The sequence below is a fragment of the Balaenoptera musculus genome, chromosome 19 (genome assembly GCF_009873245.2).
Source record: "Balaenoptera musculus isolate JJ_BM4_2016_0621 chromosome 19, mBalMus1.pri.v3, whole genome shotgun sequence".
NCBI classification, from domain to species: Eukaryota; Metazoa; Chordata; class Mammalia; order Artiodactyla; family Balaenopteridae; genus Balaenoptera; species Balaenoptera musculus.
The window spans coordinates 42572317-42633264 of NC_045803.1; the positions used below are offsets into that span (position 1 = coordinate 42572317).

At 47.4% G+C, this 60948-nt stretch overlaps 1 protein-coding gene across 2 annotated transcripts; it reads left to right on the plus strand.

The window, feature by feature from the left end:
- The first annotated feature begins 11781 nt into the window (after positions 1–11781).
- CDH3 (cadherin 3) lies at positions 11782–57288 on the plus strand. Of its 2 annotated transcripts, XM_036835087.1 has the most exons (16): positions 11782–11922; positions 12131–12251; positions 39106–39188; positions 40404–40529; positions 40759–40914; positions 40997–41141; positions 42784–42950; positions 43604–43732; positions 44652–44837; positions 46294–46535; positions 46919–47064; positions 48187–48411; positions 51515–51721; positions 54120–54250; positions 54622–54768; positions 56410–57288. In XM_036835087.1, the coding sequence occupies exons 1-16, from the start codon at positions 11863–11865 to the stop codon at positions 56617–56619; spliced, it is 2481 nt and encodes an 826-aa protein (XP_036690982.1). In that variant the 5' UTR covers positions 11782–11862; the 3' UTR covers positions 56620–57288. The 2 variants fall into 2 exon arrangements, with proteins under 2 accessions (XP_036690982.1, XP_036690983.1); XM_036835088.1 differs by lacking the exon at positions 48187–48411 and having other exon boundaries at positions 56410–57286.
- The last annotated feature ends 3660 nt before the right edge of the window (positions 57289–60948 follow it).

Sequence of the window (60948 nt, forward strand, 5' to 3'; positions counted from 1 at the left end):
CCTCCTGCTCCACCCAGACTTCAAATGTCAGAGTGCCTCGGGGCTAATCCAGTACCTTTAAGGATCATGTTTGGAGATACCCACATTAGTATCTCCAACCCAGCCTAACCTCTTAGCACCAGATACAGATAGCCCATGGCCAACTCGACATCTGCACCCAGCAAGCTCACAGCTCCTCCAGCTTCACAGTCCAGGTGGAACTCTTGATTCCTCCTGCACCTGATTCTACCTCCCTAAATGGCACCACTGTCTATCCAAGCCCCAAACCTAAGAGAAGGCCTTGACTCCTCCTTTCTTCAATCTCAAAATCAGTCTCTCAGCAAGTCTTGTCAATTTTACCCCAAAGCTCTATCGAGAATCTGACCACTTTTCTCTGTCTCCTCTGCAGTAGTCCTAGCCAGGTCCATTGTGTCTCATCTGGACATAGCACCAGCCTCCTCTCTTTTCCATTACTTTCATTCCTCCTGCCCCCAATTCATTTTCATACAGCAGCCAGAAGGAATGTTATAAAATATAAATCAGGCCATATTCCTCCTCTGATTAAAATTCTTCAATAGCTTCCTTTTTATCCTGGAATAAAAGACCATTTTCTGTGGCTATAGAATCCTATATGGTATGTATCTCTCACCTGTTTCTTTACTCTGACCTCATCTCCCTTTCCCTGAAGACTCCCTCTGCTTCAGCCACACTGACTTCTCCTCTGTCCCTGGTTTCTAGAATTTGCCTACCTCAGGACCTTTGCACATGCTGTTGCCTCTGCCTGGAACACTTTCTCCTAGCTTTTCCATGACTGGCTCCTTCTCAACCTTGGTCTTAGCTTCACTGTTGCCTCCTCAGAGCATCTGCCCTAACCAGTCTATCAAAAATGGGCTTCTGGGGCTTCCCTGGTGGCGCAGTGGTTAAGAATCTGCCTGCCAGTTTTCACAGAACTAGAACAAAAAATTTCACAATTTGTATGGAAACACAAAAGACCCCGAATAGCAAAAGCAATCTTGAGAAAGAAAAACGGAGCTGGAGGAATCAGGCTCCCAGACTTCAGACTGTACTACAAAGCTACAATAATCAAGACAGTATGGTACTGGCACAAAAACAGAAATATAGATCAATGGAACAGGATAGAATGCCCAGAGATAAACCCACACACATATGGTCACTTTATCTTTGATAAAGGAGGCAAGAATATACAATGGAGAAAAGACAGCCTCTTCAATAAGTGGTCCTGGGAAAACTGGACAGCTACATGTAAAAGAATGAAATTAGAACACTCCCTAACACCATACACAAAAATAAACTCAAAATGGATTAAAGACCTAAATGTAAGGCCAGACACTATAAAACTCTTAGAGGAAAACATAGGCAGAACACTCTATGACATACATCACAGCAAGATCCTTTTTGACCCACCTCCTAGAGAAATGGAAATAAAAACAAAAATAAACAAATGGGACCTAATGAAACTTAAAAGCTTTTGCACAGCAAAGGAAACCATAAACAAGACGAAAAGACAACCCTCAGAATGGGAGAAAATATTTGCAAATGAAGCAACTGACAAAGGATTAACCTCCAAAATTTACAAGCAGCTCATGCAACTCAATATCAAAAAACAAACAACGCAATCCAAAAATGGGCAGAAGACCTAAATAGACATTTCTCCAAAGAAGATATACAGATTGCCAACAAACACATGAAAGAATGCTCAACATCACTAATCATTAGAGAAATGCAAATCAAAACTACAATGAGGTATCACCTCACACCAGTCAGAACGGCCATCATCAAAAAATCTACAAACAATAAATGCTGGAGAGGGTGTGGAGAAAAGGGAACCCTCTTGCACTGTTGGTGGGAATGTAAATTGATACAGCTACTATGGTGAACAGTATGGAAGTTCCTTAAAAAACGAAAAATAGAACTACCACACGACCCAGCAGTCCCACTACTAGGCATATACCCTGAGAAAACCATAATTCAAAAAGAGTCATGTACCAAAATGTTCATTGCGCCTCTATTTACAATAACCTGGACATGGAAGCCACCTAAGTGTCCATCAACAGATGAATGGATAAAGAAGATGTGGCACATATATACAATGGAATATTACTCAGCCATAAAAAGAAACGAAATTGAGTTATTTGTAGTGAGGTGGATGGACCTAGAGTCTGTCCTACAGAGTGAAGTAAGTCAGAAAGAGAAAAACAAATACTGTATGCTAACACATATATATGGAATCTTAAAAAAAAAAAAAAAGGTTCTGAAGAACCTAGGGGCAGGACAGGAATAAAGACACAGACATAGAGAATGGACTTGACGACACGGGGAGGAGGAAGGGTAATCTGGGACGAAGTGAGAGACTGGCATGGACTTATATATGCTACCAAATGTAAAATAGATAGCTAGTGGGAAGCAGCCGCATAGCACAGGGAGATCAGCTCGGTGCTTTGTGACCACCTAGAGGGATGGGATAGGGAGGGTGGGAGGGAGACGCAAGAGGGAGGAGATATGGGGATATATGTATATGTATAGCTGATTCACTTTGTTATAAGGCAGAAACTAACCATTGTAAAGCAGTTATACTCCAATAAAGATGTTAAAAAAAAGAATCTGCCTGCCAATGCAGGGAACACGGGTTTGAGCCCTTGTCCGGGAAGATCCCGCATGCTGTGGAGCAACTAAGCCCGAGCACCACAACTACGGAGCCTGCGCTCTAGAGCCCACATGCCACAACTACTGAAGCCCACGTGCCTAGAGCCCATGCTCCGCAACAAGAGAAACCACCGCAATGAGAAGCCCGCGCACCGCAACGAAGAGTAGCCCCCACTCACTGCAACTAGAGAGAGCCCGTGCGCAACAAAGAAGACCCAACGCAGCCAAAAATAAATTAATTACTTTTTTTTAAAAAATGGGCTTCCCCAGTAACTATCTTATTGCTTTATTTTTTTTCTTTCTTAACACTTTCAATAGTCTGTAATTATCTTGTTTACTTCTCTACGTTTTTATTACAAAGTCCACGATATCAAGGATCTTGTCTATTTGATTCACCATTGCATCCTCAGTGCTCAGAATAGCATCTGACACGTAGTAGGCCCTCAATAAATATTTCTTGAATGTAATGAACGAAGAGGTAGGTGGGGCCTAGACCAAGCAGGACCTTGAGAGAGCAGCGTGGGGAGGCATTTAGGGATTTTAATCAGAGATCCAAAGTGATCAGACTTGGCAGTTGTAAATGATCAGTCTGACAGAAGTGGGGAAAACAGATTGGAGGGTGACGAAGGAAAGCTACCGCAGTAGTTCAGGAGAGAGATGATAGGGTTAAATGGAATAAGATGTACAAAGCACTTAGCATTTAACCATAAGGGATGAGAGGGGGATTACTATTACCAATATAGCAGGCAAGCAAGGATTGCTTGAATTTAATGACAGTAAAGTTAAGAGTCCAGAGATAGAGGGACTTGTGTATCCCCTGGAATCTTTGAATCTCTAATCTCCTTATCCAGTGATAAATGCTAGAATTTCTTATCCTTATCGAGTTAATTTGACCTCTATTTTGGTAATTTATTTTGCATTCATATTTGCATTCTTCCACCTGTGTTCCTTCTTACCACCATCATCTGGGAGGGAAGAATTTCACGGAGAGAGCTTCTGACACTTCTCATTAGCTGTGTGACCTGGTAAGTCACCTAATCTCTCTGAACTCAGTTTCATTTTCTGTAACATGAGGACTCTGATATCTATTCTGTCCATCGTGAGGATCAGTGAATAACTGTACAGAAAATATTTTCACAATGCAAGAATAATTATTTGTTATTTCACTCAGTAAATATTTATTAAGCACCTACTGTGTACCAGGCACTGTTTGTTGGTGCTGGGAATACAGCAGTGGCGTGGGGGGAAAGGCAACAACAGAAGTCCATTCAGATTCTGTACATTTTGGATTTTGATTGTATTTTCCAAATTGGCAGATCACCTTGGGCCCCTATTGAAAAATATAGATTGTTGGCCTGACCACAGTCTTGGTCAGAATGGGGAAGGTAGAATGAGGGGAGGGTTAACTATCTCTCCAAAGTTATTCAGAAAGGACTGAAAATAAGAGATTAGGTGGATTAAACTGCCTCCCTTTTCCTTTTCCCAAATACTGATCACCACTCAGGAATTCTGCATACACATCTGTGGTTTTTTGTTTTTTTTAAAAAATTAATTTATTTATTATTTATTTTTGGCTGCATTGGGTCTTTGTTGCTGTGCGCAGCTTTCTCTAGTTGCGGTGAGCGGGGGCTACTCTTCATTGCGGTGCACGGGCTTCTTATTGTGGTGGTTTCTCTTGTTGTGGAGCACGGGCTCTAGGTGCACGAGCTTCAGTAGTTGTGGCACACGGGCTCAGTAGTTGTGGCTCGCGGGCTCTAGAGCGCAGGCTCAGTAGTTGTGGCGCAAGGGCTTAGTTGTTCCGCAGCATGTGGGATCTTCCCGGACCAGGGCTTGAACCTGTGTCCCCTGCACTGGCAGGCAGACTCTCAACCACTGCGCCACCAGGGAAGCCCGCTGGAAGGCGGATTCTTAACCACTGCACCACTAGGGAAGCCCCCTGTGGGTTTTTTTGTTTGTTTTGTTTTATAATTTATGTTAACCCTCTTATTTATTTATTTATTTTTGGCTGCGTTGGGTCTTCGTTGCTGCACGCAGGCTTTCTCTGGTTGCAGCAAGCGGGGGCTACTCTTCGTTGGGTGCACAGGTTTCTCATTGCAGTGGCTTCTCTTGTTGTGGAGCACGGACTCTAGGTGCGTGGGCTTCAGGAGTTGTGGTACACGGGCTTAGTAGTTGTGGCTTGCGGGTTCTAGAGTGCAGGCTCAGTAGTTGTGGCACACGGGCTTAGTAGCTCCGTGGCATGTGGGATCTTCCTGGACCACGGCTCGAACCCGTGTCCCCTGAATTGGCAGGTGGATTTTTAACCGCTGAGCCACCAGGGAAGCCCTACACATCTGTTTATATACTGAATTTTCCAAAACATTTCTAATAAGAAGTACCTTCAGATGGCTCCTGGGGAGGGCAAGTCCAAACATCAGAACCAGCCATGTGACCTTGAAGGAAAAGGCAGTGGAAGTAGCAGAAAGCACTGTCCTTGGCGGTGTTTTTGTCTGCCACAGAGCTTGCTGTACAACTGATCTGGATCTTACTGTCCTCATCGCCAAAATGAGGTCGGGGTTTCCTGACTACCAGTTCATGGAGGGGTGCTGGGTTAGTTGAATCAGAATCACCTAGGGAGCTTATTAAATCTCCAGATTCCTGGGCCTCATGGACTGGTGAGTCCGACTCAGTAGGGCCAGGATGGCGTCCATCACCTCCTCTATCTTTAATTAGCTTCCTGGGCAGTTAATTTTTGATACGTATCCAGGTTTGGTATCTCACTAGGGTAGATCAGACTCTCTGTGCTTCAGTTTTCTCATCTGTAAAATATAATCATTCCTCAGATGGTAGAATTAAATAAGTTAATTTACATAATGTGCTTAGAACAGTGTCTGTCCCATAGTAAGTACTGGGTAAGTTTTAACTGTTCTGTCAGTCGAGGTCCAATCAGGAAGACAAACCACTGGGAGTATTTAAAGCAGAGGGAACTTAATGCATAGGTGATGGAGAGGCTAAGAAGCCAAACAGGGGGCAGTGATACAACCTAGAGATTAGGCAGCAAGAAGTCATCCACCCCTTAGCAGGAGAAAGAGAGGAAAATGATGGTGTTTCCAGAGCCCAGAGTCTGGCGGAACCTGGACCGACAGCACGAGCTGTAGCTACAGATTAAACACAGCCATTATCAAAACAGCTGAAGGAGGAGGCATACCCTGGCTTTTCCCTTTGTCCCACCCTCCAGTCTCCCACTAGTGCCTCCCATTGGCTGAACCCAGCAGGAAGTCATCTCTCAAGTGAGCCTGGGAAACCTCATCTGCAGAGATCACCCCTGCCTTTCAGGGGAAGGATGAAGAATGTCTCTGAGGACAGGTTATTAATATTTTGTTGTTATTGTTATTTTCTTTAAGGTCTTTTGGAGCCCTACAGCTCTCAAAGTCTCTAGACTTTAGCCAACCACAGGGATTCAGGGCTTTGTGAGTGCTTATTGATTAATCAATTCTGTGCCTTCAGTGTATACACATACATAAATGCTTAGCCTCTTACCTCTGGAAACTGACAGCTCAGGCCTTGGCAAAAATTCACTGGTGCAGTGGAGCCCTGCCCGAGGTTCAAGGAAAGGGAAGGTATGTGGATCAGGTTTATTTTTGGGGATCAACTGCCTCGGCACCTTTAAGGATTCAGAAGTGATAGATGGGAAAGCTGGCCAGAGACATTACTGGGCAGAAAGGAGCGTCCCAGAAAGCTCGGGAACAGACATAAAGAAGTAAGACTGTGGAAGCATTTGTAAGGGCACTGGGCAGGGGAGGGGAGGAGCAGGAAATAGGGCCGCACCCAGTTTTAAGGATACTTCCTAGAAAAGATTGGAAAATACCCGCTTGTCTTTGGGACATAACCCTGTAAGTGTGCTATGTGGGAGTGGAGCTCTGGGAATTTTGCTACCAAAAATGGGCAGAAAAGCTCTTTCTAAATATTTCTTGGAGGACCCAGAATTTAACCTTGGACCAGAGGCAAACATGTTTATTTTAAGAGGTTCTTAAGAGAAGGGATCGGATATTGTGGAATTCTTCCTAATATACCAAAGACCTGCTCCCCAAAATCATTCTTCCAGCAAACATTGATGAATAGTAGGTTGGAAACTGATTCAGGCAATGAGTTTCGGAGTGAGACAGAACTGGGTTGCACTGTGGCTTTGCCTCTGTCCTAGCAGTGTGGCCTTGGGCAAGGGATTTAACCTGTTTCCTCGTCCGTGAAAAGGAAACTAGCGTGTAGAGTTGAGAGGATGAGAGTGAGATCATGCACGAAAATACTTAGAGTCTGAATCCAGAGTGTGCTAGTAGTTCATTTTATTGTGACTTGTATTATTTGTATGACACTTGGCAAAACACTTTCCTGCCTATTAGCTCATTGGATTTCACATCAGCTCTGTGAGGTGGGTCAGGGAACCCACATTGATTTTGTGTCTACTCTGCTTCTAGCACCCTGCCAGATGCTTAACAGTTATTATCTTCTTGATTTCACTCATTCAATACATATTTCAGTATCTATTTTATGCCAGGCTGTTCTGTGTACTGGAAGTACAGCAATGAACAAAGCAGACAAAAATCCCTGCCTCTCAGGGAGGATACACTCAGTGAGGGGAGAGGGACAATAAATACAATTTAATGAATACTTAGGTTTACTATGTTCCAAAGTGCTTTACAAATATTAACTCATAACCTATGAGGAAGGTATTGTTATGCTTATCCCATTTTACAGATGAGGATACTGAGGCACAAGGGAGTTGAAAGTCACTTGGCCAAGGTCTCACAGCTTGGAAGAGCTGCATTAATGATTCAAAGCCAGACAGTGTGACTCCAGAGTCCTTGCTCTTAATCATTACTGTATGTTGCCTCCCAAAAAAAAAAAAAAAATATATATATATATGTATATATATATATATATATATATATGTACTAATAGATTAGTGCTATTAAGTGCTATGAGTGCTATGAAAAAAAATAAAGCAGGGGAAAGAGGGTGATGAGAGAGGGCTCGCTATATAGGGAGGTCAGGGAAGGCCTCTCAGAGGGGCCACATTTGAGCAGAGACCTGAAGGAGTGAGGGAGAAAGGCGGGTGGACATCTGGGCAAAGGCGATCCAGGCAGAGGGAAGCACTGTGCAAAGGCCCACACTTGGTGTGTTCGGAGAACCACAGGGAGGCCAACGCTGAAAAAGCAGAGTGAGCAAGTGGTAGCAGATGAGTCAGAGAGTGAAAGATGGCGCAGGCTGAGCCACTGGAAGGATGCAATTGCCTTTGGCTGAGATGGAAAGATTGTGGGAGGAGCAGATTTGCAGAGGAAGGTCAGTTCAGTTTGGGGTAATTCTCACCATCACTCACCAAATAGGAATTAACTCATTCCATAGGACTTTGAGAGATTAAATAGCTCACCCCAGATCACCCAGGCAGTCGTTTTCAGAGGCAAGATTCAGACGTAGGTCTGCCAACCCTAACTTAAATGCCACAGGCCTTTGGCTGGTAGGGTGCTGTGGGGAAATCTGCAGAGGTGATATTCTGCTCATCCTGATCCCTGACCCGAGGAGCTTTCAAGGAGGGGGGGAAGGGGTACTGGAGAGTGAGGCAGAAGGACACTCAGGTGAAAGTGACAATGCGAGATCCCACAAGGCAGTAAGTAGCACGTGTTTAAATGTGAAATGCAGACAAGAAGCACAGGGAAGGTGCACTTCTTTTTGAAAGAGCAAAATGAGTGAAAGAGTCCCAGCCCTGTCTGGATGGAAGGCATCAGGGACGGGATGAACATCTGTGTTGAAAAAGGCCATGCTCTGGCGGAGATGGGAAGGCCCCCAGAGGCTCAGGGTTCTCCCTGGGCAAGTCTTTCTCCACAAATAGATGCTTTTCCATTGTGACAAAGGTATATCCCAGGCAGGACGCCTCCCCTGGACCCGTGTCTCCAACCACAGCCTCCTCAACATGCCACTACTGGGCATCTCTGAACATGCCCCACCTTGAAGTCCTGATATTCCCCTAATCCCAAGCTTGCTCTACCTGCAATGAGATTCCAAGAAGCTAACCCTGAGACAAGGATTCATGTACATGAGTGACTTATTAAGTTTGGAAGGGCTCCCAGGAGGAACTGGTGAGGGAGTGGAGAAGCAAGATAAAGAGGGCAAGAAGCCAAGCAAGGGTGTGATTTCAGACCAAGTCCCTGGAGGGTAGCTTCAGCCTGATCCAGCAGGGGATGCTGGATGTTAAGTTACCCCTGGGAGTTTGGGGGGAGGCGGGCCGGTGCTCAGCTTCCAAATTCCAGCACCACTTGGTCATTGGCTAAGGGCTGGGAAAGTGAACTCCTGGGCACTTCCTTGCAAGGGCAAAGGGACCCCAGTAGCGGAAGGGCAAGCCTCTGGCCCTTCACATGTACAGGCTGCTGGGAGAATCAACACACAGAAGCCAAACATGGGGAGTTCAGAAACCAACAAAGGGATCCCAGGGGATCTGAGCAGTGCCCTGACAGTGTCCACTACATGTGCCTTACCCATCTCAGGAAATGGTATTGCCATCCTGCTGGTTGCTCAGGCCCCAAACCCTGGAGTCATCCTTGACCTGCTCTGTCTCACACCCCCATCCAATCCTTTAGCCAATCTCGTTGGCAATACCTTCAAAATATACCCAGAGTCTGATCACTTTTTTAAAGTAACTTTTAAAAGTTGTGGTAAAGTACACATAACATACAGTTCAGTGGCATAAAGTACATTCACATTTTTGTGCAACCATCACCATCATCCATCCACAGAACTCTTTCCATCTTGCAAAACTGAAACTCTGTACCTATTAAGCATTTTGTTTATCCATTCATTTGTCAATGGACACTTGGGTTGCTTCCACCTCTTTAGAAATATTTATTTATTTATTTTATTATTTTTTTAAAATTTATTTTTGGCTGTATTGGGTTTTCGTTTCTGTGCGCAGGCTTTCTCTAGTTGCGGCGAGCGGGGGCTACTCTTCATCGCGGTGCGCGGGCTTCTCATTGTCGTGGCTTCTCTCTCAATTTCTCCTCTCCCCTCCCCGGCCCCGCCCGGAATGCTGAGTGCCCTGGAAGGAGGCGGAAATGAGCGTGCTCAACTGCCCTCCAGCCAGGTGTTTACTTAATTAGGACCTGTATCCCGACGCACGTTGGTGTTTGACTGTCCGCCTAATGGCTGCATCTGGTTCCCGGCGGGCGCAAAGGAACCTGCGAGGCGAGGATAGGCGGGGCCACCAGATACTGTCTGGGGCCTGCGCAGCCTCGAAAAGCCTCTGCGCGGGTATCTAACCTCCCCTCGGGCACGGGAAGCGCCCCCTGCGGGAGAGCGAGGCGAAGGGGGTTGGAGCTCAGCAAGCAGCCTCGGGCTTCTCCTGCGCGTCGTGCATCCGCAGACCCCAGCTGCCGGGACCACAGGCGGGATAACGGAGCGCTCCCCTGATACCAGATGCCAATTGCTCGCTTTACCATCAGCCGTGAAATTGAAGGATTACAGCGTTTCTCATTCTCTTAGTTTGGGGAACGTGAGGGTGCTATAGAGGAAAGAAACGGTTCGTGAGGCGGAGGACAAATGAGCTGGATCCTAAAGCAATAATACCAGGCAACATTTGGGCACTTGCTCTGTGCCAAGTGCTGAGTTTAGCGTTTTAAACGTGCTAATTTAATCCTATTCTATATATATTAATTCATTCAATCCTAGTACTTTATAGAGGGCAGGTATCATAATAGCCCCACTAGACGCATGCGGAACTGAGGCTCAGAGGGGTTATTTCGCTAGCCTGAGGTCACAGAGCTAATAAGTGATGGAATCCGGGTTTGAACGCAAGCGGTGCGGCCCCAGAGCCCATGCTCGGCTAGAGAGAGGACTCCCACGGTCGCAACGCAAACTCCTCTCTTAGCCGCAGGCCTGGTGGTGGGAAGGACAGGCAGGCTTCCAGGCTAGCCCTTGAGAGCCAAAAAATCTATAACTAGAGACTCCAGTCTCCTCCTCAAACCCCTAAATCTGAGATGGGTAGGAGGAAGGAAAGTGTTGAGGAGTCAGCCTGAGATTCTCACGACAGCTAGGGAAGGTGGGGAGGCCTCAGGGAACAGGAGGTTGTGACTGGCTGGGAAAACTCAGCTCGGTGGGGAGAGGGCGTGCAGTGTGGAGCGACTGAGTTTCAGGACCGTTTCAGGGCCCGGGGCCCACTTGTGTGCCGCCACGGGTAAAGCGCTTCGGGTCTGAAGTAGAGGAACGAATCCCAGCTCCGTCGCATGTCCCCCAGTAAGGATACAGAAGAGCTGCTTCGTAGGGAGCCTCACTGGAAGGTTGCCTCTCTCGCAGCCAGCAGTTTTTACTTAGATTATAGTAGCTATTTTAGACCAATTAAAAACAGTCGCGATTTTTAAATGCCTTTATTTGCATTTTACAAAAGTTGAGAAATTGTTAATTATTTATATCCTACGTGGGGGGTGGGAAGCTTGCTGGAGGTGATGGGGCTAATAACCACCCCTCTGCCTCACACCTTTTGGCGTCACCACGGCTTCGAACTCTGGGATCTTCTCTCCCAGCCTCCTTTTGTTCGGCTGTGCCAGGGAAGTAATGAGTTTTCCGCAAGTTGTAGCAGATTCTGTAACACGGTCCCTCGGGACCTCACTGCCAGTTTTAAACACTCGGAGTCCTGGGGGCAGGCTGATGTGGGAGGTGGGCAAAGAGGCAGGAGGTACCCGCCCGCCCCCCGCTGTAGCCGGGTGTGGGGCGGACACACCCGGCCTCCATCAAAGCTTTGGATAACAGAGAGCCTCGGGGGAGCATGAATGGGGCGCCTGTTTCCAGTCGGGTTCAGATGCATCTCCACTTTCTTTTCCACAAGGCACAGAAACAATTTTCTTCCTGTGCGGCGGAGAGTGGGTTGCCTTTTTTTTCCCCTCGAACCCAGAATCTGCGAGACAGGGCCTGGGTCTCTGCCGGGGGCAACTCCAGAAAACCCGAGAGAACGCAGGAGGGGCGCGGGAGAGGACAGTGGGGGGGGGGGCGGGCTTCGGGGTGCCTCCAGAGCGCCAGCCCCGGCCCCACCTGCGAGGAGGCGGGACCTTGCGGCGCTGGACCAATCAGCACCTACCTGCGCTCACCTGGCCCCCCCCCCCCTCCCCGCTGGCTCCCGCCAGCCGCGGTTCTCAAAGGGACGCGCTGAGCTTAGCGGAGCACTAGCCCGACGTCGCGGCAGCTTTTACCCCTCTCTCTCCAGCCATGGGGCTCCCTAGTGGGCCTCTCGAGTCCCTCCTCCTCCGCTTCTTCCTCCTACTCCAGGTACTCCATTGCCTTGCCCTGACCCCTGCCGGGACGTTCCTCAGAGGGCGGGCGGGGTCCGCACGCGGCGGTGGCGTCGGGGAGAGAGCCGGACTGGGCTGCCTGGAGCCAAGGTTGTCCGGGAAAGCCTGAGAGGACTCCCCGGGATGGGTATGCAGGGCCGGGCACGCCTGTGACCCAGCCTCCCTCTTTACCCCTCTTCCCTTAGGCGCAGGTTTACTGGCTGCCGCGCGCGGCCTCCGAGCCGTGCCGGGCAGGCTTCGGGGAAGCTGAAGTGACCTTGGAGGCTCGAGGCGCGGAGCTGGAGCCGGGCCGGGCGCGGGGGAATGGTAAGACTCCCCCCACGGGGGCCCGCCGGTCGGAACTTCGAGGCGGGGTCTGCGCTGGGGGTGTCCGGGCTGCGGCGGGGGGACTCCTGGCGCCTCCTCAGGTGTGGGGGACGCGCAGAAAGCATCCCCGGGGCTGGAATGGGGGTGGGCGTATGGAGAGAAAGGCCGGAGAGCCTAGCGCCCTCTGACGTCCAGCCCCTCCTTGCCCCTCTGCGGCGGCTGACCTGGACCCCCTCCTTCGGGGTGCGGGGCGGCTGAGCCGCTCACCCAGCCCGGACGTGGGAAGCTCTCCCCTGGGGCCCCAGCGGAGGAATGCGCCTTCCACATTCCTCCCCCAACCCCCGCACAGGTGTGGGGATGAGCCGTGCCCCGGGCAGCCCCCTTCGCCCCTCTCGGGCCCCCTTTGTGTACCGTGCTTTGTGTCTCCGACTGACAGACCAGGTCTGTTTCTCTTCTTCGCGCTCCCTTCCCCCGCCCCCCTTCTTGCCCGGCAGCTGGAATGCACTCTTAACCCTGCCCTTCCCGGAGGGCCCGCGCCCCTGCAGCCTGCCTGAAAACTGGGCCTGGCACACCTGGACTGGGGCCATCACGCACTGGGGACACCCCCCGACCCCCAGTGTACTGGGACTGAAATGTTAGGGCCCTTGAGGGAGTGGGCGTCCAGGAGCCAGAAGGTCTTGAGCTGTAGGGGCTGTGGGTGGGGGATCAAAGCACATTTTTGATCTCACAGTTTCTTCTACGGTTTAAAAACTTGAGGGGGTGGGGTTTACTTTGGTGCTCAGAACCAGTGTGTTATGAGATCCAGGCAGCTGACGGCTGATGGGGGCTCTTTCCCTTCATCCAGGACAGGGCGGGTTCCTCCACCGGATCAAACCCAAGTTCTTAAACAGAGGTGTATCCCAGGATCCTTGGGTGGGCTTCCAGAGGGTCCTTAACCTGTGAAATTGTTTAAGAACTTGTATGCATTTTTCTGGGTAGGGGATCTAAAGTTTAAAAATTTCAAAGCAATTTAAAAACCTATGCCACCTAGCATTTTTCTAATGCCCCCATCAGCATACCCCTCACCCCAGGTACAAATTCCCGCAGCTTGAATGTGCGGGTGAGCTGCCTAGGGGACAGAATGGCTCTCCTTTGTTTCTCCAAAAGAGGAGAGGGGGCCTTGAGTTCTGTAGAAGCCTTTATTTCTTCTTTTCCCCCCAAATAACTCTGCATATTGACAAAACAATTAACACCCAGGCTAGGCCAAGCTCCTTAAACTCTTGGCTGTAGGGAGCTGAGGAGAGGCATTAAGAGGCCATGCCTCATAAACTTTAAATTCTTGCACTTGGGTTTATTACTGACTGGCTAACAAACTGCAACTCAGCCAACCTGTAAAAATGTTAACTTGGGCAGGGCCCCAAATCCAATTCAGGCTCCCTGAGGAAGCTTTATTGCTAACCAGACTTCTGCCAAATCTGTACACCCTCCCCCTCATTGTCAAGTTTTCCGACTACAGTCTGGGAGAGCAGGCTATGGCTCTGAGTGTTGTCTGTGCCTTATCTTTCTTACTGAAGCAAGAAATATCAGATTAACTGTCACTTCACTAAGCTTGAGGTTCTTGGGGGGAAGCAGTGATCAGGTTTTCGATTTCACAGTCCGGTTGGCAAGTGCTTCTCGGTGACGTCAGGCATTTTAAACCTTTTGAGAAAATTCTGCTTTCTCGGATGTCTGGTTTATGGTTGTGAAAATGGTGGGTTCATGCCAGGAGTGCACCTAGGTTATAAAACAAAAGGTGGGTTAATGTGCTTGGCTAACCTTGAGTGCAGCTCCCTGCAACATGCCGAGTTCTTAGAGCAGTCTTCCTGTGAAATGGGATGCTGCCTTCTTTTTAAATAAAAGCAAGTTTCTGAGCCCAATTTGTCCCAATAAATTGGGACTCCCCGGCAAAAAATAGTGGTATTTCTCCCCTTAGTCTTCAGCAGCTGACCTCTTTTCTACCTCCACCCCAGCTCCCTATCCTCCATACACAGGAACCCCAGCCTGGATCCAGCCATGTTGAAAGGGTTGTCCTGAGGGTACATACAAACTCTCAAGTTTGGCCAAGCAGACAACAGTTTCCCTATAGCTAAGGAACAGTTGCCCTTGTTGTTCGCCCCTGGGTTATGAATTTCACAGGTGTCCATGAAGTTGAGCTCAAAGAAATTATCTGATATAATTAACACCTTGTTTGTATGTGCACTTTCCTCTTCAAAGCATTTGCACAACTCTGAGCTTGCTTTATCCTCCTGCCATTCTCTTGAAGCTGGTGCTGTACATTTAAACAACTTGAGCTCTTAATCCCAGAGTTGAGACTTCAGAAACCCTGTAGCCCAGCCCTGCTGGAGGTTTTAGAGGTGGAGAAACACAGGAACAGCTTAATGGATTCAATTCCCTAGGCTAAACTCGTGAGCTCCCTTGAGGGTCACAGACATGACTTTTACCTCTAGGTTTATGCCCAGGACCTGGTGCTTAATAGGTCCCAGTAGGTACTTGTGTGAACTATGACAATCTTGTGAAGTTCTGACCATTTTACAGATGAAACCTCAGTGGTTGTGGCTTCCCCAAAGTCATCTCTGCAGTGACCAGATGGGACTTGAATGGAAGTTTCTGACTCCCAAGTTCCCTGACATTTTTTTTACCACCAAAAAGTAGGAGGTGGATGAAATGAAGAAGTGGAATGTTGGAGCACCAAATCCCACCAGTAGCAACCCCCTGCCCCAAGAGCGCTTAGTCATTTATTCCTTTTCATCCTAGGGTTTTCCAGAAACATTCCTGCAGAGGAAACCAGCTTGAATACAGTCTCTTTAAGTGTCCTAGTGATGGGGGCTTGGGTCAGGTGAAGCCAGGCTTGCCTAGACCAAGAGTGAGAGGTTAATCTGGAAGGAGGTAGAGCAGGAATGTTCCCCCACCCCAACCCCACAGTCTGGGGTCTGCCTTCAAGTGTGGTCTAGGAGCAAAGACAAAGGAGAGGTGGGAGGAAGGAGCTTTCGTGGTATTAGTGCAGTGATTAAAGTGAGTGACCTAAAGTGTTCTATGCATCCTTCATGGAGAACAGTTGAGAGAAGCAGCTTAATTACAGTAAAAGAAATCCAGTACTTCATTATGGCCCCCTCCGCAGGTTCAACTCACCCTTAGTCAGCGTTTGGGTAAGATTAAAGCTAACCCTCATTAGCTTTGGTAGAAAACTTCAAAGTTCAGTAATAAATCTGACTGAGCAGGAGTTAACTTCAAGATGGTTTTGCTTATTTCAACTCATGTAAAAATTGCCTTTTGTTTTGGAGCTCCCATTCCGGGCTATGCCCTCTATTTACATTTTATTTTTTCAGTAAACATATATTTAGCATCTGCATGTGTCAGGCACTATTCTAGAATGGCGGCTAAAACAATGAACAAAACTAAGACCCTGCCCTGGTGGAGCTGACTGTCTAATATTAGTTACTTTTTATGCTTATAAGAGCCTTGCCGCGCAGGTGGTGGTAACTCCCCCTCAGCTGTAAAATGAGGGTAAGAAACTTGGTGTGAGGTCACTGGGGCAGTCAGCAGTAAGGCCAGGGGGAGTCCATGGTGCCCAATAAATCTGCCTCTGTGGAATGAATATTTGGGAACTGGGGCTTCCAGCCCACCCAGCTGCCTTCCTGGCTCAGCAGCCGAGTAGGGTTGGTTGCCAAAGCCCGACGTACATCACTGTTAGCTGGTGTCTGGGGAGCAGGTCTCAAACCTCTAGTCTCTCTTCTCATCTCCTCACATGGCACTCCGTTCCTAGGTTACCCATGCAGGGTGCCCTCACCTCCCTGCTGTGTGAGGAAAGCATGGCTTACCATGAGCAATGAGTCTCTAGGAAACGATAGCTCTGCAAAGCATTTGGAGGATGATGGAGGAGGAGGAGGGACAGAAGGGCCTGTCTCCCCAAATCAGTGGAGGCTTCGGTCCTGAGGCTGAATGATCTCCATGCAAAGAACCACTGTTATTGAAGAATAGCATATGTGGAAGAAAGTGTCCAGATGATAAGTGTACATACAGCTCGATGAACATCACACACTTAAAACACCCATGTACCTAGCACAAATATCAAGAAACAGCATTATCAGCACCTCAAATGCCACTTCCCTCCCCATCTTTACCCTTCCCCAAGAAAACCACTATCTGGACTTCAAATACCATGGATTGATTTGCCTATATTTGAACTTTATGTAAAAGAATCATACAGAATATCCTCTTGGATCTGGCTTCTTTCACTGCACATTGTGAGATTCTTGCACAGTTCTGGATGTAGTTGTGGTTGATTGTCATTCTGTAGTTTCCATCATGTGACCATCCACACTTCGGCTGTTGATGGGCGTTTGAGGAGTTTCCATTTTTTTGGCTATTACAGCTAGTGCTGCCCTGAACACCATTGTGCAAGGGAAACTGCATAGGCAGATCAGTTAGGTACATCCCTGGGAGCGTAATTGCTGGGTTAACTGAGGATTACCTGGGGGTCTCAGTACTGTGGCCGAGTACTGAGAAGTCAGCTTTTCTGTGTCTTGAAGCAGCTGAGTCTCTTCTGGACTCTCACATCCCCCTCTCCCAACAGTCTCCTTACCAGACCCGTCCCTTCTGGCTTCTTGCTTCCCACCTGGCCCTGTGCTAAGAGACAGCAATTTTTTATTAGGTACTTGGTCACGTCCTTTGTTTGGGGGGAGAAGTCCTTCCCTTTATTTGTCCTTAAGCTAATGCTTGTTACTTTCCCCAAAGTAGAAAGGGGATCTGGAAAGGGCCCTGAATTTCTACGGTGAGAACTTCTTCATGGGTGGAGATTTTTCATCCTGGCCGGTGTGTGGGTGGGCGGCAGCAGCCTCGTATGGCCAAGGTGGTCGAATGCAGCTCCTCCCTCATTATAGAGGTAGTGAGGTGTCTGAGACTCAAGGCCAAGCTGACTGGTCATTCAGCCAACAAACGTCTGAGTACCTACTGGGAGCTTGAAGTTGAGAAGCAAGCAAGGCCCACAGCTCCTTAACCTCAGTGAGCTCCCTGACCACAGGAGGAAGCAAATCAGTCACCAGGCAATTTTACTAGTGAATCCTTCATTCAGCAAATATCTATTGAGCACCTCCCAAGTGTCAGGTACTGTTCTAGGTGCCAGGGATACATTAGTGAGCAAAACATGCACAAAACCCAGGCTTTGTGGGCCATTCACCTGCTAGTGGAGGGAGATGGACAAAATAAGTAATATATGCATGTAATCAAGTGGGAGGAAAAATATAGAGTCACACAGGAAGGGCTGCTGACATGTTCTGGGAGGTGGGGGGCACCTGGCAGAAGTGATGTCCAAGCCAGAGGCCGGGGAAGGGGTTGGGACATGAGAGGTGGCAGGGAGTGTTCCTGCCAAGGGAACAGCATATGGGGTCCAGGAGCTTAAGTATGTTTAGTTTGGCTGGACCATGGAGTGTGAGGTGGGGAGCAACAGAAGGGAAGTAGGCAGGGTCCAGTCCAGCGCGGAACTTCCCTCACTCCAGAACAGAGGCAGCGTGGTGTTTGGGAAAGGCAGGAGATGTGGCTGACGTTCCAGTTGTGCCCTCATGCAGGCCACTGTCTCTGAAGTCTCCTCTGGATCCAGGACCCTGGGCCCACATCCACCATCCCTCCTCGACTCCCGACTTTTCCCAGACCCAAGGATGACGTGGTCAGCCGCAGTTGAATATTCCCCCTGGTTTCATTTAACCTGGCATTACCAGGCAGCAGGGGCAGCAAGGAAGGGCTTTCAAACAAAATGAAACAAACACATTTAATAATACCATTTACTGGAGAGCTTACTGAGTTCCAGAAACTACACTATGTACTTTATGTAATAAGCCCCTTTAATCCTCCTAAAAGCCCCATGAGGGGAGTGGAATTGGCCCCATTTCACTGGATAGGAAACCTAGGCTTGTAACTTTGTAACTTATCCAAGTTCACCCAGGTCGTAAATTGTGGAGTTAGGGCTTGAACCAGGTTGGACTCCTACTTGAAAGGTACTAACCATTTGGGAGTCAGAGTTGTGAGTCCTCTGGCCTCAGCCAAGCTGAGGAAGATTGGAAATAGTTAACATCTGACCCAAGACTTTTGAATTGCTGTTCCCTCCACTGGCCTCTGTTAATCACCAAGATCTGGAGTGATGGGGGAGGGGAGGAGGAGGGGACACGTCTTTCCAGGACCCCAGCCTCCCTTTTAGGATGTAGGGGAACAGGGAGGGTTCAGATACCAGGCCCAATAGCTGACAGTGCTCTCACTGTCAGTCTCAGCAGAGAATCTGCTTCTGGCTGTTCATCTTCTTCCTCTCCTCACCCCACCCCCTCCTCCCAGCATTGAGGACCTCCCCCAGCCCTGCTCTGAGTGGAGGAGCTTGATACGCTCTGCCCCCTCCTCCTCACCCAGCCAAATCTGGGCACCCATGTGGTTGTGGCTTACCTAGAGCATCAGTAGCCTGCAAATTCCTCAAGGTGACAAAATCCCCTCCAGGCTGCAGCTGCCACAGTCCCGATGGACTTCGGGGTACGGGGGTCCTGCTGCTTGCTCAGCGAACCAAAATGCCTTATCCTGGGAAGGAAAGCCGAATGAACACTTTCCTTCCTCCCTTTACCCCACCTTTGAGCTCGTAGCTCTGGCTCTGTCGCTGACATCTGAGGAGAGGGCTCGGAGGCAGGGCCACACCGCCAGGAGGTGGGAGGGCTGGTGCCTGCTTCCCCCTCATGAGAGCCTCTCTGAGCTACACAGAACCCAAGAAGGAGGAGAGAGCTGTTCTCCCTCAGGACTCTGAGGTATCTCAGGGGCAAGATGGGGCTGGGGAGGCACGACCCCAGGCTTTCTTCTTCCTCCTCAATCTCAGTTACCCCACTTTTGCTTGTTCAAGAGCACATAAGATTAGTTCGAAATTACATCTCTCTTACCAAGCCTCAGACCTGTGTTGGAGACTAATAGTAGGTTGATCTTGCCCAGGGGGTCCGACTTCAGGGCCTCACATTAACTTTAAGAAGTCTTTGCTCCCTGGGAATTAATTGTGTGTATGTGTGCTTTTCTAAGAAGATTCCTCCCCCCACATTGGCAACCCCACTCTCTCCCACCCTCAAGTCCAGGTTCACTCGGAAGTTCTTCAGATTCTTGTCAAAGCCAGCAGTGAGGACAGGCCTGATGGTGTACATCTGGGCACAGGCAAGGGAAAACGGGGTTCTAGGCCTGAGGCAAGTTACTCTGGTCCCAGCTCCTCGGCCTTGATGCTCTAACTCCGCTGTGTGGGAAGTGCCTCCGTGGCCCTGGACGTGAGGAGGTGGACTGCTGGTTGGTCAGACAGAGAGCAGGGCTGGAGGGCTCAGCTACTCACCTGGGTGTCTTGCTTAAGGCTGCCTGCCTTCTCACGAGCCCCATCTTGTAGCTTCAGGCAGAGAGAAAAGACAGGTACTTGTGGGCTCCCCACACACAAGCCAGAACAAGATGCCAGGCCCACACCCTTCCCTCTCCTTGTGGAGTCAGCTTCAGCCAGGGCTTCCCACCAGGGCTTCAAGACCTGCCATTTTCTTGTCTTTTATGGTCTTTTACTGCTTCCAGAATTCTCCTGTGTTCCCCAACTGGAACGCAGCCACACTCCAACTGGTTTACCCCTGCCTTTGAGTCAGTAGTTTGCAAGCTTGGCTGACTATCAGGATTGCCTAGGGAGCTTTTTATTTCTATCACACCCTCTTTCATATATACTATTTTATATAGTTTGTGTAGAGTTGGGCTCGTTGGTTGGGATTTCACATTAATACGTGAATATCTATTCACTGTAAAAACAATGTTTTTCAATAAAATAATAGCATGTACTATGTGACAGGTACAGCTCTTAGCATTTTACGTGTATTACCTTGTTTAATCACCATAACATCCCTTGAAGTAGGTACTATTACTATCCCCATTTTATGGATGAGGAATCTGAGGCCAGAGAGGTTAAGTAACTTGCCCAAGATCATGCAAATAATAAATAGCAGAGCTTGGATTCAAATCTAAGCTGCCTGAGCTTTAACCATTGAACTCCATTGCGTCTCAACAGAAGCAAATCAGAAATAAACACGTGAAAGTCCTCTCTTCCTCAGTTCTGCTCCGGTAGGGTAAGCACAGTTAATAGTTTAATGTGAATTCTTGTAGACCTTTTTCTTTTTTTTTAAATTTTTGAATTTAATGTTATTTATTTTTTTATACAGCAGGTTCTTATTAGTTATCCATTTTATACACATCAGTGTATACATGTCAATCCCAATCTCCCAATTCATCCCACCACCACCACCACCCCACCACCACTTTCCTCACTTGGTGTCCATACGTGTGTTCTCTACATCTGTTGTAGACCTTTTTCTTGACAAAGAACTTATGTATGCACACAGGAATTATTAAAACAAGGATTGGACTATGTCATACTTAACAAACGTTATCGTACAACTTACTTTTTTTAACTTACTGAATCACAGGCATCTTTCCAGACTGGTAAGTACACATCTATCTTGCTTTTAACAGCTCCATAGTCTTCTACATGGTAGATATACCATGATTTATTAGCTAACCCCCTATTTTTATCTTTTACAGATGTGGAAGTGGGGAGGAGTTAACGTAAAAATTGTGAAGTGTTTGAATTTTTAGAAATCTGTCAGGAATCACCTTATTAGGAAAGACTGCTGTAGAAAGATGATTGAATGAATTGTTCCTCTTAACCCCATTCAGTTAAATTAAATTTTTATGTTTGAACAATACCTTCAAGACAGGTTTTGAGGTAAGCTTAATAAGGTTACTGTACCATTTAAAAATCATTAGTTTTCACACTAACCATTGTTTTAAGGTTTAGTTATCTGAATGTTTCAAAAGTATTTGAAATCAAAAATTTTTTTAATTTAAATTGCATAACTCAGAAGTGCACTATCAAATGTATTAGCACTTGCATTATTTTCCTTGGGTGTTGAAAGCTTGAGAGTGTGCCATTCAGTCAAAGCGAAATGCATTTTTTCTCAAGTTTCTCTTTAGTTTTCAAAATCTAGTTAGCAAGCATTTTGATGAATAAAAGTTGATTTCCATTCTTAAAGAGAATACTCATTTCTGATCTTAGTTTCCAAGAGGGGCTTATGAGTTTTTTCTTAAACCCAAATATTGCTGCAATAAACAGTCTTGCACAGGGTGGTTGCATCGATGTAAAAGATTTATCCTTGAAAACCTCAAATAATTCATAACTCCTATGATTCAAGACTTATGTCCTCTTATGAACATATGTGAAGTGTATGTGTGTGGAATAAGGGAATTGGATGCTTACAACTCACTGGTCTCCCTTGTATTTTTTTTAAGATTTTTTAAATATTTATTTTGTTTATTATTATTTATTTTTGGCTGTGTTGGGTCTTTGTTGCTGCACGCAGGCTATCTCTAGTTGCGGCGAGCAGGGGCTACTCTTCGTTGCGGTATGTGGGCCTCTCATTGCCATGGCTTCTCGTTGTGAAGCCCGGGCCCTAGGTACTTGGGCTTTCAGTAGTTGTGGTGCACAGGCTTAGGTGCTCTGTGGCATGTAGGATCTTCCTGGACCAGGACTCGAACCCGTGTCCTCTGCATTGGCAGGTGGATTCTTAACCACTGCACCACCAGGGAAGCCCTAGTCTCTCTTGTATTGAAATAATGTGACTTTTTACACTTTTTCTTAATTTGGGAGATTTGCATTTCTTCAAACTCCATACAAAATGAGACTTTAATATTTACAGCACCATTTCAAATTTTGACAATTGAAGTTTGCATAAAATATAACTGTATTATAATGTATAGAGTGTCTGAGCTGGAGTTCCAGAGCCACTGTGCCTGGGTTAAATCTGTTTGTCTACTTACTAGCTGTAAGGGTTGGGTAAATTTGCTTAACCTCTATGCTTCAGTTTCCTCATCTGTAAAATAGGGGTAATAATGGGGATCTCATAGGCTGTAGTGAGGATTAAATGAGTTAGGGTATGAAAAAGCATGTAGTAAATAAATAAATGTCAGGTGTTAGTGGTAGTGATAATAGCAGTGGTGTTACAGCTAGACTAGTTTGTATACTTACATCTTTAGACTGTATTCCTAGAAGAAAAATTGCTGGGTCAAAGGACTTTCATAGTTCATTCAACAATTATTGAATGCCTACTTTGTATCAGGCACCGTGCTAGGTGTTAGGATATAGTGATAAGCAGATTCTAACACAGTCTCTGCCTTTGGGCATTATAGAGACTAGTAAGGGAGATAGGCAATTAGAATTGGAATGGGAATGTAGGGAGACACTGTTCTAGGCAGAAGAAGCAGCGTGCGCAAAGGCCCTGTGGTAAGGGGTTATGATGCACTTAAGAAGAGGACCATTGTGGCTAGACAATGGAGATAAGGATTGGGCACATTATAGATTTTGGGTTTTATCCTGAGAACAATGGCACATCATTGATGAGTTTCAAACAAGGAAGTGATCTTATTTTCTCAAATGTATCTGTTGCGTTTTTAAAAGATCCTTTTTTTAAAATGGAGAATTTTGTACTCATTTAGGCTAAAAATGATGTAGTAAGTACTAAGGTTGGGGAGGTAGAGATGGAGAGGCATGAGTCTTGGTGATTGACTGTGAAGGGGAGTCTGAGGGAGAAATGGTCAAGGAATAGGATGCTAGATAACAGTACACTAGGCACTGTGCTAAATATTAACTCATTTAACTGAGGCAGGTATTACTAGCATCATTCCCATCTTCTAGGTATGGAAACATACTTGCCCAAAGTCTGTCACTGGAACCAAAATTTGAGTCCGGGTACTCTAGACACAGCCTCTGGGCTGCTTCTGAGGCCCAGATTTTGGATTTGTGTAGCTGAGTGCATTGATGTACTATTCCCTGGGAGATACACTGGAAAAGGACCATATTTAGGGCAAGAGTAAAGAAGATCATGAATTTGCTTTTGACATGATTTTAAGATTATGGATTATGCCTTTAAAGCATCCAGGGGGAGATATTGAAAAGACAGATATATGTGGTGGTCAGAGGAAGAATCTGGACATTTGAAATTTTAATACATATTCTGAAGTGCCCTCAAAAATCCATACCAGTTTACCTGCTTACAAGAAATAAAGGTGAGAACCACAAACTTTAAAAAACCAATAGGGCTTCCCTGGTGGCGCAGTGGTTGAGAATCTGCCTGCCAATGCAGGGGACACGGGTTCGAGCCCTGGTCTGGGAAGATCCCACATGCCGCGGAGCAACTAGGCCCGTGAGCCACAATTACTGAGCCTGCGCGTCTGGAGCCTGTGCTCTGCAACAAGAGAGGCCGCGATAGTGAGAGGCCCGCGCACCGCGATGAAGAGTGGCCCCCGCTTGCCACAACTAGAGAAAGCCCTCGCACAGAAACGAAGACCCAACACAGCCAAAAATAAATAATAAATAAATAAATAAAAAATGTACTTATCCCTTTAAAAAAAAAAAAAAAAAAAAACCAATAAACTGGGCTTCCCTGGTGGCGCAGTGGTTAAGAATCCGCCTGCCAACGCAGGGGACACAGGTTCGAGCCCTGGTCCGGGAAGATCCCACATGCCGCGGAGCAACTAAGCCTGTGCGCCACAACTACCGAGCCTGCGCTCTAGAGCCCGTGAGCCACAACTACTGAAGCCCGCGCGCCTAGAGCCCCTGCTCTGCAGCAAGAGAAGCCACGACAATGAGAAGTCCGCACACCGCAACGAAGAGTAGCCCCCGCTCGCCGCAACTCGAGAAAACCCGCGCACAGCAATGAAGACCCAACGCAGCCGGAGGGCTTCCCTGGTGGCGCAGTGGTTGAGAGTCTGCCTGCCAATGCAGGGGACACGGGTTCGAGCCCTGGTCTGGGAAGATCCCACATGCCGCGGAGCGACTGGGCCCGTGAGCCACAATTACTGAGCCTGCGCGTCTGGAGCCTGTGCTTCGCAACAAGAGAGGCCGCGATAGTGAGAGGCCCGTGCGCCGCGATGAAGAGTGGCCCCCCCACTTGCCGCAACTAGAGGAAGCCCTCGCATGGAAATGAAGACCCAACACAGCCATAAATAAATAAATAAATAAATAGCATTCCCTTTAAAAAAAGACCCAACGCAGCCAAAAAACAAATAAATAAATAAATTTATTAAAAAACAAACAAACAAACGATAAACTGTCTTCCCTAAATCCACCTCCAGAAACTGACTCAGTAGAAGTGATGGGTGGGCTGGAAGCAGGGAATCTGGGTTTTTTTTAAAGTTCTCCAGGTGATTTTATCAGTTGGATTTGGGAACTGTTGCTCTGTGATATCATGAAGGTCACTGTGAAGAGGTGAATATATCTCTTTTAGAGAGGATCTGAAAGAAGGAACAAACTAGTGAAATGTGAATGAAAGCATGGCATTCCACCCCCCCTTTGGCCCCACAGGTTGCAGGGATCTTAGTTCCCTGACCAGGGGTTGAACCTGGGCCTTGGCAGTGAAAGTGCCAAGTCCTAACCACTGGACTGCCAGGGAATTCCTGAAAGCATGGCATTTTGAAATTAACTTCCAATGCTTGTCTCAATGGAAGTTGATCCTTTTTTTTTTTTTTTCCTTAATTTTCTGCTTACCTCAGGATTCTGAATGACCTTTACCTTCTTGTTCTTTTGTTTTGCTTTTTAAATTACCGTCCCTGGTTTTGAATACTTAATTGTGCTTTAAAAAGCGCAATACATCTTATTTGGCCCTAACAAGAGCCTGGGTGTGTGTGTGTGTGTGTGTGTGTGTGTGTGTGTGTGTGTGTGTGTTCCCATTTTTAGATACTGGAAATTACCAAGGGCTTATATTTGTTGAGTGCTTACTGTTAACAGCTTAAATATGAAGCGACTTGCCCAAAGCTGCCGGGCCAATGTGCAGCAGTTTAACCCACCAGACCCTTAATTGGTATCCCAGAGGTCCCAGGTTGATCGCTGGGATCTCTGCTCTCATTCTTGAGGGTGGGAATCATTGACAGCACCTAACACTGAGCTTTGAGTCAGCCATGTTTGGAACTCCCAGAGTGCTGTGAAGTATAGCTCAGCTTGGGTTTCTCTCTGGGGATTATAAGGGAGGACCCAGCTCCCAAGCGTGAGGAAGAACCTGAGTAATGGAGATCTTTCCAAAGAGCTTTCTGCAGAGAGGCAAAACTCCCCTAGAAAGAATTGCTTTCTCCTTAACAACATGGGGTTGCCATATACTAGTCAGAGGGGGGAAAAATCACAACGTCTCATTCTGATTGCAAATCAAATACATGTTTACTATGGAAAAACTGGAAGATAAGCAGAATGGAGGTCCACCACCCATAAAGGACTTTAGTCATTTCAAATGAACATTTTTAATAGATCTTCCAGGTCCATTTCCGTAATCAAGTCTTCCTTGAAGATATCTGATCTGAAGGAGAGGGCCCGAGTCCCATTGCTTCATTGCCCCACAGCTCGCCCTCCTGCCTGGCATTCCTGACAATCCAGCTTCATATTCGACTTCAGTGGATCAGAGAAGGGCTACAGGCTGAGGGCCTCAAGTGCCCCATCGGCGCCATCTGCAGGAAGATCCAGGTCCAGGGTGAATGGTGTATAGATGGAGGCGTCTGCCAGGCGTAGCCACACTCCCCCAAGGTCATGCTGTTGTCCAGGAGCTGTCATCTGTGTAAAGCTGCTCCTTGCGCCGCCGGTGGCCACTTAAGAATGCCTTTCACCAAGCGCTTCAGCTCCAGCACCGTGCTTGACTTCCTAGCATCCCCCAAGGTGGTGATCTTGTGGTGACGGATCATCACGAACACCCAGGGAGGCAGGTCCACTTGCACTGCTCTCTGCTTTAGGGAATCAGTCTGGCTCCTCTGAGGGCGACAAACGGCTGTGGCAGGACACGTGGGGTGCTTTATCTCCCGGCATGCCACGGGATAGCCCCTTGGGGTCCTAGCATGCCTCGCGGGCTCCCCATGTCCCCCCTCCACCCCCCCGCTCGCATGCCTTGCAGCCGCTGCCCATTAGTCTCCTCAGATCAGATTCTGCTCACCCTCCACCACCTTGGACTTCTTTTTTTTTTTTTAATAAACTTATTTATTTATTTATTTATGGCTGTGTTGGGTCTTCGTTGCTGCGCGCAGGCTTTCCCTAGTTGCAGCAAGTGGGGGCTACTCTTCGTTGCGGTGCGCAGGCTTCTCATTGCGGTGGCTTCTCTTGTTGCGGAGCACGGGCTCTAGGCATGCGGGCTTCAGTAGTTGTGGCTCATGGGCTCAGTAGTTGTGGCATGCGGGCTCTAGAGCGCAGGCTCAGTAGTTGTGGCGCATGGGCTTAGTTGCTCTGCGGCACGTGGGATCTTCCCATACCAGGGATCGAACCTACGTCCCCTGCACTGGCAGGCGGACTCTTAACCACTGCACCACCAGGGAAGTCCCTCTTGGGCTTCTTTGGCCTGGAAAGTCATTGGTTCTGGGGAGAGCTAGTCTGCCTTCCTGGTGCCAAGGCTCCACCACCCCCCCTTCTTCTAACGAGTATAAAGATATTAATATTTTATGATTGTCAGGCTCAGGCTATAAACTATAAGTGGCTATTTTGTAAATATTGTATATTAATGCATATATGTGGAATCTAGAAAAATGGTACAGATGAACGTATTTGTAGGGCAGGACTAGAGACATAGACGTAGAGAATGGACATGTGGACACGGGGGGAAGGGGAGGGTGGGACGAAGTGGGAGATTACGTTTGACATAAATAAACTACCATGTGTAAAATAGATAGCTAGTGGGAACCTGCTGTATAGCACAGGGAGATCAGCTCGGTGTTCTGTGATGACCTAGATGGGGGGAAAGGGTGGGGAGGGAGGTCCAAGAGGGAGGGGATATAGGTATACATATAGATGATTCACTTCATTGTACAGCAGAAACTAACACAACATTGTAAAGCAATTTTACTCCAATATAAATAAATAAATGAATAAATGGCTGTTTTGTGACTTTTTCCCCCTGAGCAGAGCACTGTTTTTCCTTGATACTTTTTTTACAGTATTTAAGGCTGTAGGTGAGACATTTGAGTGACTGTAGCACACGTAATTAAGTATTCTGTTGAAAGTTAAGTTGTTGAGACTTTTTTTTTAAACGCTAAGCAACAGTCATGAACATCCGTGCAGGTATGGTTTTGTCACATCTTGGATGACTTCCTGGCACAATTCTTGGGTCGAAGGACTTGTTTAAGCCTTAATTGCCCAAAAGTTTGTGTCGATCTACGTTTCCCCCACCCCTTTACAATATATAGCAGCATCCATTCCCTAAGTATTTCACAACACTTGTCCTTTTAATTTGTATTTCTTAATAAGTGAACTTTTTTCTATGGGTAGTTTTACTCAGGAAAATGCCAGAATCTTCTTTCAAGGCAATGCCACATACTTTCCCCTTGCACCTTCTTATCCCACTCCCTTAACAGAAAGTAGTGATAGCTACAAGGACAGGTTTGTTTACTTTATAAGCTAGGTGTGTCTCTAGACCAAGCTAGAATGGAAACACCTTTGACAGTGTCTCCCTCATTCCCCAACAAGATGCCGTTTGGCCACAACACTTTCAAACTGATACTACTCTTCCCTTCTCATTAAAATGCCCAAAGATCAATAGGAAAACTGTCAAGTGATCAAGTGTTGATCACTTGAAGGACATTTACCCCTGAGAGATGGTGGTTTTATTTTGCCAGAACATCCAGTAAGGTTGGACATTGGGACTACATAGCACCTCTATGTCATGGCTGAGAAGACAAGCTTCTGACCTTCATGGGTGTTTCCTTGAGAGTTGGAAGTGTCTAGGCAATTCCAACCTAAAAGCAGGCCTGGGATGAGTTCCCAGCCTAATATCCATTAATTCTTAAAAGTCTATTTAAAAAGCTTTCTTCTTTCAACAGCTCTAGTACTCCAGGGACTCAACCCTTCTTGCCCAAGTTTTATAGTGGCGCCAGCTCAGGATCTGAGGCCAGGCTTGGCAGGATGGTCTTTAGAGAGGAGCTCTGAGCACAGGCCAGGGACTCCTGGTTCCATTGGATGTTTCTATCTAGTGCAGATACACAGAGCTCTGATATAAAAAAAAAAAAATCTCTAGAAGCTGTCTCAGGTTACTAACTCCCTTCTCCAACAGTATTGTAGGAATTGTATGTTCAGACTCAGTGCTGAAACCTATCAGTTTATATTGGTACAAATACCTACATCTTCATCAGGTTCATCGACTTCATGGTTCAGAACCTCTGTGGAAGAAACTGAGTTTAAAGCTGTCAAATGACTTTAAGGTCTTAGGTGGGTGTGGAAGTAAGAGCTATGTTTACGTCTCTGTTTTTCAGCCTTAAGATCTGAACTATTGCCCCATGTGCTCGTCAGTGCTCACCAACTTGTCCCAGAAAGAGTTTGACATGAGCCCATTCATGCCTCCATGACTTGGCCAAGATTTGTGGCCTTGTGGAGCTAGGCTGCAGTCAGGAACGGGAATCAGCTTCCTTCACTAGCTGTGAGAAGGTACGGTAGAAGGGGGGTGAGTAATGATGAGACCTGGTTTCGGATCAACTTCATTTTGAAACCAGTGATACAAGCCAGTAGAGCCAAGAAGCATCTGGGAGGAAGTTGTAATGATCTGCCCCAGGGCTTACCGTTTACCAGCCTCTGTGTGACTCATGGCTTACAAAGAAAACTGCTCATGTTTCTACAGGTGCCTCAGCGAGTTTCCCTGGGCAGGTCAGATTGGCTGTGAGATCTCCATCCTCTGCCTCTCCCAGTAAACCATGGAGCACCCCCTACGAAACAGTCCTCTCCAGATGCAGACTGAGCCAGCTCCCCGTTATGTTCTTTGGTGCTGTGTATCCCCTTTTCCCTTCCGTGCATCAGCCCTTAGGTAAAGCACATGGCTGTAACTCACCCCATGCCCACTCTGAGAGATGGTTTCTCTATGGTGTAGAGAGAGGCATGGACTTGGAGTCAGAAGCCCTGGTTAATTGTGAGTAGGCTAAAAGTTGCTTGTATTGAGGGCTTACTCTGGGCCAGACACAGTGCTCAGTGCTGTGTGAACATTATCCCACTTATTCCTCCCAATAATCTTATGAGGTAGGTATTATTCCCATTTTCCAGATGAGAAAACAGCTTCTGTATGTATGTTCACACGACATGGATGTGAACCCAAGTCTTTTGGACTCCAAATCCCATATTCTTCATCACTCATCTTCCTCTGCCTTTAGGATTTGAAATCTGATCCTGCTGCTTCCAAGTTGTGGGGCTTCATATACTTTGCTCTCCTCTCTGAAGCTGCTTCCTGAGGCACTTCAACCCCAGGGCAGTCTCTTGTTTCCTGAGTTGTCAGAATAGGGGAGTAGTATCTACCTGGTGGGTTATTTTTTGAGGACGTGGATAAGAGAACACTTAGCTGGGTGTGTCGGGCAGAGTGGGTCTTTGAAGCTTGTTCCTGCCTGCCTGACTCATGCCCCTTGGTTGTATTCTGCATCCAGCTGAACGTGGCTGAGGGCTGATGGGGCAGCTGGAATGTGCAGCCTGCGTGGGAGGCACGTACAATTGAAGTACCTTACTACTGACTTCTCCTTGATTGTTGGCACTGTCCCTTCTAAGAATAGATGGACAGCCCAGATACTGTGCTACAAATGTTTGGACCCATAAAACAATGGAAATGTGCCAGCAAACAGGGTAGTGAAGTGTACCGTACATTCCTGGTGGGCAGATTTTGTGGACAGCAGGAAGACGGTTTCTGGGTTTCTGGCAGCTTTTAGAGTTTGGGGGATTAAGGCATTAGCCCCCTGCTGGGTAACTTGGTGGGAGAGGATTGGAGAGTTCATTGAGAGGCACTCATTAAGTGAAAAACCTGACAGGCTTATCTGGCCAGCCCCTCTGCTAGCTGAAGACCTTCCCTTAGGAAGAGGGCTGTTTTAAGAATGCGAAAAGTGACAGTTAATTTTTATTTTTTATCAATGTTTGAATAGCTAGCTAATGCATTCACGTGGGTCAAAATTCAGAAGGGTACACGGTAAAAAGTATCTTTCCTGTTCCTTAGCTACTAGCTTCTCCACCCATAAGCCCAGTTTTTTGGGTCACCTTCCAGAAGTATTTATTTTAAAATACAAATGTTATCATAGACTACATTTCTCCATATCTTTTTAAATAATTAATTAATTAATTAATTAATTTAGCTGCACCGGGTCTTTAGTTGCAGCACATGAGATCTTTGTTGCCGCGTTGGAGATCTTCGTTGCGGCATGTGGGATCTAGTTCCTTGACCAGGGATCAAACCCAGGCGCCCTGCATTGGGAGCACAGAGCCTTAACTGCTGGACCACCAGGGAAGTCCCCATATATATATTTTTTTTAATTAACAATATGTCTTAGAGATCTTTCCATGTCAATACATAGGGGCTTCCTTATCTTTTACAGCTTTTTATGGCTGCGTAGTGTTCTCGTATAGATGTTATCATTACACAAAGTTAATCTGTCATTGATGGACATTTAGGTTGTCTGGACTTTTGCTATTACAATCAACGCATTACTGATTAGTTTGATAGATAGCTGTGGAAAGGTGATTTTGGACAGGAGGCAGTATCCTATAAGAACTTAAAGGTACTTGAAGATACACATTTTTTTCCCTGATGCATCCCTAGTATTTAGAAGAATGTTGGGCACTTAGGAAACACTCTACTAGTTCTTTTTTTTTTTTTTTAAATTAATTTTATTTATTTATTTTTGGCTGTGTTGGGTCTTCGTTTCTGTGCGAGGGCTTTCTCTAGTTGTGGCAAGCGGGGGCCACTCTTCATCGCGGTGCACGGGCCTCTCACTATCGCGGCCTCTCTTGTTGCGGAGCACAGGCTCCAGACGCACAGGCTCAGTAGTTGTGGCTCACGGGCCTAGTTGCTCCGCGGCATGTGGGATCTTCCCAGACCAGGGCTCGGACCCGTGTCCCCTGCATTGGCAGGCAGATTCTCAACCACTGCGCCACCAGGGAAGCCCCTCTACTAGTTCTTGATGGATGCTGCGTTGAAGAACCTGACTTTAGAATATGACCACCCCGAGTTCTAATTCTAATTCCACTCACTAGCTGTATGATGTTGGGCAAGCCATGTCACCTCTGAACCCCCATTTCCTCATGTGGTATGAGTCCGTATAAAGTTCTGGGGTTTACAAATTTGTGGTTTTGTGGTTTTATCTTATTTGATATTCAAGATGACTCTGTGAAGTCTAATTTTCATCTTCCAAATGAGAAAACCTAAATTCCTAATAAGTTAATTCAAGTTCTGCATCAACATGCTGATGGTTCCAACTAACAGAGTTTTGAGGGACCTTTGCATGTGTCCTTAACACAGCTTTAAGCAATGCTGAATCACCTAGTGATTTTAGGTATTCCCTTTTAAGCTTTTCGTCTTCTTTTTACATCAAGGAGAAAGTGTTTTTGGTCCCATTATTATTTTTTTTAACTAATTAATTTATTTATTTTTGGCTGCATTGGGTCTTGGTTGCTGGGTGCAGGCTTTCTTTAGTTGTGGCGAGCAGGGGCTACTCTTCGTTGCGTTGTGCGGGCTTCTCATTGCTGTGGCTTCTCTTGTTGCAGAGTGCGGGCTCTAGGTGCACAGGCTTCAGTAGCTGTGGCACGTGGGCTTCAGTAGTTGTGGCTCGTGGGCTCTAGAGCGCAGACTGAGTGGTTGTGACGCACGGGCTTAGTTGCTCCGCGGCATGTGGGATCTTCCTGGACCAGGGCTCGAACCTGTATCCCCTGCATTGGCAGGCGGATTCTCAACCACTGCGCCACCTTGGAAGCCCCAACTATTCTTGAATACATCTTTTAATAACATGCTTCTCTCCCTTCAAACCAAGGGAAGACAGGCCTTAGGCTCAAAGCTTCAGCAAACATGGGAATTCCCTGGAGGTCCAGTGGTTAGGACTCCACACTTTCACTACCAAGGGCGCGGGTTCGATCCCTGGTCGGGGAACTAAGATCCCGCAAACCATGTGGCATGGCCAAAAGACAAAACAAAACAAAACAAAAACTTCAGCAGACAGTTGATTCTGGGGCCCACAGAATTCAAGTGTCTTTCCCAGGATCACCCATCAAGTTAAGGTCAGTGCCTGCACAAGAATGGGGTCTCCATCGCTATTAATAGTATTAACAGCAGACCTGGCCATAATGCATCCTAATTGTCAGTTCTTTACATTTATTCTCATTTAATCCTCACAACTACCTGTAAGAGAGTTACTGTTATTATCCCCGAGTCTAGTACTTTTCTCCAGATATCACACTGCCTCACTGAGCATCTAAAAATCAATCTTTCCTATTTCAATAGATGGAGAAGGACCACAGGTAGTGGGGGTTAGGGAGGAGATAAGAAAACAAACTCTCAGGTGTGTCAGAAAGATAATATAACCATATTATATAAACAACTCAATCTAGACAGGTCTAGGTACCACTTCTGGCCCTTCCATTTCCTAGCTATGTAACTTCAGTGAATTCATTTAACCTCTCATTTTCCCAATTTAGAAAATGGGCGTTAAAATCTACTTTATTGGGTGCTTGGTGAAGATTAAATGAGAAAGTATACAAACGTTAGGGCTTCCCTGGTGGCGCAGTGGTTAAGAATCCGCCTGCCAAGGCAGGGGACATGGGTTTGAGCCCTGGTCCGGGAAGATCCCACATGCTGTGGAGCAACTAAGCCCGTGCACCACAACTACTGAGCCTGCGCTCTAGAGCCCGCGAGCCACAACTACTGAGCCTGTGTGCCGCAACTACTGAAGCCCGCGTGCCTAGAGTCCATGCTCCACAGCAAGAGAAGCCACCGCAACGAGAAGCCCGCGCACCGCAACGAAGAGTAGTCCCCGCTCGCCGCAACTAGAGAAAATCCGCACACAGCAACAAAGACCCAATACAGCCATAAATAAATAAATTTATTTTTAAAATTCATACAGATTAAAAAAAACAAACAAATGTTAGCTGTTAATAATAGTAATTCATGATGGAAAGGACTCTCGACTCTTGAGATTGGTGCTTGCTGTATTCGTTTGCTAGGGCTGCTGAAACAAAGGAACACAGACTGGGGACTTAAACACAGAAATTTATTTTCTCACAACTCAGGAGGCTAGAAGTCCAAGATCAAGGTGTCAGCAGGGCTGGTTTCTGTTGAGGCCTCTCTCCTTAGCTTGTAGATGGCTGTCTTCTCCATGTGTCTGTACATAGTCTTCTCTCTGTAATTGTCTGTGTCCAAATTTCCTCCTCCTCTTATAAGGACACTCGTCATACTGGATTAGGGCCCACCCTAATAAGCTCATTTTAATTTAATCACCTCTTTAAAGGCCCTTTTTCCAAATATAATCACATTCTGAGGTATTAGGACTTCAACACATGAATTTGAGGGGGGAACACAATTCACGTTAAGAGAAAACTTGGACCTACAGAAAAATAAAGATAATAAGTAGCTGGTAACCCCAGTCACAGGGAAGCTTCATTTCCTTCCAGTCTTTTTTAAATTTTTTCCTGTGCATAGTTACATATACTATATATGCAGTTCTACATTCTGCTTACATTTTGCATAGCTGGATAAAAAAACCATGGAGTGAATGCCCCATAGATTATTTAACTTTTGCCCTATATTAAGATGATTTAAACTCTGCAGCATATCATTCCTGGTCTTTTTTAGCCCAAAGGCAAAGCAAGATTCCTCAGAAGATGAGAGTACAAAGCTGTGTGCTGGAGGTAAAGGGCAGGGTCACCCTGGGAATCTCCCTGCCCCTGGGACCCTTTGGAACTGACTCAGGCCGAGATCCCTCTTTCCCCTCCTCCCACCGGCCAAGCATGTTGTCACAGCCCATGACTCCTCAGTGGGGATGTCGTCAAGGAGGCAGGGCTGGTATCTAAGCAATCTTCTCTTTCTCAGGGGCACACTCCAGCCTTCCCACGAAGGAACCTGCCTCTGAGTGTGAGCTCTGGGGCTCTGGGGAGCTGAAGGCAGCTCTGTATGCTTTTAAGCCCTCCATCTTCCTCCCCTCCATGCACTAACCCTCTCCCCAAAAGATGGCCAGTGTCTTAAGTTCTTTCACCCAAGTTAGTTTTACCTGCTTTTGAACTTCATGTTAATGGAATCATACACGTGTCCTCTCTTGTATCTGGCTTCTGTCACTCAACCGTGTCTGTAAGATTCATTCATGTTGTTGTATGTCCTTGTGGTTGACTCATTTCATTATATGAATATTCCACCATATTTCTATTCATTCTACCTTGATGGACATTTGGGCTATTTCCAGTCTTTAGCTATCATAGACAGTGCTGCTGTGAATATTATAATACTTGTCTTTTAGTGGATGTATCTTTTTTTTTTTTTAATTTATTTATTTATTTTGGCTGTGTTGGGTCTTCGTTTCTGTGCAAGGGCTCTCTCTAGTTGTGGCAAGCGGGGGCCACTCTTCATCGCGGTGCGCGGGCCTCTCACTATCGCGGCCTCTCGTGTTGCGGAGCACAGGCTCCAGATGCGCAGGCTCAGTAATTGTGGCTCACGGGCCTAGTTGCTCCGCGGCATGTGGGATCTTCCCAGACCAGGGCTCGGACCCGTGTCCCCTGCATTGGCAGGCAGATTCTCAACCACTGCGCCACCAGGGAAGCCCTAGTGGATGTATCTTTGTTGGGTCTATACCTCAAAGTAAAATTGCTGGGTCTTGGGGAACGTGTATATTTAGCTTCAGCAAATACTGCCCAACAGTTTTCCAAAATGACTATCCCATTTTACACTCCCACATCAGACTTCTACTTTTTTTTTAATTGAGGTAAAATATGCATAACATAAAATTTGACCATTGTAACCATTTTAAACAATTCGGTGACGTTAAGTACGTTCAAATTGTTGTGCAACCATCACCATAGTCCGTCTCCAGAACTTTTTCATCATCCCAAACAGAAACTCTGTACCCATTAAACAATAACTACCCATTCCCCTCTCTCTCCAGCCCCTGGTAACTTCTATTCTACTTTCTATGTCTATTAATTTGAGTATTCTAGGTACCTCATATAAGTGGACTCATGCAGTATTTGCCCTTTTGTGACTAGCTTATCTTACTTAGCATAATGTTTTCAAGATTCTTCCATGTTGCAGCATGTGTCAGAACTTTATTCCTTTTAAAGACTGAATAATATTCCATTGTATGTATAGAACACATTGTGTTTATCTATTCATCTCTTGATGGACACTTGTGTTGTTTCCATCTTTTGGCGATTGTGAATAGTGATACTATGAAAATATGTGTACAAGTATCTGTTTGAGATCCTACTTCAGTTCCTTTGGGTATACGCCTAAAGGTAGAATTGCTGGATCATGTGGTAATTTTATGTTTACCTTCTGAGGAGCCACCAAACCGTTTTTCACAGTGGCTGCACCATTTCACATTCCCAGTGCAGGAGGGTTCCTATGTCTTTACTTCTTGCCAACACTCGTTATTTACTTTTTTTTTTTTTTGCCACCCTAGTAGGTATGAAGTGGTATCTCATTGTGATTTTGATTTGTATTTCCCTAGTGACTAATGATATTGAGCATTTTTTCATATGCTTATTGGCCATTTGTATACCTTATTTGAAGAAATGTCTTTTCAACTCCTTTGCCTTTTTATTTATTTTTTTAAAATTGGGTTGTTTGTTTTTTGTTGTTCTGGAGTTTTAGGAGTTCATTGTATAGTCTGGATATTATTTGGAATTCTACTTTTTAATGTTATACTCTTATATACTGTTTGAATACTTCATCATGTTCATATTACTTTTTGTTGTTGTTGTTTATCTTCTCAAAGAACCAGCTTTTAGTTTTATTTATCTTTGCTATTGTTTTCTTTGTTTCTATTTCATTTATTTCTGCTCTGATCTTTATGTTTTCTTTCCTTCTGCTAACTTTGGGTTTTGTTTGTTCTTCTTTCTCTAGTTCCTTTAGGTGTAAGGTTAGATTGTTTATTTGAGATTTTTCTTGTTTCTTGAGGTAGGCTTGTATAGCTATAAACTCCCTGCTTTTGCTGCATCCCATAGGTTTTGGATCGTCGTGTTTTCATTGTCATTTGTCTCTAGGTATTTTTTGATTTCCTCTTTGATTTCTTCAGTGATCTCTTGGTTATTTAGTAACATATTGTTTAGCCTCCATGTGTTTGTGTTTTTTACGTTTTTTTCCCTGTAATTCATTTCTAATCTCATAGCGCTGTGGTCAGAAAAGATGCTTGATATGATTTCAGTTTTCTTAAATTTACTGAGGATTTGTGACCCAGGATGTGATCTATCCTGGAGAATGTTCTGTGTGCACTTGAGAAGAAAGTGTAATCTGCTGTTTTTGGGTGGAATGTCCTATAAATATCAATTAAATCTATCTGGTCTATTGTGTCATTTAAAGCTTCTGTTTCCTTATTTATTTTCATTTTGGATGATCTGTCCATTGGTGTTAAGTGAGGTGTTAAAGTCCCCCACTATTATTGTGTTACTGTCAATTTCCTCTTTTATAGCTGTTAGCAGTTGCCTTATGTATTGAGGTGCTCCTGTGTTGGGTGCATGTATATTTATAATTGTTATATCTTCTTCCTGGATTGATCCCTTGATCATTATGTAGTGTCCTTCCTTGTCTCTTGTAACATTCTTTATTTTAAAGTCTGTTTTATCTGATATGAGTATTGCTACTCCAGCTTTCTTTTGATTTCCATTTGCATGGAATATCTTTTTCCATCCCTTCACTTTCAGTCTGTATGTGTCCCTAGGTCTGAAGTGGGTCTCTTGTAGACAGCATATATATGGGTCTTGTTTTTATATCCATTCAGCAAGCCTGTGTCTTTTGGTTGGAGCATTTAATCCATTCACGTTTAAGGTAATTATCGATATGTATGTTCCTATGACCATTTTCTTAATTGTTTTGGGTTTGTTTTTGTAGGTCCTTTTCTTCTCTTGTGTTTCCCACTTAGAGAAGTTCCTTTAGCATTTGTTGTAGAGCTGGTTTGGTGGTGCTGAATTCTCTTAGCTTTTGCTTGTCTGTAAAGCTTTTGATTTCTCCATCGAATCTGAATGAGGTGCTTGCTGGGTAATCTTGGTTGTAGGTTCTTCCCTTTCATCGCTTTAAGTATATCATGGCACTCCCTTCTGGCTTGTAGAGTTTCTGCTGAGAAATCAGCTGTTAACCTTATGGGAGTTCCCTTGTATGTTATTTGTCGTTTTTCCCTTGCTGCTTTCAATAATTTTTCTTTGTCTTTAATTTTTGCCAATTTGATTGCTGTGTGTCTTGGCGTGTTTCTCCTTGGGTTTATCCTGTATGGGACTCGCTGCACTTCCTGGACTTGGGTGGCTATTTCCTTTCCCATATTAAGGAAGTTTTCCACTATAATCTCTTCAAATATTTTCTCTGGTCCTTTCTCTCTCTCTTCTCCTTCTGGGACCCCTATAATGCGAATGTTGTCACGTTGAATGTTGTCCCAGAGGTCTCTTAGGCTGTCTTCAATTCTTTTGATTCTTTTTTCTTTTTTCTGTTCCGCAGCAGTGAATTCCACCATTCTGTCTTCCGGGTCACTTATCCATTCTTCTGCCTCAGTTATTCTGCTATTGATTCCTTCTAGTGTAGTTTTCATTTCAGTTATTGTATTGTTCATCTCTGTTTGTTCTTGAATTCTTCTAGGTCTTTGTTAAACATTTCTTGCATCTTCTCGATCTTTGCCTCCATTCTTTTTCCAAGGTCCTGGATCATCTTCACTATCATTATTCTGAGTTCTTTTTCTGGAAGGTTGCCTATCTCCACTTCATTTGGTTGTTTTTCTGGGGTTTTATCTTGTTCCTTCCTCTGGTACATAGCCCTCTGTCTTTTCATCTTGTCTGTCTTTCTGTGAATGTGGTTTTTGTTCCACAGGCTGCAGGACTGTAGTTCTTCTTGCTTCTGTCACATTACTTTTGTAGTTTAAAAACCCTCATCTGTTATCCTTTCTTATTTTAGGGAAGGATTATTTAAAACAATTGTCATCATCATCTGAAACTAAAGGACAATTTTTCAAAAAAGGATAGTTGGGAGAGCTCACCCTGACCTTTCCATGGCACAGCACTATCCCTCTGGTCCTTGTTGTGCTGCAGTCTAGTAAACTGATGAGTGCTGGTGTCTGGGCCAGCGCTAAGGGAACCCCTGGGACAGGGCATGTTGCCGATGGGCCCAGTTGTAGCCCCTGGCAGGTTTCCTGACTCCATGCTTTGGCCACAAGGAAGGGTGGGTAAGAACATTGGTTGTGAATACTCTCTAGCGTATGCCTTGGAGTCAGGCTGACCTGGCTTCTGAACCTCAGTTTCCTCATCTTTGTAAAGGAGCTAATGCCTACCTTGGCAGCACAGTTGTAAAGATGAAATGGGCCCAGTCTCTGGATTAGCGAATGGTAGTTATTAACTCAGAGTGCTTGTTTAAAGGGCGGCCAAGCAGGGAGGATTCAGAAGGAGCATGACAGACTGAAACAACCCGAGGTTATCCAGAATGATCTGTGTGGGTGACGGTGTAGCAGGATGCATACAGCGCATATGTAGACTCATAGCCTTCGGAAATGCTTGAAATCTTCTGCCTCCAGCTATGACCTTGGGTCAACTCTATGTCTCGTGAGACTCCATGGGGCTAATGTCGCTGAATATCTATGACTTTGGTTCTTCGGCCCACAGACCACGAAGTGATCCGCCCTCTTGAGACCAAAGTCAGAAGCCCATCTGAAACTCATATTTGATCACATTGCTGGTCAGAGGAAGTAAGCCAAGTCTCCTTCTGCAGTGGCTTGGAATAGTCCTTGATCCAGTCAGGGGGCTGTTGTCAGGTCTTTGCTCCCATGGGGTATCTTCCAGAAGCCCCTCCTTCCTAATACTCTTTTCCTCCCTTCCCCACAGTAGTTTTCATGGAGTGCCCTGGGCGAGAGTCGGCCCTGCTGACTGATGATGACTTCACTGTTCTGAACAACAAAACAGTCCAGGTAAAACACCATGTCTACCTTCAGGAGAGAAGAAAGACATTCTCTGTGCATGCCCAGCTTGCTGCTGGCCAGGAGGCCGAGGTTGCCGTGGCTGTTGTGAGCCATGTTACCCCTGCAGAGGACACAGGGTTAGACCTCAGTTGCCCATAGCTGTGCGCGTGGGTACCGATCTAAGCAGGGTAGTGCTTGCAGCTGCCCAGTAGGGGCTGCCAGAGTCAGGCCAGGAGGGCCCAGAGCTGCTTTGTGAGTAACGGCCCAGTGCCCTTCCTCCCTTGAATTCCCTGTCCCACCTCCCTTTCCTTCTTTCCCATATCATGCCGGTAAACCGCAAGTGAAGGCGATCCCAACACAGGACTGCCAATCTCATGAACCTTTGGGAAGATGGACCTGAGGCTCTTGGCCACATTTCTTTGTTTTGTTTAATTTAATTTTTTGAACAGCTAATATATCCACATGGTTCAAAATTTTAAATATTAAAGTTATAGCATAACCTTCCCTTTTTTCTCCCCATCTGTCTAATGCCCTCTCTACCCCTCCAAGAGAAGACACAGGTAACCCTGTTACCAGTTTCTTTCCTTCTAATTTATGTATTTGTTCTATATATTAAATATATTTATATACATCATATATAGGTATAAAATAAACTTTTCCGTTCTCTTTTATGCAAAACTAACATACTATTCACATGTCTGCACCTTCTTTTTGCACTGAAAAATACATCAGTACACTGCCTATCCCCTTCTCACAGATAACCACCATTATAAGCTTCTAGTATCCCCCAGACTTTGTCTGTATGTAAGCAGATGTGAATATATGCCTTATTTTCCCACCCTTTTACACAAAAGGTGGAACAGTGCCTGGCACGTATTAAGCCCTATGTAAGTGTTTGTTAGATAAAATACTAAACTACATTAAGCTGTTCCATACCTTGTTCTTTTTCACTTAAGTATGGATATATATCAAAGATCTTTCCATGTAAGCACAGAGAGACATTCCTCATTTTTCAAGCTGTATACAATTTCCACTAGATGGATGTATTATAGTGTATTTAATTGGGCCTTCTCTATAAGTGAACACTTAGATTATTTCCAAATTTTCTTTTACAATAAACCCATCTGGGCCTCTATCCTTGTCCTGAGCCCCTGTAGGTGAGAGGATGTTGGGTATGTTCCAGTTGTTTGCACACCTGGGTTAAGGGGTCTTCTCTCCTTGCAGGAAAGGAAAGCACTGAAGATCTCCCCATCCAAACGTATCTTGCGAAGACGCAAGAGAGATTGGGTGGTCCCGCCAATATCTGTCCCTGAGAATGGCAAGGGTCCCTTCCCCCAGAAGCTGCATCAGGTATGACTGTGCCTTCTCCCTGGGAGTCATTGGTGTCTTCAGGGACTCTCATTCGAAGGCCTGAATATGAGGTTTCTTGCTGCTGAGCCCTGGGGCCCGCAGAGGGAAACTCTCTGATGGGAGCAGTTTCTAATCAGGCAGTGCCTCTCCACCCCTCCCCACAGAGGGTTCTTTGCTACAATAATGAGATATTTGTCACTTTGTCAGCTAACATTTCTTTTGCTTCCAGCTCAAATCTAATAAAGACAGAGGCACCAAGATTTTCTACAGCATCACGGGGCCTGGGGCAGACAGCCCCCCTGAGGGTGTCTTCACCATAGAGAAGGAAACGGGCTGGCTGCTGTTGAATAAACCACTGGACCGGGAGAAAATTGCCGAGTATGAGGCAAGTAGCCTTTGGCATCCAACGAGAAGCAGGGCCCCAGGGAGGGTAGTGCCAGACTGACCCCAGGCCTGTGTACCTACAGCTCTTTGGCCACGCTGTGTCGGAGAACGGTGCCTCCGTGGAAGAGCCCATGAACATCTCCCTCATTGTAACAGACCAGAATGACCACAAGCCCAAGTTCACCCAGGATGTCTTCAGAGGGAGCGTCTTGGAAGGGGTACTACCCGGTAAGAGGACTGGGGAGGGCACAGCTATAGAGGTCTGCTGGGCCCAGACCTGGCCTTGGGTCCACGTCTGGAATCAGCCCAGACTCTTAAAGGCTGGAAGAACCCTTCATACCTGATTTCCTGGGCTGTGCCTCAGATCACCTGGGATCTTCTTAAAAGTCCAGATTCCCCTACTCCATCCCAAGATCCCTGAATAAGAATGATCCTGGAGTAGAGCCCCAGAATCTGTGTATTTGAAAATTTCCCAGAAGCTTCAGATGATCAGCCAGCTGCAGCTCTGGAGCTGCAGAGACCTATACTTGAATCTGGATTTTGTCTCTTTATCTGCTGTAACCCTGGGCAAGGTCTTGGCCTCTGAGCCTCAATCTTCACACCTGAAAATGGGGATAATATCAACCGTAAAGAACTGTGAAGAGGGCTTCCCTGGTGGCGCAGTGGTTGAGAGTCTGCCTGCTAATGCGGGGGACACGGGTTCGAGCCCTGGTCTGGGAAGATCCCACGTGCCGCGGAGCAGCTGGGCCCGTGAGCCACAGTTACTGAGCCTGCGCGTCTGGAGCCTGTGCCCCGCAGCGGGAGGGGCCGCGATAGTGAAAGGCCCGCGCACCGCGATGAAGAGCGGTCCCCGCACCGCGATGAGGAGTGGCCCCCACTTGCCATAACTAGAGAAAGCCCTCGCACGAACCGAAGACCCAACACAGCCAAAATAAATAAATAAATAAATAAAGCAGCTATAAAATTAAAAAAAAAAAAAAAAAAAAAAAAAAAAAGAACTGTGAAGATTAGAAATAACACATGCCTACTGCTGTGTGATATGAAGCACCTGAAATGAGGTTCTTTGGGGAAATGGCAGCTGCAAGGAGGGTGGCAAAGGCAGAGAGGTGTTAGAATGTGGTTTACAGAGAGCAGAAAATGAATTGTCAGGCTGGGGAAGAGGGTGAGAGGGGCTGGCAAAAGACTAGAGAAATAGGTGACATTAATGACCTCAAAGACAGGTGCTGGTGAGGAGGGCTCCTCTTCTCCCTTTGTCTCTGAGTTGTGGAGAATTACAGAGAAATGTGAGTTGGTTAGGCTGCTAATAACAGACATTTCCAGAAGAAAAACAGTACCTTCAACAATATGGAACCTTTTCCCCCTTTGTATTCAGGAAGCCTAGAGGTGGTCAAGCCAGGCTGGAATGGTGCTTTAACGTGTAGGGGAACTAGGCTCCTTCCATCTCGTTGCTCTGCTGTTTTGGCTTTATTCCCAAGATTACCTCATGGTTGCTGCTGGAGCTCTGACCATTACATCCGGAAGGAGGGAAGGAGTGGGAAGAATAAGCCCCTTAATTCAGAAAAACGCTTCCCCCAAAGCTGTATATCCCATTCGTCAGATTTCAGTCTCGTGGCCACAGCTAGCTGCAAGAAGCGAAATAGTCTTGGTTCCCGGTGGGCTTGTGCTCAGCCTAGAATGATTATGAGGATTATGTTTCTAAGAAGGAAGGGGAGAATGGGAAATGGGCACCAATTAGCAATCTCTGCCACGAGTGGAACGTGGGGCCAAGCCAGCGAGCAGGGTGGAGCCTCTCGGAGTTCCAGACGTGGGCGAGGCTGGAATCGGAGCTGGAAGGGAAGGTTGCTCACTCATCAGCGCTTCTCCCCGCCAGGCACTTCTGTGATGCAGGTGACAGCCACGGATGAGGACGATGCCATCAACACCTACAACGGGGTGGTTGCTTATTCCATCCATAGTCAAGAGCCACAGGACCTCATGTTCACGGTCCACCGGAGCACAGGCACCATCAGCGTCGTCTCCAGTGGCCTGGACCGGGAGGTAAGTGGCCCTTCGGGAAGGTGCTGCCTGCCCGGGCTAGCCCAGGCTGGGGTCTGACGCTCAGAGCAGAAGCCTCTGCCCCCAAAGCCCAGGGCAGAGCAGTGGGGACCCAAGTCAGCTGGGAATGGCTGCTGCTATGTCCCACGTTGATGACCTGCAGCTCCCTCGGGCCAGTGGCACGTTGCCAAACCATCTCGTTAAGGCTGAGGAGGCAGCTGTAAAATGCAGACGTTTAATACTTTCTGCAGGTTTTCTCATTTCCTCTCGGAATGGCTCACTTAGCACGCACATTGCGCAGATTTGTCCCGTGTGTGCCACAAAGCAGAATTAGCTCCATGGATGTTGGAGTTGCCTCCTGTTCCCTAATTAATACCTTTGCCCAAATCCACACTCAAAGCTCCCATTCTGCATCCGCCCAGGGTCAGGAAGCAATGCCCAGGCTTCATCCCATGACAGGCCCAGGAGAACCGTTTGGATCCACGGTTCCCCTCCCCCTCCACCCTTTGCTTTTGGTCTTTCCTGCAGTGGGTGAGCAGTGGGTCAGGAATCAAGAGAACACTGAGAGGGAGGAACATTCCCCTTCCCTCCACGTACACCCAAGGCTGTGCCCAACGCGCAGTGGCCTTCCACTTCCACTCTCCTTTTCTCCCCAGAGAGTCCCTGAGTACACACTGACCATCCAGGCTACGGACATGAACGGGGACGGCTCCAGCACCACGGCTATGGCCGTAGTGGAAATCCTCGATGCCAATGACAACGCTCCTGTGTTTGAGCCCCAGAAGGTAATGCCCCTTCCTTCCTTCTTCCCTCGTCAGATGATGAAGGACTAAGTTTCTCCTTTCTGATGAAACTCTGGAACCAGCCTACATTGCTTCAAGTCCCAGTCCCAGCACTTGTGAGCTGTGTGACCTGAGGTGAACTACCTAACCTCTCTGTGCCCTATTTCCTAATCTGTGAAATGGAGATGATGCTCCATTGTCTCCTGCTGCATTTTTCTGAGTTTTAAATGAAATAATCTATGTACAGTTCTTAACACAATCTCAGGTACACAAGTGCTCAATATGACAATCTTGATTGATATGGAAAGTCCTAATTTACCTCACACCTATACCTGCCCACATTCCCCCAGTAAATGCTTGTACACCTCACGTGACAGAGGACTCAGTGCCAGTCAAGGTGACACCCACCCCCTTCCATCTGTAGGTAACTCTGACTGCTAAGCATTGTTTAGGCCTGATTAAAAATTTGTTCTCAACAGCTGATTTCCCCATCTTTGCCACCTGTTCCAGAATTTCCAAAAAAGTTCCTGGTCAGTGCCCCAGAGCAATCAGACACCTAGCCCTTCTTGCCACCTTCCTTATGCCTTTCTGATCTCAGCTAGATATAGGTGACTACTCAATGGCGAGGCCTTGGGCACCCAGATCAGTGAGATTCCTGGAGCGTCAGGCCCCTGGGTGTAGGGAAAGCAGGCCCAAGATTGCTGTGGTCTGTCCCAGCAGCTGTGAGGCTGACTCTTGGGATGTTCTGCATCCATGCGTGCCCTGAAACCCCAATAAGTGGGTTGGGCGGTCCCAGAAAGGGCGAGCGGCATGGGACGCCCCTGGAGTTGGATGGAGGATTCACAGCTGGTGAAGAGTGGAACAGCCTCTCAAGGTGGTCAGTCTGTCCGCTCTGACTGTGCTGTGCTTCCCACGCTGACAGTACGAGGCCCGTGTGCCTGAGAACGCAGTGGGCCACGAGCTGCAGAGGCTGACTGTGACCGATCTGGATGCCCCCAACTCACCGGCATGGCAGGCTACCTACCGCATCGTGGAAGGTGACAACGGGGACCGTTTTACCGTCACCACCCACCCTGAGAGCAACCAGGGTATCCTGACAACCAAGAAGGTGAGTTGGTTTGGGCTTTGTACAAGGGCCACACCTGGGACAGTCAGGTCTGCAGCCTCCAGGACTAGGGGGTACCACCTGCCTTGGGAGACGTACCTTGGACCACTCACCAGGGAGTGTACCAGGCCAGTGGCTTGCAACACTTTCCCATTCCTCTTGGGTTGAGGAATTCCTTTGTTCAAACTAAACCTTACCCAGGGACCCAATTCATAAAACAGATTCATAAAACAAAGTTGCTGATCTAATTGAGGCAGATCAGTGGGGCCCCTCCTCCCAGATCCCAGTGTCCAGTGGCTGCTTCCAATCAGTCTTACACAGAGGGTCTCTGTTTTATTGGAATTCTTGATAATTTTGCATTCAATCCATAATTCACATCTAGGTGTTTGGATAGTAAAATGTTCTAAATTACTTAGTAGTTAGGCATACCCTTGCCTCTCAAAAAGTCTTTTAATAAAATTGATGCTTCAGGAAGATGGGTCCAATCTTTCTTTGATTTCTTTTACCTCCTGGTTTATTATGAAGAATGGCCCAGTTTGAGAAGCAGGGCTTTATATAATACTTTAAAGGCTTTCCCCTCCTGGCAACCAAAACTTTGTAACAACCCTTTCACACTGTGAAATGAATTTCATTTATAATATAACTTCTCTTAACTTATGTAATTTCTAGAAAAATGGAATGCCCTAACTGTAAAATAAAGGAGAATTTTACAGGAAAAGTTACTGATTATAAAATATTTCCATATGTAAACCTTTGGGCACAAGTACACTAGAAAACATAATGAAGTGGTCAGTTCCTTGTGCATCGTCCAGATGTAGTAGATACTATATGTCGCTCTAGTGACTCATATCACGAGTGGTATTGATGTTTTTCCAGAACAACAAATAAACAACTTTGGGAAATGCCTGAACAAATCAAATTACGAGCTCCCCTCAGAAGTTGCATTCCTGGAAAATTCAGTATAAATTAAAACCACACCAAAAACTCGGTTTGTATGTAAAACACATTCTAGACTATAAATATAAACAGAACATCACAGCCATAAATACATGAATGTCCAAGGGGATATATTGGCAAGTCACATGGGATATGGGACAGTTCTTTGTGTCCCTGCCCCAGCCTGTAAATGCCAGTGGCATTTTAGGTGTCATTAGGACACCTAAAAATGCCTCCTCCAACTTTCTACAACACCCCCTAGGGGGTGTCATCACCCCATAGGGAACCAGTTCTCGGCTTAGGGCTTATTAGTCTAGTTGCCTTTGGGGTGGTGGTCTGAGAGGCCCTGCTGGATGTCCACTCAGGAAATGCAGGAGGCTCTGTGGGGTAGGGAAGGGGCAGTATTGTTGCTGGTGGGAGCCTCCAGCCCCTCGTTGTGGGCCCTTTCCTTCTGGCATCACAGCACTGCATGGGGCCTCCTCACAAACTCGCGGCTCAGGTCCTCCTTCCTGTTCTGTCCCAGGGCTTGGATTTCGAGGCCAAAACCCAGCACACCCTGTACGTTGAAGTGATCAACGAGGCTCCCTTTGTGGTGAAGCTCCCAACCTCTACGGCCACCATAGTGGTCCACGTGGAGGATGTGAATGAGCCGCCCGTGTTCGTCCCACCCTCCAAAGTCATCGAGGTCCAGGAGGGCATCCCCGTCGGCGATCCTGTCTGCACCTACACCGCGCAGGACCCGGACAAGGGGAGTCAGAAGATCAGGTACATAGGAGCTGGGCTTAAATTCAGCTAAATGCATGGGTACTGTTGGATGGGTTGTTTATTATGGCCAGAATGTGTTCTAATTGCCATAAAGACTATTAAATATTTTGAACGTCACCCCTGTACAGGGCCTTCCCTTCCTACCCTCCACATGGCTGAAGTCCAGGGGACAGGTGTTCCTGCTCCCTCTCATGTGTCCCTGCTGGGCCCCCCACCTTCTGCTCAGGCTCCCATTTGGGGGTGAGATGCATTTTCCACGTAATCCTGCTTAGGAGCCCTGAGTCCTATGAAACCCTCTGCCAATTGGCATGAGGAAGCTTTGAATGATGACTCCAGAACTCTAAGTATTCTGAGTGTGATTCTTCTCAACTTTTCTGCTCCAGCTACCACATCCTGAGAGACCCGGCAGGGTGGCTAGCAATGGACCCAGCCAGTGGGCAGGTCACTGCTGCAGGGGTCTTGGACCGTGAGGATGAGCAGTTTGTGAGGACCAACATCTACGAAGTCATGGTCTTGGCCACGGACGATGGTGAGAGCTTCCTCCCAGCCCCTCCACATGAGCACCTTTGGAGCCAAGGACACAGCATGTCCCCTCCACAGACAGAGTGTGGTGTGGGGAAGTGGTGTCAGCAATCCTAGATGGGAGGTCAAAGGGGTCTCTCAGAGGGGTCTTTTAAAGGGTGGTCCTAGGGTTGACTGGTTTCAACTTCCCTAAGACCCAGGAGTTAGGAGGTATCCTGAAGACTCCTTTCAGCCTAAGTTTGTGTTTCACTGAGCCCTGAATTGGCCTGTTGGTTTCCCCTTGTGAATGATTGAAAGGGGCTGCCTGGAAAGTGTCATGATTGATTAGTGATGTCACACCATGACAGGATTGGGGGTGATGATGTAATTACCATCTCTTTTTTTTTTTTAAAAGATTAAGGTTTTCTTTTAAATTTTATTTATTTATTTATTTATGGCTGTGTTGGGTCTTCGTTTCTGTGCGAGGGCTTTCTCTTGTTGCGGCAAGTGGGGGCCACTCTTCATCGCGGTGCGCGGGCCTCTCACTATCGCGGCCTCTCTTGTTGCGGAGCACAGGCTCCAGACGCGCAGGCTCAGCAATTGTGGCTCACGGGCCTAGTCGCTCCGCGGCATGTGGGATCTTCCCAGACCAGGGCTCGAACCCGTGTCCCCTGCATTGGCAGGCAGATTCTCAACCACTGCACCACCAGGGAAGCCCTACCATCTCTATTTGACACATACTGAACCAAGGCCTGGAGGCAGGCGAGAGGTTACTGCAGGGCTGGGAAGCAAAACTTCCCTGAAGCTGATCAGCAAACACTGCATCAGCCCTGAGGTTGCCAATAGGTTTCTCTTTGTAATAGATTGGTAGTGGCTGTCTGGATGAAGTGGCTGCAACTGCGCTGTGATCAGTTAGTAATGTCTGCCATGGACACAAAATGAGAATGATGGTATGTATGCCATGCATTTGCCATCACTGGTTTGATCTATAATGAAGCTAGTGTACAGAGGCTCTTGAAAGGTTACAGTTAGACAGTAAATAGGACCCTCCTGAGGCTGATTGGGTAGGTCCTGGGGGAGCTTAACACTGATTCATCAACCCAACCAAGGGCAGATGCTGAAAAGAGATCATGTGTGTGATTATGAACAGGGAGCCCTCCCACCACTGGCACGGGGACCCTCCTGCTAACACTGATGGATGTCAACGACCATGGCCCAGTCCCTGAGCCCCGTCAGATCACCATCTGCAACCAAAGCCCTTTGCCTCAGGTGCTGAACATCACAGACAAGGACCTGTCCCCCCACACCTCCCCTTTCCGGGCCTGGCTCACACACGACTCGGACATCTACTGGACGGCAGAGGTCAATGAGAAAGGTAACTCAGTGGTGGTGGCAGATGGGTGTCTGCCCCCTACCAAGACCCAGCACACCTTCCTGCCCCAGTGTCTTGTGGGTCACCGAATTACCAGTCTCCTCAAGAATGTCAGTTAAATGCTGCTTATTAACTTAGTGTAAGCCTTTGGAATTCCACAGGAACCCTTAAAGACCATTCTAGCTCAACCACCTGCCTATACAATTGGAAAAACAGGCCCAGAGAGATGGGATGTGCCTTTCTCCCTCTCACATGATGAGGGAGTCAGAACTCCAGCACGGTGATAACAGCTAACATGCCTGAGCGTGCTTGCTGTGTGCTATGTGCGCTTCAGACGCTTTACATAGATTCGGCTACTTAATCCTCGCAACAACCCTGTAAAGAAGGTACTGTTATCTCACACATACATGCATGTGCACCCATTTTTACAGATGGGGAAACCAAGGCTTACAGAAGCTTAAATATCTTGCCAAGGGCATTATGGTTAGAAACTGACGGCCCCAGGATTGGAATGCAGGCAGTCTGCCATACCAGGATGCTTTGCAGCTTACCATTTATTAAACCCTGGCGATATGCAAGACGCTTTTTGTACTTTTCCATATTTAATATTTCTACCATCCTCTGTGGTCAGTATTTTTATCCCCATTTACAGATGAGAATGAGGCTCAGAGAGGTTAAATAGTGTGCCCAAGGGCACAGTGTGGATAAGCAGTGGAGCAGAAATTGAAGCTGGGGTCCCTCACCCCCACATCCTGCTCCCAGCCACCTCCCTATCCTTCCTCCTTCCCATCCCCCTGGGGCTCCTCAGCCTTCAGTGGTTTTTCAGTTGTCACAGGACTGGAGAGGGGACTTGCTGGCATCAAGTGGGCAAGGACCCAGGTGTGTGAGAAAGATGCATCCAGGCCCAAGTGCCAGTAAGGCCCCTGGAGAAACCCTGCTCACTCTGGTTTAAAGCATCTTCCTCTTCCTCTTGGGACTAGAGTCCCCCAGGAGGGGAATGGGGAGCCAGAACATTCAGGTTCTGCCCCGAAGTAATGAAATGCCTGGTACCTATTACTGCTGCTGATCCCCGCCCAGAAAGGACTGGGGAGACCTGCTTCAGACACACATATTGTCTCATTTTTATGATTCCTGTGATTTGGGGATGTATATCCAGCACCTTTCCTTGAGGGAACCCAAGTTGGTCTCCTGTCACCCCCTTGTGGCCTAGAAGCCAATTTTTCCCCTCCCTGACTGTATCGTTTACAAAGCGTAGACTCTGGAGCCAGAATGCCTTGGTTCAAGATCCAACCCTTCCATTTACCAGGTTTGTGATTGTGGGCAAGTTACTGAACCTCACTGTTCTGCAGTTTCCCTACTTGTAGAATGCTGCCATAATTGTACCTACCTCCATACAATCACTGTGAAGATTAAATGAGTGCCTGAAAGGCATCCTGTCTGGTATATCAGTGCTCGGTAGATGCCAGTGGCCATCTTCACCACCACTGTTTCTCAAACAATCACAGATCTGGCTCTGTCAAGTGTGAGCGTTATGCCCAAAGCTCAGTGGTACCAACACCTGATACTAGCATTGATACCTGGTTCTTGATTTTGACTTAGTTGTTCTATCTGACCATGTTTTTTTGTCAGAGGAGTTAATCCAAACTCTACACCTGTGTGACCTTGGGCTGCTTACTTGACCTCCCTAAGCTTCAGTGTCTGCATTTGTAAAATGAGGATAACAGAACCTGCCTCTTAAAGTTGGGGTGGAGGTCAGAGTTGGGCTTGGCACATAGTAAGTATCAGTTTAGTCACTGACACCGCCACTAGCACCATCATCAGCTGAGACCTCAGCCCTCCAGTGTGGGAACAGGATAGCGGGAGGGATGTTTGGGTGAAAGACCCCATGTTGGCCTCTCCACTTGGTAGACCAAACATTCAGCCTACAGAACTCTCTCTGCCTGCCGCTGCTGAATGGCAACAGGGTGAATTCTCCCTTCTGGCCTTTTAACTAAGAGGGGCCCAGCGAGTGTGCAGCGCCTTTGAACTGAAAATGGCTTGAGGTCACTGCTGAAATAGGCCAGCAAGCCTGAGGGTGGGCGGGCTAGAAACGTGGGGTTGTTTTTGAATGTCCCAGTGATGGGGGGACACTACTGACATTTAGTGGTGAGGACTTGAATGCTTGGGAAGGTTCCTCATGATGAAGAATAGTTCCACCCAAGCTAATAGTGCCCTCTTTGAGAAACTTGGGTCTAAACTGAAGGCCTTTCTTCAGAGAGGCCTCTGACCCTATATTTCTCACCCACAAACACAGCCCCCCTCCCCACTCCAGGAGTGCCGCACACCCTCCCCAGAGCGGTACCCGTTGTGCAGGCCGCACTGAGGCTTGGCTTCTGCTCTGTGGCTGCCTGCTGCCCGCCCCGGGCCTTTGAAGGCTGGTTAGCGCAGTGCCCATTGCAGCCTCACTGCCGGCATCTCTGAACCTGTGTGCAGTCACTCATGCTGGGATAACACAGGTTAGCACCCTCTCTGATCTGCTTAACAACATCAGTTACAACACCAAGTCATATGCATTTGGATTTATTAATAATTGATGCTCACTCAGAATATCCGTGTTTCAGATACTGAAATTCTATCATACAGTTGAGGTATAAACATTATATTTACTATGGCAAGAGCAAAATGCTGCAATAATAAATGGTAGTGAACTTTCAAATAGGAAAACAGGTGGCCAGTTAATGTAAATATTAAAAGATTGGGTTAGCTATCTTTTAGGAAGAACAATGTTTGTTTGTTTGTTTTGCGGCAAGGAGCAATCTAGCAGCTAATGGTACTGAGAAATTATTGGCTCTGCATGCCATGACTTTTTAAAAACATTGTATTTAAAAAATGCTGTGATTATTGATTTATTTTAAATAAAGTGATGAATTTATCCAAATAATCCTTTCCACAGTGGTAAATTTGGCTTTGGCCGAATATCAGTTTTTAACACTTGGTATAGTGTGCTTTGGGGATATTGCTTCCTGTTGCCCAGATGCAGAGGCTGCCTCCTCAAACCTCCGTCATGGTGTGCTCGGTTCCCACCATTTGCGGTCTCCTGAGATGAATAATTATCTGTCCACTCCAGGAGACACAGTGGCCTTGTCCCTGAAGAAGTTCCTGAAGCAAGACACATACGACGTGCACCTTTCTCTGTCTGACCACGGCAACAAGGAACAGCTGACGGTGATCAGGGCCACCGTGTGCGACTGCCACGGCCACGTGGAGACCTGCCCCGAACGCTGGAAGGGGAGTTTCCTCCTCCCCATCCTGGGTGCTGTCCTGGCTCTGCTGTGTGAGTGCTGGCACCCTTCCCCTTCTGAGGACAGGATAGTTAGAAGACCTGATTCTACCCTGAACTTCAAGGACTAAGGGGCCACCAACATTGCGCATCTGTTCCTTATACTCTTAATTCCGGGAGTGTCATTCGATCCATAGATGTTTATGGAGGTTCTGGAAGGTGCCAGGCTTTGGGGATATATTGGGGAGCAGTCTCGACCCTGCTGTCAAATCGTCTAGTGGCTAGAGCGGAGGTTCTGAAGGCGTGGTCTCCAACCAACAGCATTAGCATCACCAGGAATTTGTTAGAAAGGCTAATTCTCTGGCCCATTCCTGACCTACTGATTCAGAAGCTTAGGGGTAAGACCCGGTAATCTGTGTTTTAACAAGCCCTTCAGGGGATTCTGATGCATGTTAGAGCTTGAGAGCCATTGGTCTAGTGAGAAGAAATGTTTAGTTAAAAACTAATTTCTTTGCTCTAAAGGTAGAACCTATCACATTTGCTTTTTTCACTCTCTGAATTGTCCTTACACAGAAAACATGCATTCAATCACATATGAATACAAGAGTAAGCTTTAATTAGTCATCATACTGTGCAGCAAGCACTGTGTTAGGCGCTGAGGGTGCAACACTTAACAAAACAGACCAGTCCCTGCCTTCATGGAGCTTACTTTCCAGTGCAGAGAGCAGACAACAAATAATCTGGCAGAGAAATAGGTGTTGCTATGGATTAAAAGAAAGTGGGGGGAGGAGGTCTGCCATTTTAAGTAGGGTGGGCAAGAAGTATCCTTACAGAGAAGGGGATATTTGAGTAAAGACCTGAAAGAGGTGAGCAAGCAAATCATGCAGATATCTAGGGAACATCAAGTGCAAAGGCCCTGAGGCAGCTCTGTGCTTTGTGTGTGGAAACAGCAATGACTGGGATGGAAAAAGCAAGAGGGAGACGAGTAAGAGATGAGATGAGATGAGGTCAGAGAAGTGATGGGTGTGGCGGAGCAGTGTGTTGGGCCTTGTAGGTTATTGTAAGCACTCTGGTTGAAATGGGAAGTCATCGGGTTTGGAGCAGAGGAGCAATGTGATTTGACTTGAATTTTATAGGATTCCTACTGAACAGACTGTAGAGGGCCCCAAGGGTGGGGGCAGATTGCCATATGGAGCTACTGCCATAATCTAGGGGTGAGATGGTAATTGTGACTCAGACCCAGGGTGGCGGAGTGAGAGGTGGTCATGTTTCAAGGTAGAATCAATTCAGATTCATATGTGGTATGAGGAAAAGAGCCATCTATGATTCCAAGGCCTGAACAAGTAGAAACATGGAGCTTCCATTAACCAGTTTGGGAAGGACCGTGGGATGAGTCCAAATGGGGAGGTATCAGTAGGCAGCTGGTTATATAAGCTTTGGGTGCAGGTGAGAAATCCGAGTTGCCTCCTGCCTTTCCCCAGACCCAGAGGGGGAGGAAAAGGTGAGGGTGGGGTCACAGTCTAGCCCACAGAGGGTGTGTATCCCGAGAACCCATGGCCTCCCAAAGAAGGCTAGGTCAGTTTTGTCTGGCCAGAGGGAGACAGTGGTTTCCATCAGCAGGCAAAAAAAGGGATAAAGCTCAACAGTGGCTGTATCCTCTTATATTAAACAGCCACAGAGAGGGCCAGGGGGTACCCTCCTCATATGGGATTAACTGGGGGTAAGGCGAGCAACTAGGCACTAGCTGGCCAGTCCCCACTGTGTCCAAATAGACTGTCAGCCTTTCAAACCGTATTACTAAAACCTAGTCCCTCTCTTAAAATTCCTAAATAGCATTTGCACCTAAGTTCACATTACTGCATTATATCAAAGTTGCACTGTCTTGCTTTTAACTTAAAGTCTATGGCTATTAGAGGACACCTAGTGACTGAGAAAGAGTCATGTTGAAAAGTAACATCTGCTGGGAGATTCCCATCCCCACAAAGGAGGATTTCCTTAAGGACCAGTACCACCAATATGGGAAGACTGACAGTAAAATGATACAGAATTACAGGTGGGGGAATGAAGTCAGAATGCCAGTAGGAGGAGGCGATTTTAAGCTGAGAGCTCAAGGGTGAGAGCCATGCATATGCATAGAGAGTGTTCCAGCTGAGGCACGAGCCTGGTTGAAGGTTCTGAAGTGGGAGACTGCCGGGTATATCTGAGGAACCCCGAGGAGGCCAATGTGACTAGACTTGGGTGGCAGGGAGGGTTGGAGACAGGCAGGGGCCAGTCCTGTAGCCTTGACGAGGAGTCAGGGAATTTCCTAGGTGCAAGGGGGCCACTGAAGTGTGTTAAGCTCTGGCTGCTGAGTGGAGGGGTCTAGAATTAGATGGGGCTCTGGGGGTTTGCGGGTCCTGGCCAGCCGTGTGGTTGTTGGGGGGTGAATATTCACACTCCCCATCTCTTGCAGTCCTCCTGCTGGTGCTCCTGTTTTTGGTGAGAAAGAAACGGAAGATCAAGGAGCCCCTTCTGCTCCCAGAAGACGACACCCGTGACAACGTCTTCTACTACGGCGAAGAGGGGGGTGGCGAGGAGGACCAGGTGGGGCACTGGGGGGTCTGGGGGTCGGGAGGTGGGTGGCCCCCACAGCCACTGGCAGGGATGGTTTTGGGTCAACCAATTAACCATGTCAGCTGCGTCAACCAGGCCCCGGTCTGAAGCATCCGTCTTCTGAGAGGGTGTCTGGTCCATGGCTCTAGTGTCTTTGGCCCCAGCCGCCTCGACCTTGAACCTGTGCTTAACTGGGGAGGAGGGGGTTTGTAAACTTGGGCTTTCAGAGATCTCTGACATTATCTGTCTTCTAAGACCTACCCATGAACCAGAACATCCAAATGGTACGGAACTAGGGTGAAATGTAAACGGGGGGAGTGGAAGGGTCCTTCTCCATCCCGTGACCTTCCCCTTTCATGAAGGACTATGACATCACCCAACTCCACCGGGGCCTGGAAGCCCGGCCTGAGTTGGTTCTCCGCAACGATGTGGCGCCAGCCTTCATCCCCACACCCACATACCGTCCACGGCCAGCCAACCCAGATGAAATCGGCAACTTCATCATCGAGGTGAGGCATGGGGGTCCATCCTAGGGCAGCCCTTTATTCAAGCATCAGCAGCACGAGCACAGATGGGCTTGGAGTCTTGGCTCTGGGTTCAAATCCTAACTCTACCTCCAACCTGCTGTGTGACCTCTGGCATATCTGAGTAACTTCTGGGCTTCTGTTCCTCCTCCATAAAACCCTAAGTTTCAGAGCGGTTAAGAATAGGTTAGGAATTATTTCTTTATTCAACAAATATAGTGGTTGTTAGGAGAAAACTCTGGAGCCAGACTCCCTGGATTTGAATTTTTAAAGATCTCAGGTGATTCCAATCTGGAGCAAAGTTGGTGTCCTCTGTCGTAGGGTGCTTTAGGGATTGGAGGCATAATCACTTGGAACAGTGCTAGCACAGGGAATCTCCTAGGGAACATCAAAAACGGGTGCCTCTGACTCACCCCCCTGAGATTGTGATTTCATTGATCCGGATGTGGCTGGGGCTTCAGAATTCTTTTAAAGATTCCCAGATAATTTAAGTTTGGGAACCGCTGGCCTGGTACCTAACATGTATTAGGTAATGATAGCTATTGTTGCTAATAGCTAAGTGTCTCTGATATTCTCAATTCTGGTCACATATTTGATTTATCTGAGGAATTTTGAAAAATATCAATGCCTGGGACCCAGACATTCATTTTTTTTTTAGGATCTGATATTTTTAGTTCCCCAAAGAAATCAGATACATAGCCAGGGTTGTGAGAACCACAACCTAGGTACATAGAAAATGAGCGATATGAACCTAGCACAGCCTGGTACCTTGATAGCAGTCAGTAAAAGGAGGTTTTTAATACAAGGGAGGGGAGGAGGAGGGAGAGATGGTAGGGGAGGGAGGAGAGAAGGAAGGAGGGGAGGATGGATGGGTTTGGGGAGTTCAAGGAAGCAGCAGTGGGCACAGGGCTCAGTGGGTGGTCAGGATACCTCACTTTGGCTTGAACCCTTCTTACCTTTCTTGCTTTCTAGAAATAGCCTGGTGGTCAGACTCTGTTCTTTAGCCTGAGCATATTTGAGAATCCTGTGCAAAAACAAAAGCATCTGGGGAAAGTTGCTCAGGGCAACTTTGCCTTGGAGCCAAATAACCAGATTTTCCCTCCAGTTAGATGAAGACAGTTTCCAGAATATCTGTGTTGGACAGTTTGCAGATACTGTCTCAATTAATGCCTGCCTGCATCAACTCTGCAGAGTAGGAATCCTGTTGTCTTCCTCATTTCACAAATGAGGAAATAGTCTTCCACTATATGCCAGGTACTATGCTAATAAGTGCTTTTATATATACGTATATTCATTTATTCCTCTAAAACTATAAGAAGCCTTCCCATTTTAGAGATGAGGCGGGAAAAAATGGCATGGAGAGGTTACGTTTACACATCGTGTGTGCAGTCTGATTTCAGAGTCCCCACCCTGAACCGCTGGCCTGTCACACTGAGCGCTCGCTCTAGGCTGGGCCCTGTGCTGAGGATTTATGCGCATTATTTCATTTTCAACCTTCAAAACCTTAAAGGAGGGGAGAGCTGGCTTCGCAGATGAAGAGATGCAGGCTCAGTTAACTTGCCGGGGCTCTCACAGCTGCCAGGTGTCTGATCCCGCAGCTCCTAACCCCTGCTCTCTGTCCCCCAGAACCTGAAGGCGGCCAACACGGACCCCACGGCCCCGCCCTATGACTCCCTGTTGGTGTTCGACTATGAGGGCAGCGGCTCCGATGCCGCCTCCCTGAGCTCGCTCACCTCCTCAGCTTCCGACCAGGACCAAGACTACGACTATCTGAACGAATGGGGCAGCCGCTTCAAGAAGCTGGCAGACATGTATGGCGGGGGCCAGGACGACTAGGCCTCCCTGCCTGCAGCGCCGGGGGCCTAAACACCAGGCCCGCAGCTGCATCTCCAAGGGGTCTCCGTCCCCACCTCGGCCAGGGACTTCGGAGCTTGTTGAGAAGTAGCCTTAGCAACTTGGAGGGAAGAGGCGTGACATTAAAGGGGCAGGTTTCTAAGCCTTTCAGCATGGAGGGACCTGGGCAGTTTTATTTCAACAGTGAAAACCTCTTAGCCTCGGCCAGGGTTGCCGAATTTCCAGGAGTCTCTCCCCTGCCGTAAGATGCTCAGCCCTGTGTACCGGGCCTGGACCAACTCTGACTCCCGCATGTTGACATTCTCTCTGGAATGGACCCTTCTCCTTAGAAAGAGGCCTCTTATTGCAATCTGGATTTTTTTTTTTTTTTAAATGCTATTTTCAAAAAGTTAGAACCAGGTCCTCAGGCGCCCCTGGGGTCCTCCAGAGGCCCAGGCCAGAGCTGGCTGGCTCACGTGCCCTCACGCATTGCATTTCTCTCTGATCTCTGGGCCCCGAGGCCTTGTTTGAATGGATTACCGCGTTTTTATACCGAGCGTGTTTAGGTGGTCCTTTATTTTTTACTTTCCCTATCGATTGCTGTAGAGGAAGGGTGATGACAATGCTGTAAATGTACTAGAACTTTTTTATTAAAGGAACTTTTCCCAGAGGTGCCAGGGGAGTGGACTCTTTTTTTTTTTAATAGCAGTTTATTGACGTATAATTCACACACCATATCATTTACCCATTTAAAGTGTACAATTCAGTGGTTTTCTAGAACTTTCAGAGTTGTGCAAGGGGCAGAAAATGCTTTTAGCCCTGCAGGCTTCCCCCCAGCTTCCTCCTGATGGTAGAGGAAGCTCAGGATCTGTTTACAGGCCCAGGTAGGGGCAAACCTTCTGCGCGCCTCCCTACAGATTCAGAACTGCTATCTCTGTGTGAGAGCCGTTAACTTGCTTACCCCTTTGCAGGCGATGTCTTTTCTGGACCAGTGGCCGCACACGTACGTGGTGCAGTACGTGAAGATTTCCTCTCCTGTGCTGTGGGCTCTGTGTCGAAAGGCAGGGATTGGGGAGGATCCGGCTTCGCTCCTTCCCAACAAGTCCCTTAACCTCTACCTGCCTCAAGATTTTTCATGTATAAAATGGGGAGTTTTTATGGAGATTAAGTGAATTAATATCTGGCACATGGTAAGTGCTATCTGTGTTCATTGGTAACAGCTACCATTTATTCAGTACTTTTTAGACCCAAACAGCTCTTAACTTCAATTACTTCCTTTAAACAAATCCTCACAGTCACCCTCTGAGTCCCGGATCTTCCTCCTTTAAAGAATGGCCTCGTATTTTTTTTAAATGATGCCTGATGATCATCAAAATCAAGCCAGACAGAAAATTAGAGAACTCACCCAGGATGTCAATGAAATTGGAACATTCCTGACAACACCAGGGCACAGATGCAGGAATAAGGATGAAGAGGCAGCAGGGATTCCATGTGTGTCTTTGTTAAAGCGAAGTTTTAAATTTGTCTTTGCAATGAACCAGAAGAAAAGAATCCAAAGTGAAGCTGACGATGTCGCTGAAGTTGAAATCAATGTGTCCTTCCTGCAGGAGGGACTGATTCTTTAAAGCAATGGTGCCCCAAGCGCGGTTCCTGGACCAGCAGCGTCAGCATCGGCTGCCGAATCAGGAACTCCGCAAGCAGGACCCTGCAATCTTGTCTAACAGGCCTTCCAGGTGATTCTGATGCACGTGTGAGTTTAAGACCAAGGCTCTGAAGCGTGAGGCCGTGGGTGTCCTGAAGCCTCAGACCCTGGATGGGGAAGTTTAAAGGGAACTGAGTCTGCTAAGAAATCTCTTCACCTGGCCTTGGTCCATAGCACCTGAGCCCACGGTCACAGCACCTCCCGCCTCTCCCTCAAGCTGCAGCCTCTGGCTCCCGCAGCCTCAGCTTCCCCTCTACCAGGGCCCTGCTGCTATTGCTGCTACTGCTGCTAAGGTTGTGCGGGGAGGATTAGGTGTCTCAACCAGCAAACACCTGCTGCCCCTTATCTTAAACACCTCTCTGAGAAGCCTGAATAAAGCCTGAAACCCTATCTTCAGCTGAGACTAATAATAAAACCAAGGAGCCCCTGTCCAGGCTGGCCTTCCTCCCCTGAGATTTTTGGAGGGAGTGGAGGAGCAAAAGCAGCCTTTCCTAGCCAAGCCTCGTCTGTGCCGGTGGATCTGGATTCCCTTGGTGATGGAACCCGCCACCAGCCTCTGAGTGATTTGGAAGGAACGAGCCTGGGCTATGTGACGGGGATGGATGTTATGTCACTCTCTCACTCGGGACCTGCGTCTCATCTGCAAAATGGACTCTGGTCTTTAGGGCCTATAATAGTATGTCAAACTATTTGCAGCTGGTAGGTCTCCAGTGCTAACCACTCAGAGGGAGCGCTAACTGTAAATACCCAGTGTGGCCCGCCATACCAATGGGGACCACCTGCATGTTTGCTTTGCCTACCCTGAATGTGAATCTTTCACATTTTGAGGTCTAACAGTTGAGCGTGCATCCCTCCAATCTTTTCCCCCCTGTGCATTACATACACATTTTGCATTATATCTTTTCATAACAGGATGTAAAAGGATTGCCTTATTGTCTCCATCACATCTAGTTTGGATGTGCTGGCATGTACTTAATCTTACTACCATCCATGGACATTAGTGCTTCTAGTTTTTTGCCCTTAACAATGATAAAATAAATTCCCTGGAGCATCCATCTCTGCAGATGCTTCAAAGCCAGCCTTCTTGGACTTCCCTGGTGGTCCAGTGGTTAAAACTCCGCGCTTCCACTACAGGGGGTGCGGGTTCGCTCCCTGGTCAGGGAACTAAGATCCTGCGTGCCGCGCAGTATAGCCGAAAAAGAAAAAAGCCAGCCCTCCAACAACTGGGGAGGGGTGAGGGGGCCTGTGGTCCTGGTTGTGATCGAGGCCGCCTAATTCTAAGTGGAGGGTTCAGACGGGTTGGTGCTGAAAGGACCCCTCAGGCTCATTCTATTAAATGATTTTCCCCCCAGACTTAAAGCCAAAGTTGCAGAACCCAAGTCCAACAAAGAAATAACTGAAGTAAAGCTGTGGAAGAAGGGGTCAGGGTGCCCAGAGACCTGCCTTTGGCCTCATCCTCCCAATGTTTCTCCTTAAGAACCCAAATGCAGAGCATTTTGAAAATTGCCCCCAATCTACCCCTGTCATTTTTCAGATTGGAAAAGATAGAGGTTCCAAAAGCAGGGGACTCCCCAAGAATCTCTCCAGCTGGTCAGAGATGGGCAGAGCCCAGGCCTCACTTCTCACCGTGCCTTTTCCCTGGTGGCTGACCTGACAATCTTTTTTTTCCTCCCCAAAAGGCTGAAGATAGGAGCCATCTCACCAGGTGGGCTTTGCCAGTCCCTGAAGGGGCCCTGAGGGGATGGCTTTCATCCCCGGAAGGTTGGCAAAGTAGCCGAGGCCTCAAATTCCTGGCTTCCTATGCTAGACATGGACTTTCCTTAACCACAGGCCCACACAGGGATGCAGCAAGAAGACCCAGGTAGGGAGATGCTGAGGGATGGCCAGTAAGGGGGGGCCCTGAGGTCAGCCCAGGCAACGGTCCTGCCATTGAAAGGTGGGGGCAGTCACCCCGGGAAGCCCCTTGGGCAGCCCACACCCTTTGTGTCCAGTTCCAGACTCACTGGGGCTCCACTCCTTCTGGCTAAAGGCAGAGCCTACCTCCCACCTCCCACGAAAATAATCCACCCAGGAGGCGTGGTTCCGGGCACAGGTTCAAATCCCAGCACCTCCAGGCACGATGCCTTAGGCTAATCACTTAACCTTTCTGTGCCTCACTTTCTTCACCTGGAAGGTGGAGGAGTAAACGAGTCAGTATCTGTGAAGTGCTTGGAAGGCTGCTTGGCACAGGAGCGCTGCATAAGTGCTGTTCTCATCACTGCTGTGGTGGTGGCGGACAGACTGACAGCGTCGGGTCCTGCTCCTTTATCTCCACACTCCCAGCTTGGGCGGAAACAGCCCTTCCTACCCTCAGCGTTCCGACTGCAGAAAGGGATGTCAGTGGTTAGGGTGGCTGTGGCTTCCCCGAAGGCCCTTCCCCTCTGCACCCAGCAGAGGGCACCATCCACTCAAACCACAGCACGGCCAGCGCCTCCCAGCCTGACCGCTGCGGGCAAGGGAAGCTGAGGGTGGAAGAGCCACACTGGCTGCCGTGTGGCAGGGGCTGCCTTGGACACTGTGATGGTGATGGTGACGGTGATGGTGATAGTGGCGGCGGTCACTGTTTATCGGGTGGTGAGTGGCCGTGCCCT

Coding starts and splice junctions, on each gene's coding strand:
- CDH3 (XM_036835087.1), top strand. CDS start 11,863: ATGGGGCTCCCTAGTGGGCCTCTCGAGTCCCTCCTCCTCCGCTTCTTC. Junction 44,838..46,293: donor GTATCCTGACAACCAAGAAG/GTGAGTTGGTTT, acceptor GTTCTGTCCCAG/GGCTTGGATTTCGAGGCCAA. Junction 48,412..51,514: donor GGCAGAGGTCAATGAGAAAG/GTAACTCAGTGG, acceptor TGTCCACTCCAG/GAGACACAGTGGCCTTGTCC.